At 43.5% G+C, this 71861-nt stretch overlaps 2 protein-coding genes across 2 annotated transcripts in view; both read right to left on the bottom strand.

Annotated features, from left to right (window-relative positions):
• The window catches only part of SYPL1 (synaptophysin like 1), a gene marked incomplete at its 5' end in the record, with an annotated part of 10373 nt that extends 10256 nt beyond the window's left edge, over positions 1–117 (bottom strand). Inside the window, one exon of the mRNA XM_083366621.1 lies at positions 49–117. Within this exon, the coding sequence (XP_083222747.1) occupies positions 49–117 (69 nt within the window). The remainder of the gene's footprint in view (positions 1–48) is intronic.
• A 9909-nt stretch (positions 118–10026) lies between these two features.
• NAMPT (nicotinamide phosphoribosyltransferase) lies at positions 10027–41764 on the bottom strand. Its single transcript, XM_083366308.1, has 11 exons — positions 41571–41764; positions 33654–33810; positions 28757–28860; positions 26913–27041; positions 24253–24411; positions 23088–23224; positions 19284–19509; positions 16544–16663; positions 13926–14066; positions 13671–13805; positions 10027–12668 (listed from the first exon to the last, which is right to left on the bottom strand). Exons 1-11 carry the CDS (start codon positions 41628–41630, stop codon positions 12555–12557), a joined length of 1482 nt encoding a protein of 493 aa, XP_083222434.1. The 5' UTR covers positions 41631–41764; the 3' UTR covers positions 10027–12554.
• Between the last annotated feature and the right edge of the window lie 30097 nt (positions 41765–71861).

Genomic DNA, 71861 nt, shown 5'->3' on the forward strand with positions numbered 1-71861 from the left:
CTCCTCAAAGGAAGCCGGGCGTGGATCCTCCTCCTTCAACCAACTCACCCACTCGAGAAGCTTGATGAGACCCAGTGGCTCTTTGAGGGGACCAAGGTCCAGGTGAAAATCACTCATGTTTTGCAAGAGGAGGAGGAGGAGGAAGAAGAGGGATTATTAGAGCGAAGAGGAACCACTTAGGAGCACCAGAAGAGATGGTGGGAAACAAGAAGCTGGAATATCTGCTGAACCTCTTCTCCAAGCTCTGATCCCAAGAGCAAGAGGTGGACCTCTTTGGTCCTATAGAACCTGCCTCCTTGGGCTCCGCCCACGCCCTTCAGCCAATAGGGCGCCTTCCCTTCCTTCTCCAAGTGTTGTCTCACAATGGCTTGGAAGAAGACCAGTGGGACATCTTCTGCCCAGGTAGATTTATTTATTTAGCGTAGGGCTGGTCACACACAGAATTAAAACCACTTCATATTTACAAGTTAGAACAGTTAAAACGATAATTTTTTTTTTAAAAAAGAAGCAATTATAAAACCTAAGAGGAAAACAGAAATAACATTTCAGAGTTTTAATGTCCAATTTGGAGATTCAGTAGCTGCCGTTGTGACGCAGAGGAAGTACTAATACCACTTTACAATGCTTTGGTAAGGCCACACCTGGAATCCTGCATCCAGTTTTGGTCACCACGATGTAAAAAAGATGTCGAGACTCTAGAAAGAATACAGAGAAGAGCAACAAAGATGATTAGGGGGCTGGAGGCTAAAACATATAAGGAAGGTTGCTGGAATTGGGTATGTCTAGTTTAATGAAAAGAAGGACTAGGGGTGACATGATAGCAGTGTTCCAGTATCTCAGGGGCTGCCCCAAAGAAGAGGGAGTCAAGCTATTCTCCAAAGCACCTGAAAGCAGGACAAGAAGCAACGGATGGAAACTAGTCAAGGAGAGAAGCAACCTAGAACTAAGGAGAAACTTCTTGACAGTTAGAACAATTAACCAGTGGAACTACCTGCCTCCAGAGGTGGTGAATGCTCCAACACTGGAGGTTTTTAAGAAGAGACTGGACAGCCATTTGCCTGAAATGGTATAGGGTTTCCTGCCTGAGCAGGGGGTTGGACTAGATGACCTCCAAGGTCCCTTCCAACAACTTCTTCTTCTTCTTCTTCTTCTTCTTCTTCTTCTTCTTCTTCTTCTTCTTCTTCTTCTTCTTCTTCTTCTTCTTCTTCTTCTTCTTCTTCTTCTTCTTCTTTCTTCTTCTTTCTTCTTCATTATTCTTATTCTTATTCTTATTATGTCCTTAAAATCTCCTGGGTATCTTCTATTAGCGCATTCCCTCACTAGATGTTGGATAGTCTGTCGGGGAGCCCCGCAATCACAATTGTGCTGAAGGTGTCTTTCCCCATTTATACAGAGAATCGGCACACACCCCAGGAGTCGTTCTAATTCTATTGTATGTCACCCATATGTGTCGGGGTAGATTAAATCCTGGAGGTATACTATTAGGATTAATATGCCCAGGTAGAGTGGGGAATGTCAGAAGCTCAACTTCGCTCCTGGTCGAAGAATGGATTGCTGAATCCACTGAACTGTATTATTTCATCATTTGGTTAATTTCCTTTCTTTACTGACTCAAGGCAGCTCTTTATCAAATCCATTTATTTATTTTTTTAATCAGCTCAACCCTACCACCAAGAACTCTACGGGATAAATTGGGGTGAAAGAGAGAGAGTGGGTGCAGTTTCAGCATGACGCATCCGGCCCAGTTTGAGACCCCTGCCCTAGAAAGTGCAGAAAAAAGAGCAACAGAGATAAAATAAAACAAAAGCCAAGAATCTCATTCAATCCTGGGGGGGGAAAAAAACAACAATTCATCACATGGAGGGACAGTTATAATAATCCAGTTGCTGTAGTTTGGTGAAATAATTGGGGGTGGGGTGGGTTTCCCCCACCAATTTATATTGCTTTAGTATGGAATTAGTATAATTATGTGGGCTATAATTGGTTCTGTAAATGTCCCCTGGGGGAAGGATTTTCCACACCGATTTTTGCGTGTGCTAAATATAGAATTGGGGCTGGTTCATTTTAAAATGACTCTCCACTTGCTCATAGGCTGTTTTTGTTTCGTTCTTTTAAATTTTTTCCAGCACAAGTTGACAACAGGAGAAAGATCAGAGCAAAAGCTTTTTTTTTTTTTTTAGTATTCTTATGTTAGACTCGTTAATAATCAAAATCACTTGATTATCAATGCAGTAATTTGGCTTGTTCATTTCAAGCCTTTTTCAAATAATAGTGTTTTTATTTCTCATGGTATTTAGTTATAAGTCATATATGTAGAAACACTTTCCCCACCCCCTTTACAGTTCAGTCCTATGGGTATTTTTTGAGAAACGTTGCAAAGACTTCAATGGGGTTATTCCCTGGTAAGCAGAACACAGAGCATAGAATAACAGCATCAGGAGGGACCTTAGAGGTCTTCTAGTCCAGCCCCCTGATCAAGCAGATCTTATTCCATTCTGTACAAATGGCTTTCCAGTCTTTTCTGGAAAACCTCCAGCATAGGTAGATGTATCTAGATATTATATTGATTGCTACCATAAATATTTGTATTCTTTTGTTGTCTTCTATGTATGTGAAAGAATAAAATCTGAATATAAATTAAATACGAGACCAAAAGAGCTTAGGGTGTTCTCCAGAAGAATGTCCCCTCAAATTCTATATTTGTGTCTGTCTGCAAGGAAGCAACCATGTGTTAACTACATTTTAATGAGTGCTAGCAAATAATTATTTTGCCTTACGGTTCCTGCTGCACACTCTTATGCATCAAATGAAATTGGCAAGGAGCTGACAACAGAGCAAAGAGTAGAAAATGGTGGGTTTCTACTGAGAGCTGTGGTGGCGCGGTGGTCAGAAAGCTAGTATTGCAGGCTAATTCTGCCAACTGCGTGCAGTTCGATCCTGACCGGTTCAAGGTTAACTCAGCTGTCCATCCTTCCGAGGTTGGTAAAATGAGAACCCGGCTTGTTGGGGGCAACCTGCTGATTGATTCTGCAAACTGGTTAGAGAGGAAAGGAAAGCAATATGAAGCGGTCTATAAATCTAAGTGCTAAACCCTGGTCCATGGACCGGCATCAGACCATGGCATGCCAAAAACTGGGCCATGCAAACAAGCTAAGCTCCATCCTCGGGATGCAGGCAGCATGCAAAACCACGCCCTCTCCGGTCTGCAGAAAATTCATTTTCCACGGAACCGGTCCTTGGTACCCAAAAGGTTGGGGGCCACTGATTTATGGGCAATCTTAGAAACGCTTTTAATTTTTTTTTTGTTTATTTTGTTCCTTTTCATTCTCGTGTCCTTGTAAGCAAGGTCCCCATCCATCCATCCATCCCCCCCAACCATGTCTTTCTCCTCTTGGGTGCCATTTCATTCTTTCAACTCAACAATCTCTTCGGCTTTGGAAACGGTGTGAAATTGGTGTTATTAATAGTTCTTGTAAATGCAGTAAAGACACATCAGTCAAATCTAAGGGCTCCAGCTATTGGGAAGAAGAAGTTGCATTTAACACCCAAGTGAATTGCTGCTGCTAAAGACTTTGGTTTCATGTTACACCCGGAGAAGAACAGAACGAAACATGACATGTGCTGTCAAGTCTTTTATTTACCGAGATATATTGACCTTTTGAGTATTTTTGACTCAGACTTGTCCTCAGGAACTTGACGAGATGGGAAGATTAATCTTTCCCAAAGTTGTCTTTTGATCCGATACCACTGATTAAGTCCCAGTGTCTTCCGTGCCATATTAGATAATGGGCAGTATTATCTGAAAATGTGTATTTCCTTTCGTTTTGCCTTGTCTTTTTTTCAAAACAGCAGCCGTGGTTATTAATTGACAAGATGTAGTAAAGACTCCTCACACACGACTCAATTCATATAACCAGCAGCTGGATGAAAAGCTGTTTCTCTGCAACTATATCTAATTAGTTCAGTACTATCAAGTCAGAATAACAGAAGTGGAAGGGACCTTGGAGGTTTTCTAGTCCAACCCCCCCTGCTCAAGCAGGAGACCCTATACATTTCAGACAAATGGTGGTCTAGTCTCTTCTTCAAAATCTCTAGTGATGGAGCATCCACAACCTCTGGAGGAAAGTGGTTCCATTGATTGATTGTTCTCATTGTCCAGAAATTTCTCCTTAGTTCTAGACCAGGGGGTCTTCAAATTTGGCCCTTTTATGACTTGTGGACTTCAACTCCCAGAATTCCTTAGCCAGGCACGCTGGCTGAGGAATTCTGGGAGCTGAAGTCCACAAGTCATAAAAGGGCCAAGTTTGAAGACCCCTCCCAGAATTCCTCAGTCAGGCACTCTGGCTCAGGAATTCTGGGAGTTGAAGTCCACGAGTCCTAAAAGAGCCAAGGTTGCCTACCCCTGTAGGAAGTCCTTGACATACAACAGTTCATTTAGCGGCTGCTCAAAGTTGCAACATCATGGGGGGAAAATGAGCTACAATTGCTTTTCAAACTTACGATTGTGACCACCCACCCCGGGGTCACATGATCAAAATTCAGACACTGGGCAATTTGACTTGTATTTACGACGGTTGCAGCATCCCGGAGTCACATGATCCCCTTTTGCAACCTTCCAACAAGTGAAGTCAATGGGGAAGCCAGGTTCCCTTAACAACCATGCCACTAATTTAACAACTGCAGCGATTCACTTGACAACCGTGGCAGGAAAGTCCGTAAAACGGGGCATATCTCTTCACCAAGGTCTCACTTAGCGACAAAAATTTGGTTGTAAGCTGAGGAATGCCTGTATTGTATAGCGACCTTGCATTGGAAACCGAAGTGCTTTGCAACTCCAGATGGTGCTCATATTCATATTAAATGTGATATTCAGAGCCTAATAGTGTTTAAGGGACACAGAAATTCCCTGGAACTCTTCCCTTCAATGGGTACAAATCTCACTTAAAAAGAGGGAGAGGCAAAGGACAAAAAAACTTATTTCCTCCAAAATATTTATTTATTTTTTATTCTGGACCCTCACACCCCTACAACTAAGTATATTTCATTTAATTTAAACAGATAAGACACGCGCACACAGGCAATTATACAAATTCCAAATATATACGGAGAAAATTCATTGTGTTTCCAAAGCTGAATACAAAAATGAGTACGGGTGACAATTGAAAGTTACATAAATTACATGTAATTTATGACCATTGATACTTCTGACATTTAAGACCCTTGCAGCATTCCCCACGGTTACGGGATAAAAATTCAATTTAACAAAGGTGGCAAAAAAGGTTGTAAAATGGGGGGGGGGCGAAACTCACTTAACTGCAATGAAAATTTAAGCGCTCAATTGTGGTCGTAAGTCGAGGACTACCTGCATGTAATACATAGGAAGGAGGATTGGGGGATGTGAATAAATGCAAGGTGAGGAAGTTGTTTACCGGACTGTGGGTTTTTTTCTGGGTTTTTGTGGATGTGTATGATACATAGGCTAGTAACAGCTGCGAGTGATGCTCCAGAAAAAGATAAAAAGAGAAGAGCCATTGATGGGCTTTAGAGAAAACTATGCAAAATTCTGAGTTGTGATTTGGGAGGGAAAAAAAGATAGATAGAAAGATAGATAAATAGACAGATAGATAGATAGACAGACAGACAGAGATATATTTAGATTAGCTAGCTAGAGATAGACACAGATAGAAATTTAGATTAGCTAGCTAAATCTAGATTAGCTAGCTATAGATTAGCTAAATAGATAATTAGCTAAACAGCTAGATTTAGATTAGCTAGCTAGCTAGATTTAGACTAGATATTTAGATTAGCTAGCTAAATAGATGATATAGATTAGCTAGCTATAGATTAGCTAGGTAATTAGCTAAATGGCTAGAGATTTAGATTAGCTAGCTAGCTAGCTAGATTTAGATTAGATATTTAGATTAGCTAGCTAAATAGACATAGAAATTTAGATTAGCTAGCTAAATAGATTATATAGATTAGCTAGCTATAGATTAGCTAGATAAATAGATGATAATTAGCTAGTTAAATAGCTAGATATTTAGATTAGCTAGCTAGCTAGCTTTAGATTAGATAGATATTTAGATTAGCTAGCTAAATAGAGATAGACAGATAGAAATTTAGATTAGCTAGCTAAATAGATGATATAGCTAGCTAGCTAGCTAGACAGGCAGAAAGATATGGATGGGTAGGTAGTAGGTAGGTAGGTAGGTACAAAAAGACCTAAAAAGGGATAAAATGACTATTTGCTTAGAACAAAGTTTCAAAAAGAAGATTTAGGCAAGAGTATTCTTCTGTACACATGGAAAAGGGATGAACTGAAACCGATCACTTGACTTCATTGTTTTTGAAGAAAATCAGAATGACTGAAGAATGTAAAAGTGACAAAAAATGTAGAAAAGCAGGCAAAGCTGGTGAAACCAAGTCATCAGCCTAGAGTCCTTACATTCCCAGAAACGTCCAAGTCCCAACCCTCTTGAATTCTGCTGATCCTTATCTGGTGCCAATTTAGCATTGGACTTTAGTTGGCCAGATTCCTGTGTAGGGGCTGGAGCAACAAATCTTCTGAACTGCAATTTAATAGCCTGATCATTTGTCCCAAAGGTGCTTTTTCCAAAAGGCAACTGGACTTATTTTCCTTGAAGACATTTTGCTTCTTCAGAAGCTTCTTCAGTTCTGACTGAACAGTTCAATCCTTCCGTCGGAACCGAGGAAGCTTCTCGGATGAGAAGCGAAATGTCTTCAGGGAAAAAAACAAAATCCAGCGTTGTGCCGGGCCTGAGGAATACCGTTATAGGAAAAGCGGATGGGGATTTTTTTTTAGGATATGTGTCAAACGTGAGTCAACTCCGCACCTGCTTTCTCACACAGTTTGCCAAACAGTGAGGGGGGGGGAGGGTGGTGAATCCCAAAGCGGTGTGTGTGTGTGTGTGTGTGTGTGTGGGAAGGCTATGGAATGCAAGTGAACCGTCTCTTGTTATCTATTATGAAGAATCTTTGAGCTGAACTCAAAACAGTGGGTGGCCCGGAGGGGAAAAAAAGGAGGTTTTTACCTCTGGGGAAGAAAGATCAAATCCAGTTCCAAGCCGGGAGAAAGACGCTGGAAACAAAATGGAGGCCGACTGCTTAGGAAAGGTTTCTGTTGATTGATGAGCAGAACCAACAACAGCATGCATTTCTGGGACCGCTGACAAAATGGGAGTTGAGGAGAGGTGGGTTTATACACATTCTTTGGGTCTGTGTGTTTTGAGAGGCCTGTTCCTTGTGAAATGTACTTTGACCTGCGCTTGAGTGTGCCCTTTTAGTATTCAAATTAATGTTGCCTGACTCCCATTGTGGCTAGGAGGACATGCCCTGTCCCTGGAGGTGGGGGCAGAATTTAAGTGTTAGGAGTCTTTGTTTTTCTAATCCCATCAACTCCAGCCTTCTGTGGGAGCTGTGGCTGAAGGCGTTTTGCTTACGAATAGGGTGGCAAGTGAAGAGGAACTAAAGAGCCTCTTTTGCGAGTGAAGGAGGAGAGTGCAAAACTTGGGTTGAAATTAAACATTAAGAAAACCAAGATCATGGCATCCGGCCCTCTCAATTCCTGGCAAATAGATGGGGAAGAAATGGAAGTAGTGACAGATTTCATTTTCCTGGGCTCCAAGATCACCGCAGACGGGGACCGCAGCCAAGAAATTAAAAGACGCTTGCTCCTCAGGAGGAAAGCCATGGCAAACCTAGACAGCACACTAAAAAGCAGAGACATCACCCTGTCAACATAAGTGCGTATAGTCAAGGCTATGGTCTTCCCAGTTGCAATGTATGGCTGTGAAAGTTGGTCCATAAGAAAGGCTGAGCGCCAAAGAACGGAGGCCTTTGAACTATGGTGCTGGAGAAGATTCCTGCGAGTCCCTTGGGCTGCAAGGCGTTCAAACCGGTCGGTCCTAGAGGAGGTCAACCCTGACTGCTCTTTAGAAGGCCAGATCCTGAAGCTAAAACTCAGATACTTTGGCCACCTAATGAGAAGGAAGGACTCACTGGAGAAGAGCCTCATGCTGGGAAAGGTTGAGGGCAAGAGAAGAAGGGGACAGAGAAGGAGGTGGCTGGATGGAGTTGCTGAAGCAGTAGGCGTGAGCTTAAATGGACTCCAGAAGATGGTAGAGGACAGGAAGGCCTGGAGGAACGTTGTCCATGGGGTCGTGATGGGTCGGACACGACTTCGCAACTAACAACAGGGTGGCCCCAGTCCTTCTGAATGGATTACAACATCTCCATTCCTAAAGATTAGCCTCTTCGGGTTTCTGCTTGAAGCTGTTTCCCACAGCAAGGAGACTGGGGTAGCTTTCTGCCTTTAAGATGATGTCTCTCCTCTTCTCCTACAGGGGAAATACAATGTTCTGCCTCTTTTAATATTCCCCCAAATATTTAATTCTCTAGACTAGAGGGAGGGGGTGGGTGGGCTTCCCACATACCTATGTGGCTTTTCGCAGGAAAACCCCAGAACTAACTTTGCTTCAGCTGTGCCTAGATGGATCTTTCAATAAAGCTACAGCCACGGGTAGGCCACCTTGGCTCTTTTATGACTCGTGGACTTCCAGAATTCCTGAGCCAGCCTGGCTCAGCTTGGAAACCTCTCCCTTTTCCCTCAGCGTGGCTGGCTGTTGAATTCTGGGAGTTGAAGTCCACGAGTCATAAAAGAGCCAAGATTGCCCTACCCCTGAACACTCTTGGTCAATCTAAAGAGCCTGGAGTTTCTTTTGTTGAGGTGGCAAATGGAACGGTTGACATGTGGAAATGCTGGCAGAAAAGTAGCCAGAATGTTTTTGTGTTTTTTTTGCTTTGGAAAATATTTGTGGAAGAAAACAAAATGTATTTTAAGGGCGAAGTTCCTCTATGGAAGGGAGAGTTAGTTCTGCCAGAAGAAACAACACAGAAGTTCAAGTGTGTCTGTATGGTTAAAAACCAAGACGAAATAGGTCCCGAATCAATCGGCTTGAAACAATGCAGGTGGAATAGAAAAGTGAATACAGGTCGTCCTCAACTTACAAGTTTGTTTAGTGACGGTCAAAGTTATGACACCGAAAAAAAGTGACTTATGACCGTTTTTCACACTTGCGACCGTTGCAGCATTCCCATGGTCAAAATTCAGATGCTTGACAACTGACTCATGTTTATGACGGTGGCAGTGTCCTGGGGTCATGGGATCCTCTTCTGCAACCTTTCGATATGCAAAGTCAATGGGTGAAGCCAGTTTCGCATCACTAACTTAAACGCAGCGATTCACTTAACAATTGCGGCAAGAGAGGTCGTAAAATGGGGCAAAACTCACTCAACTGTCTCGTTGAGCAGCAGCAACTTTGCGCTCAATTGTGGTTGCACGTTGAGGAGTATCTGTAACCCGCATGGGGGGAAAAAAAACATGTCAAGATGATTTGGTCACCTACAGGGAACCAACAAGAATCGGACGAAGGAGGAAAGGGTCGTGAGGAAGACACGGTTGAATGGCGTTGCTGAAAGATGGAAGAAACGAGGGCAGAAAAGAGACGGAATGAAGCGATGGTGCACACCAAGTAGAAAGTGAAAAGATCGTGAGCGGGATTGATGTTAAGTGAGACCACACCTGGAATCCTGCAACCAATTTTGGTCGCCATACTACAAAAAAGATGTTGAGACTCTAGAAAGAGTGCAGAGAAGAGCAACAAAGATGATCAGGGGGCTGGAGGCTAAAACATATAAAGAACGTTTGCTGGAATCGGGTAGGTCCAGTAGTTTAATGAAGAGAAGGACCAGGTGTGACATGATAGCAGCGTTCCAGTATCTCAGGGGATGCCCCAAAGAAGAGGGAGTCAAGCTATTCTCCAAAGCACCTGAAGGCAGGACAAGAAGCAAAGGATGGAAGCCAACCAAGGAGAAGCAACCTGGAATTAAGGAGAAACGTCCTGACAGTGAGGACAATTAACCAGTGGAACAGCTTGCCACCAGAAGTTGTGGGTGCTCCAACACTGGAGGTTTTTAAGAAGAGACTGGACAGTCACTTGTCTGAAATGGTATAGGTTCTTCTGCTTAAGCAGGGGGCTGGACTAGAAGACCTCCAAGGTCCCTTCCAGCTTTATTCTATTCTTCTATTCTATTCTATTCTATTCTATTCTATTCTATTCTATTCTATTCTATTCTATTCTATTCTATTCTATTCTATTCTTCTATTCTATTCTGTTCTGTTCTATTCTTATTCTATTCTGTTAGTTTTAGCTCTATTTCTTTTATTTTCTCATGTGTTTACATCTTGGCTATTTACTGCACCCTCTCTGTGTGCAACACAACACTGCATACCCCTAATAGAACATTCTGATGGGTGTGTTTAAGTACAGGTAAGTCCTCGACTTACAACAGTTCAGTGACCGTTAGAACTGAGAACGGCATTGAAAAAAGTGACTTACGGTCGTTTTCCACAACTGTTGCAGCAGCCCCAGGGTCATGCGATCAAAACTCAGATGCTTGGGAACTGACTCATACTTATGACAGTTGCAGCGTCCCGGGAGCTCCCATGATCCCCTTTTGTGACCTTTTGACGAACAAAGTCAATGGGGGAAGCCAGATTCATTTAACAACCGTGTGACTGACTGAACAATGGCAGTGATTCGCTTAACCACCACTGTTGCAAGGCAGGCTGTAAAATGGGGCAGAACTAACTTAACAACTGTCTCACTTAGCAACAGAAATGTTGGGGGGGGGTCAATGGTGGTCTTTCAGTTGAGGACTACCTGTATGTTGATTGACGTATGTTTATTTCTGGGCCTGCAACTCACTGCTAAGAAAATTAATCAGGTAACAATACATCCATCCCATTCTTAAGCACTCACAATATCCAAAACCTTATCCCACAAAATGAAGCGATTAAAATTGGGCATAACTGCCCTGACAAATCTGGCAATTAAACATATTTCAGAGCAGAACATTAAAATATGGCTTTCCAAACAGGTTTAAAAAAGCACATTCTCCTGCTTTCATTTATGTTATTCGGAGCTTGTCTGAGCTGTTGTTCAGATAATTGTTTAAACTTAAATATAAATTCCAGATAGACAGGTTTTTTTTTTTAAAAAAAAAAAGCATAGCCCTCAAATCAACTTTTATTGCCACCTCAAAAGACCGGTGAAGTCCTTTTTCCAATAACCATCCTTGGCCATTCACCTGAGACTTTAATACAGCGCGTTTTAGCATTAAACTAATTTGTTCTTCAACTGAGCGATTCAGAGCATGTGTAGAAAATTATTCAAGTGCAGTCATGGGAAAAAAGAATAGCATTCACTGCGCGTTTTTAAAAAAACACTTAAACCTCTGCATAGTGTTCTTTTGTTTTTTTTTTTAGGGAAAGCTAGCAGGGTACAAACAGTTTGGCTAGAACAATGTTTTGTTGGAATTATTTAACAAAAAATATTTTAAGACATCTATACAATTTAACATCCATTCTGACGAAAAAAAAGAAGCAAAAACCGAAGAGCAAAATACAAAAAATTAAAAACCCTAAGTTAAAAAGTGCACTATTCAATCCAGTATTTTGTTTTCATCCTTGGTAGCCACGTATGGGGGGAAAAAAATAAAATCCAAATTAGTGTAACCATTTGCACACCTGTTCCTGTTTCACACATCTGTGAAACACATCTGGGTTTGGAAGGTGACTTCTTAGTTGTCAGGCAGGTATATTGAAATAAATCCTACTGAATTTCAACGGGTTTTACACAAGATGCAGGCGTGCGTTAAATTGCAGCCTCTCTCTTTCGAAGACGGAGACAAACTTGGCGATATTTTTTTTTCAGCAAAAAATTACTCTTTTTTTTTGGCATTCCGTGAATATCTATCTCCTCCTCTTAAACAAAGGTATGTATTTAGAGAAGTCACGCATCGCACCATTTCGGTGGATACAAAAAAATCTGGCTCTTAATGGCAGAACAACTGTGACTGTCGTGAGCGAGCTATCCTGATTAAAACTTCCAAAACAGGACGATGTTCACAATGAAAACTTAAGGCCATGTTTTATTTGCTGATCAATGGACAAAAAAAGGCAGTGAGTTTTCTTCCCAAACCCTCCCAGTTATTTCCTTGAAAGTCTATGCTCGTAAAAATCACGAAAAGTTGGAAAGACGGAATTGTTGAAACTTTTAAATATATTTTACACAATCTCGTTTTGTACAAAAATACAAGTTAATTATAAACATAAAGCGATGATACTATTAGGTAAATCTTCTTTTGCGATATGCTACTATATATATATATCTATCTATATATATATATCTATTCATTTATTTATAAAACTTCTCATCCTCGTTCTCATTGAGATCCGTACCAGATTGAATCACGACTAGCAAAGAATTCTACAATTACACGGACCAGGTTTTTGGCTGTAAATATTTCCATTTTAGACTGGCCAAAATTAAAGAGAAAAAAAAAAGGGCACGGATGTCCATAAACCAACAAATAATTTGGCTAGGATGTGGCAAACACAAACACTACAGATCTCTACAAGAAACCATTATCAGTACATAATTGTTGCACATATACCAACATGGAATGAGACTTTAGTGAGACGCCATGGAAAATTCATTCGTCTTCAACCTGGCATTTTCTCTGATTTCATCGAACGAGTACGCCTTCGTTACTACTCCGTTTTTAAACACTGTATGAAGGAAATCCTGCAAACGAACACCATTTGTTAGGGCTTTAGTAAAAACAACACAGCATCTACCAAAAAACTGTAGTGACTTAAATAAGCCACTATAAGATCTCGACTTACATTCGTTTAGTGACTGTTTGAAGTTACAACGGCACTGGAAAAAAACCTGATTTATGACCGTTTTTCACACCTACAACCCTTGGGCCATCCCCAGGTCACGTGATCAAAATTCAGACACGTGGCCACTGACTCGTTTTGAGTCAGTCGTCGTGAGTCAGTTTTGAGTCATGAATAATTTTCAGGCAGCTGTCATGAGGCAACTGACTCATATTTATGACGGCCGCCGTGTCCGTGCGCGCATGTGTGAGACGTGATCCCCTTTTGCGACCTCCTGACAAGCAAAGTCAGTGGGAGAAGCCAGATTCACTTTAAAAACCATGTTGCTAACAACTGTGGCAAGAAATTTGGACAAAACCCATTTAACAACTGGCTTGCTTAGCAACATTGGGGGGGAGTGTTGATTGTGGTCGTAAGCTGAGGACTACCTGTAAGTCAATACATAACTAATGCTAGTTTCTATCAGTGTACGCATCAGATATATACGAAAGAAATTTAACTAAATTTATTTATTTTAATATTTATTTAATAATATTTCTATACCGCCCTTCTCCCTGAGGACTCAGGGCGGTTCACAGGGCAAGAATAAAATACAAATATTAAATATTAACAGGCAGAAGCTACTGAAAATTGTCAATTGCTTTCCTATTCCCTAGCTGCAAAATCTTGTTTCCATTCATGTGTATTTTAGAATAATAATAACTATTATTATTATTGTTGTCATTATTATTATTAGTTATTTAGTTATTAAATTTTTGTGCCTCCCAGTTCCTCTACAAGGCGACTCTGGGCAGCTTACGAGTTATTGAAGAATGCAAGCCTGTTTGTGTCCATGCTCTAAAACTCCGTCATTTTTTATCCCTATTCCCCTAAGACCGCCAAGGAAATTGAAGCATTTAACTACCTGTCCATATTCTTCTAGATCCCCCTTGCCTTCTTCTAGTGTAACGAAGTCTCCGTTCGGCGTTCTGTGCAAGGACAATCTTCCTTTCTTCGAACGTTTGTTGGGATCGGCTACCGGATCCTTAAAGACGTTCACCTGGAAGCCAAATTTAAATTTAATTTAAATTTGAAAGGAATTCACCCAGGCTGACCTTGGTGAATCCCTGTTTTTCTCTCAAGTAAAAAAAAAAAAATGACTAAATACAACAGAACATACCCCGAGGCCATTAGTAACCACGTAGCTGCATTTGAACGAGCAGTTCAAGAGATCTCTGGTTAATTTCTGCAGGAGGGCCCCACCTGACCCGAAGGAGATGTTTTCAATGCTCCATTTCTGCTGTTTCATGCCCTCCACGACCTGGAAGCGACAGAAAACGCTTTAAAGCATTGCACGAGCAAGGTACAGATTCTAAATCAACTCTACTTTTTTTTAAAAGATAATTAATGCATGGGAAGGTAACAGCGTTCCGTGCGCCTTTGGCGTCTAGTCACGCCGGCCACAGGACCACGGCTTTGAAACGGAGATGAGCACCGGCCCCTAGAGTCGGAAACGACTAGCACGCATGTGCGGGGGAACCTTTACCTTAATTCATGCGTTACGCAATTTTTGTGGATTAATGTAACTTACAAAAACGAAGACCGGTTTCGTAAGTTACGTTTATCCACCAAAATTGCATTAAGACTATTTTTGTTTTCTGCAAGCTGCATTTATCCACACAAAAAAAGAAAACATCCTGTTGGCTTCCTGTTTAAGAAATATTCTGGAATAGCTAGGCAATCTACTGTTAACTGTCTTCCAACCCACCTGCTACAATTTTCAATATTTTGGTCTGAGGATCTGAGCATCTCTCGAATTTTAAGAAGAGTTCCAGGCATCACCACAAATAAAGTCTGAATAACAGAGTTGGAAGGGACCTTGGAGGTCTTCTAGTCCAGCCCCCTGCTCAGGCAGGAAACCCTGTACCATTTCAAACAAGTGGTTGTACAATCTCTTCCTAAAACCCTCCGGTGTTGGAGCATTCACAATTTCTGGAGGCAAGTCGTTCCATTGGTTAATTGTCCTCATTGTCAGGAAATTTCTCCTGAGTTCCAGGTTGCTTCTCTCCTTGATTAGCTTCCATCTGTTGCTTCTTGTCCTGCCTTCGGTCGCTTTATTTATTTATTTATTATTTATTAATTGGAGAAGAGCTTGACACCCCCCCCACCCCACTCTTTGTGGTAAAGTTTAGGGTGGCAACATCAATCTCTAAATGTTAGGAGTCTCCCCGCTTTTAATTTTTTCCTCCTTTTGGTGTCAACCTTGCTAAAAAAAAAACGAGGGGGAAAAATCCCCAATTTATGCCTGCCATATATTTTTTCCCCCATTTTTCCTGTAAAAAGACAGCCAGGTAGAATTATTTAATAACGAAAGAAAACACAGGGGTTCAAAAAGAAAATCTGCTTAAAAAGAAATTGGGGGGGGGGAGGGAGGGAGAGAGAGAGAGAGAAAAAAAAAACTGGGTTGGTCATGAGCGGATGGCCGGAGGAGATATCTATCCTGGGTGTTTATTCAATCTGGAAAAGTCAAGTTTTTCCAAGATGACCCCCTTCCATCCAACTACGTATCCTTCTTGTGCATATAACCCCAACCACAAGGAAGCATTTGGAAAATGCAAGTCACTTTCATTTCCCCCGCTGAAAAGACAACAGCAAGAGGAAAGGCTTGCCGAACGGTGGCGGTTCAAGGCTAAATTAACACTTTTGTGCATGTCAAGGGACACCCTAAACAAGGTCACCAAAAAGCACCACCCGGGGCTAAGAGGGTGACTTTTCGGCCTCTTAGTGTGGCAACCGTCCTCAAGTTTAATTCAACGGTGCCTGCAAGTCTATTTTGGTTTCCTCTCTTATTCTACTTCCTGTAATATACAGCAGAGAGGATGTGGCGAGATTTTGCAAGATTCCACTGTTCTTGTGGATTCTGTACCAACCGAGGGATGACACATCTTCCCAGATATCAACATTTGGGGTGTCTCCTGAATTGTAAAAAAAAAAAACCACAAACGCAGCACTCGCGCTGAAAATTGATGAGGAAACGGCAAGCGAAAGAAAAAAGATAAGAGGAGGGAGGGGAAAAGGGCAGCTGGAGTCATTTTAGCTTTTAGCTGCAAATATAGCTTTTTTTAAGCACTCTGCTATTCAGACATGACGTGTTTTTTTCCACTGAACTTCAGAGGACAAAGGGAAATTATTTCTCCGACTTTCAACACCCGTTTTGCACGGAGGGGTTTGAGAACATGACCCCAGATTAATTAAGGCACGGTTGTCTTTAATGGTGCCCACGTGGAAAGGCAACTGAAGTGCTTCTCTACAGTTTCACAGAAGGACAAGAGTTGGAAGGGACCCGGGAGATCTTCTAGTCCAGCCCCCTGCTCAAGCAAGAGAACCTATACCAGGGGTCAGCAACCTGAAACAGTGAAAGAGCCACTCAGAACCGGTTCCCTCACAAAAGGAAAAACTGGGAGCCGCAAAAAAATGTGTGCACATGCGCGTACATGCGCGCATGCGCAGAACAGGGTTTGACTGAAGAGTGGAGCCAAGGCAAGATATGCACCTACCCTGCATATTTGAATTGATTGGTTGAACTTTTTTAGTCCCACTTTTTTTTTTTTGAACTGCACATGGCAGAGGACTAGGAGCCACAGGAGACGGCTGAAAGAGCCGCATGCGGCCCCGGAGCCGCGGGTTGCAGACCTGTGACCTATACGATTCCAGACAAGTGGCCATCCAGTCTCTTCTTTAAAAGCCTCCAGTGATGGAGCACTCACAACATCAAAATTAATCAGAGAAAAATCACACCTCTTGCAATGTGTTGATATCCACACCGTCTCCTTGAATAATTCTGAGGTAAGGTGGCAACACTTTATAGCCTTTTGCATTTTCTGTAATGGGGAACTTCTTTCCTAGAATTTCCAAAACCTAGCCAAAAAAAAAAGATAGATTATATATATATGTATGTGTGTGTGTGTGTGTGTGTGTGTGTGTGCGCGCGTGTGTATCTATATATATATATCTATATCTATCTATATCTATATATATAAATATCTATCTATCTATATCTATATATATAAATATCTATCTATATCTATATCTATATCTATATCTATATCTATATCTATATCTATATCTATCTATCTATCTATCTATCTATCTATCTATCTATCTATCTATCTATCTATCTATCTATATGGAGAGAGAGAGAGAGGCATGCATATTAGCAAATCAGCCTGTCATTCCATTAAATAAACCAGATAGATAACAAATTCAAAACAGAAATGATATAACAAAAATATATAAATGATATAACAAAAACAAAAAGTAGGCATGTCAAACTGCTGGCCCGCAGGCCAGATGCATCATACTGAAACTGCGCCCACCCCATTGCCGGCAATGGGGAAAAAGTCGCAATATGCTGCGCGACGTCACAAGTTTGACATGCCTGATCTAAAGAAAAAAAAAAAACATTCAAATCCAGTCATTCTATTAAAATTATACTGGAAAGAACCCTTGGATTAAGGCAAGGGTAGGCAACCTTGGCTCTTTTATGACTGGTGGACTTCAACTCCCAGAATTCCTGAGCCAGCCATGCTGAGGGGAAAGGGAGAGGTTTCCATGTTGGCTCAGGAATTATGGGAGTTGAAGTCCACAAGTCATAAAAGAGCCAAGGTTGCCTACCCTTGGCCCTACAGGTTCTCTCAAACAGGCTTTTTTAAAAAAAAAAAACAGAGTAATTTTAGGAAGGACTAATTACAAGCATCCTTGACTTATGACCACGACCGAGCCCAAAATTTGAATCACTAAGCGAGACAATCCTTGAGTGAATTTTGCCCCATTTTACAATTTTTTTTCTTTCTTGCCCAAATTGTTAAGTGAGTCACTGCAGTTGTTCGTTAACACGGTTGTTAAGTGAAATTTTGGGTAGCCAGATGTCAAGGTTAGCAATGGAAATTCTGGTGGTAAATCAAGGAATTCTCTGTATTATTTTGTGTAAGTCGGTTTAAATCCTGTCGGGTTCCTGTAAGTCAAGGAAATTCCTGATATTTAACGTATTGAATTCTGTATATCCATCCTATCTAACCGATTCTTTCTAAGAAATGCACGTGGTTTCAGAAAATCATCTCGGGAATATAAACCCCAGCGGCGAAACCCACTTTACATCGGAGAGAACTGTGTAGAGAGAGTTTCCTCCTTTAAATTTCTGGGAGTCTACCTCTGTGAAGATCTGACCTGGAAAGTTAACACAACTCAGGTGGCTAGAAAGGCCCAACAGAGGCTTTACTTTCTTAGGGTCTTGCGGAAGAACAGGGTAGAACAACAGCTAATGACCCTCTTCTACCGGTCTACCATAGAGAGCGTCCTCTCGTACTGTATTGTGGTTTGGTATGCTGGTCTGACAGCCGCGGACAGGAAAGTATTACAGAGGGTAGTGAGCACAGCACAAGACATTGTGGGCTGTTCCCTGACACCACTGGATGACCTCGCCAGGGCTCGTTGCCTTGGAAGAGTGAGGAAGATTCTCAGGGATGACTCACACCCTGGACGGTATCTCTTTACTCTACTACCATCCGGTAGGAGATACAGGAATATAGCCAGCCGTACCAACAGGCTGAAAAATAGCTTTTATCCGTGGGCTGTTAGGCTTTTAAATGGGACATAATCTTATGCAGAATTGACTTGGGAGGCCGGTGTGTGGTGTAGTTGGTTAACATAGTGTGGTGGGATGGAGGGTTTGTTGTCACTGTGTGTTGGGGGGAGAGAGCACGGGGGGAGGCTCAGCTAATCTCAATGTACACATGTTGTACTTTGACAATAAAGGTTTATTATTTATTATTATTTAAAAGCGTAAAAACAAAACCACCAGAAACATCAAAAGCACACCCCTTCCTTTATCGGATGCTGACAGACAATCCTTACAGGGGTGTGTGAAGGCTAAAAGAAAGGAACATATAATTAGCGTGTTATCTGGGGCGATCACTCCACTGTCACCACCCCTCTGGGTAATACAGGTAGTCCTTGACTTACAATTCATTTCGTGACCATTCCGAGTTACAATAGCAGTGAAAAAAAGCGGCTTGCGACCGTTCTTCACACTTGCGACCGTCGCAGCTTCCCCCGGGTTCACATGATCAAAATTCAGACACTTGGCCACTGGCTCACATTTATGACGGCCGCAGTGTCCCCGGTGTTTGTGTGTGTGATGGGATCCACTTTTGCAACCTCCTGACAAGTAAAGTCAATGGGGAAGCTAGATTCGCTTAACAACCAGGTTACTAACCTAACCTTTGCAGTGATTCGCTTAACAACCCTGGCGAGCAAGGTCATAAAACGGGGGGGGGGGGGCTTCACAGATGTTTCACTTAGCCACGGAAATGCTGGGCTCAACAGTGCTCGCAAGTCGAGGACGGCCTGTATTTGGGCAGGCTGAAGGAACGCCGAAGCCTGGCTGGAGGAGCTAAGCGGCCTACGCTGACTGAACCGTTCAATGACGACGAAATGGTTTTTACGCTGGAATTTTGAAACCTGAACTCTGAGCTCTTACCTTCAGCACGGTATCGAGAGGATTTCCTGAATCTGGCCGGATAATCAGGGGAGCCTCTGCACTCCTCCTCTCAATTAAATGCCTTAAATCCTCACCCCAGATTTTCTCGCAAGCGTTGTAAATATCGTAGCTGTCGCTGACCACGGAGACCGGCACATTAGAAAAATGTGTCACAATATGTCTGAAAGCGTCTTTTTCGTGCTCTTTTCCCCAAGCTGTTATAGTACTGGGAAGAAGAAGAGAAGAAGAGATGCCGATTCAATTCCGAGAGAGTTATGCTTGCATCCTTTTTTTTTATATTCTTATCCGTTGTGATCAAAAGTCCTTTGGGTAGTAAACACTGATTTTTTTTCTTGAAGCAACTTGAGGTGACATTTTCATTCATGTGAAACAGTTGAAAATCTTCACTGCCTTAATGGACTATCTCGAGCAGCCGGCCCCCGTAGATTGATTGTTCATATTTAAATCATCAATTTAAATCACAGAGTAGGTTTTTTTTTGAGTTCTCCAAAGAGCTTAAATTAAACTTAATTTCCCCCCCCCCCAAATGAATCTATTTAGAAAAATGGAACCCTAAATCAAGGAAACCTTGGACTAATACTCTATCCATTTTTTTTATAAAAGTAATCCCAAAATTGATGCATTTGGAATGAAAAGAGTATTATTTTTATTCTAAATTATGTGTAAGCAACTTGATCGATTCCCAAAACACAATGAAAGCTGAATCTTTCATTTAACTTTTAATGAATTTATCTCGCAGCAAATAAAGCTGCAAATAAACTGAACAACTGCTAGAAATGACTGGTTGATACCAGAATTGCTAATGAAGTATACAACTATGTGGCATGTGTGGTGTTGGGTTTGTTTGTGAGTTTCTGTGTGTGGCTAGATAGATGACAGAGATAGAGACACAGACGGACAGATATAGATTAGATATAGAGATGCTAGATAGACAGGGGTGAGATAGATATAGAGGTAGACAGATGACATATAGACAGATATAAAAGATAAAGCTAGAGATATATAGAGATGAGATACCGTATTTTCTGGCGTATAAGATGACCCCCTACATTTCCTGTTAAATTATAGAGTTTGGGGTATACTCGCCGTATAAGACTACCCCTCTTCCAACGCACACCAAATAAAAATTAAAAAACATCAGATTTGATTTTAATATGGTAATTTTAATTCAAATGCTTACGACAAGCAGGTACTTAGTAGGAAAACTGTCACTTATAAACATAAGGCTGTTTGTCATCAAACATGTAAACATAAAACAGTGCAAGTGGATTAAACTTTTCCTAATTCACTCTAAAGCTTTCCCTGCACAGAGCCTTAAGTAACACCAGCTGCCTGCAATTAGTGCAGGTTCGCATCCCACCAGGCTCAAGGTTGACTCAGCCTTCCATCCTTCCGAGGTAGGTAAAATGAGGACCCAGATTGTTGGGGGCAATAAGCTGACTTTGTAATAATGCTGCTTGGGGTGTGTGTGAAAGCCGTAATAAGCAGGCATATACACAGAATGAAGGCTATTGCTAAGCACATTGATTTGTGCTTTAAATTGTAAGCCTTGAGTCATCGGAGAAGGGCGGGATATAAATGGGATTAAAAAAAAAAGACCAAATGGGAGATCTGCTCCAGGTTTTCCAGCCAGCCTGCCCAGTTCCTGAGTCAAATGTGTCCTTAGAGCTAAGCAGCTGCTCTGACTGCTGCATTTCCCACCTGCCTTTCAAGATGGGATATACTACAGCTGCTCTTCAACTTTAGAAGGAAAGACACCCAGACCCCAGCCTGTAAAAAAATCACAGACTGCAGCTTCTTCTCCAATTGGTCCCACTTTCCCTGCACAGACAAAATGGGAGATCCGCTCCAGGTTTTCCAGCCAGCCCTGTCCCTAAAGTTTCAGCACCCAGCACCCAGACCCCTGAATGGGTTAAAAAGTCGTCTTATATGCCAGAAAATATGGTATATAGAAAGATAAGATAAAGCTTGAGATAGAGATGAGATAGATAAAGGTAGAGATATATTGAGATGAGATGAGATATTTATTTATTTATTTTATTACATTTATATACCGCCCTTTCCCGAAGGACTCAGGGCGGTTTACAGGGTGATTAAAAAACCAAAATACAAAAGTTAAAAACAAATTTTAAAAAAATTATATTTGTCCCTGCATAAATAAAACCCCAGTTAAAATAAGATTAATCCTCAGCCTGGGCCAGAGAGCTCGAAGAGCCAGGTCTTCAGGCCCCGGCGGAATGAACGGAGGTCGGGGGCAGTCCTCAGCTCCACTGGCAGCTGGTTCCAAATGCAGGCGCCCCCACTGAGAAGGCCCTATCCCTGGGTGTTACCCGCCGGCAATCTCTTACTGGTGGCACCCTGAGAAGACCCTCCCTGTGGGAGCGCACTGGACGAAGGGAACTTGATGCCGGCAGCAGGTGTTCCCTCAGATATCCCGGACCCAAGCCATTTAGGGCTTTATAGGTCATCACCAGCACCTTGAATCTCACCCGGAGGGCAACCGGAAGCCAATGCAGCTCGCGGAATAGAGGTGTTACATGGGAGTATCGGGAAACCCCCATCACAACTTGCGCGGCCGCTGTCCCTGTCTATTATATACATTGTAGGCTGTCCCCTGACACCACTGGATGACCTCGCCAGGGCTCACTGCCTTGGAAGTGTGAGGAAAATTCTCAGGGACGACTCACATCCTGGACGGTACCTCTTTACTCTCCCACCATCGGGTAGGAGATGCAGAAGTATAGCCAGCCGTACCAACAGGCTGAACAATAGCTTCTATCCATGGGCTGTCAGGCTCTTGAACGGGAAATAATTTTATAAATTTTATGTATGATTGACTTGCGAGGCCGGTGTGCTGTGCAATTAGCTCACATGGTGTAACAAGATGGAGGGTTTGTTGTCACTGTGAGTTTGGGCGGGGGAACGAAGGGAGGCTCAGCCAATCTGAATCTATACATGGTTGTACTTTGACAATAAAGGTTCATTCATTCATACACAGTAGACAAGGACTAGAAGACAGCAATGGTGATAAATGGAGCATTACCAAGTGACACCATCATCAGGAAGAAGGCGGAGGAGCAGCTGGACCAGGGCCTGATGGAAGAGGATGTGGAAAGTCAAGGCCAAAAGTGGCCTCAGTGCCGGTAGGCGCACTTGGGGCTGTGATTCCTAATCTGGGTGAGGGGGCTCCAAGAGACCCCCAAGAACGACACTAGAGCTCTCCACCCGTTAAGAACGCAGTGCTAGGAACAACTAGCAGGTCTTTGGTAGAGGTTATATGTACATAAAATAACCGCCTGTGGTTGAAGCAGTCCGATTTTCAGCAAGGCCACGCTGGCTTCAGCCAGCCAAAAAACGTTGACTGCAACCCAAGGCAGAATCAAAACCAAAGTCTCCCTCAACAACGGTGTGAAACCTAGTCACCATCTGAATTTCCCAACCTGGGTTTGGGGGCGATGTAGGAAGAGCTTGCCGTCGCTTCTCCTGAGAGCTCGGCTCAAATTCAAAATCTAATTCCCCAGGTCTGTGGCTCCCTAACGGTCTCCTCTGGTACTCGTCAAGTCTGAGGTCGGTTTTAGGTTGTTTTCCCCCCCCCCCCAAGATCAACCTCACATTACCTTGATGTTGTCACCTGATCAGGATAACCAGAAGAGTAGGAAGCAATACATTGTGTCAATAAAATAAAATAATAAAATAAAATAAAATAAAAAAATAAAATAAAATAAAATAAAAAAATAAAATAAAAAATAAAATAAAATAAAAAATAAATAAAAAGAGACACACCTGTGTTCTGCAGCTGGAATCGAATAACCTGGGACGGGGTCTTTTGTGCCGTAATATTTCTTAATTAAAACAATTCCGGCTACCGTATCCGTGCCTTTGAAGTTTACCAAATGTGCGGAAGCTCCGATTCCTGCAGTCTGGGAAAACAGCGATTTCTTGTTTCAATGAAGGGCAGAGTCAAATTCCGCAGCCCTCCCTCCAGTTTTACACTATACATCTAAAAGTCAAGAGTCTTCCGCTTACTGGGCTTACTGACTGTCCAAAGGTACGAGGCCGCTGAAAGAAAGTGACGTACAGCCAGTCCTCACACTTACGGCCTCCCCACGATCGCGTCATCAAAATTCAGGCCCTTTGGCAACTGGCATGTATGAATGACACCTGTATTGCCCTAGGGGGCTTCTGTAATTGCCATTTTAAACCTCCCCAGCCAGCTTGTGATAAGCAAAGTCAATGGGGGAAGCCAGGATCGCTGAACCGGCTGCATGATTCACTTAACAACTGTGGCAAAAAAAAAAAAAAAAAAAAGGTTGCAAAATGGTGCAAAAGTCACTTAACGATTGCCTGGCTTAGCAACGGAAACTTTGGATTCAATAGTGGTCCTAATCCGAGGACTGCCTGTGTATCCCTACCTATAACCCAACATTACTTTAAGGGAGGGGTCTTCAAACCTGGCCCTTTGATGACTTGTGGACTTCAACTCCCAGAATTCCTCAGCCAGGGTGCTTTAAGGCAGGGGTCTTCAAACCTGGCCCTTTGATGACTTGTGGACTTCAACTCCCAGAATTCCTCAGCTAGGGTGCTTTAAGGCAGGGCTCTTCAAACAAGGGCGACCTGTATCTCCTGGACTTTGGAGTATCTGTCCAGGGATGTTCACTTGGTGTCTTTTCAGCAATTATCCTCCCATATTTTTAAACAAGGTATTCGTGCCACAATCACGGTTTTAACTTTGTCCTGTGGCTTTTCATTCCCAGGGCTATAATTCATTTCATTCCCTACGTGCTCCCACTTTTTATGCCACGTTTTCAGGGACGTCTTTATTCCACTGCTTTAACTTAGTGCTTAATTGTTTGGGGCGGTATTGTAAACCCTCAGGAGGGGCTCGGAGCAAAGTGGCACGCCGGCGTTTTAAACCCCCCCCCCCAAGTAAGTGATTTAAGAGCGTCACCTCTTGAGAAGACACCCCTCTGTAACCGAAGTCGTGGAGTTTGTATTCCAGTCCTTCTAAGCTGCCTGAGGTCTCCAGCAAGTATTTTGCCAGAATCTTCTTTTGTTCCCTGGAGTTTGTAGCTACTGTGATGGGATACCATGACTGCACAAGAATTGTCTGGCAAAAAAAGAATGCATACCAAGATAACGTATAGGCTAGGCTAGGTTAAAGATAGCATAGGATGGGATAAGAAGCTAGGATAGGATAAGAAGGGATGGGATGAGATGAGATAGGATAGGATAGGAAAATAGGATAAGAAGAAATGGGATGGGATAGGATAAGAAGGGATGGGATGGGATGGGATAGGATAGGAAGATAGGATAAGAAGAAATGGGATGGGATAGGATAGAATAAGAAGGGATGGGATGAGATAGGACAGGATAGGAAGATAGGATAAGAAGGGATGGGATGGGATGGGATAGGATAGGAAGATAGGATAAGAAGAAATGGGATGGGATAGGATAAGAAGGGATGGGATGGGATGGGATAGGATAGGAAGATAGGATAAGAAGAAATGGGATGGGATAGGATAAGAAGGGATGGGATGGGATGGGATAGGATAGGAAGATAGGATAAGAAGAAATGGGATGGGATAGGATAGAATAAGAAGGGATGGGATGAGATAGGACAGGATAGGAAGATAGGATAAGAAGGGATGGGATGGGATAGGATAACAAGGGATGGGATGAGATAGGATAGGATAGGATAAGAAGGGATGGGATGAGATAGGATAGGATAGGAAGATAGGATAAGAAGGGATGGGATGGGATGGGATAGGATAGGATAAGAAGGGATGGGATGAGATAGGATAGGAAGGTAGGATGAGATAGGATAGGAAAGGAAGATAGGATAAGGAATGGGATGGGACGGGATGGGCAACTTTTATTGTCACTTTTTTCTGTGACCACATTGGAACACATTAAAAAAATTAAATTCTGATGCCTGCCTCAAAAGAAATATATATGCTCCTTAAGGAAATCTAAGAGTGAGTGTGAGTGTGTGTGTATAAAATTAAATTCTGATGCCCTCTTTCAAAAGAAATAATCAGGAGCATATATATTTCTTTGGAGATGGCATCAGAATTTCATTTTAAAAGGTAAAGGTAAAGGTTCCCCCGCACGTGCGTGCTAGTCGTTTCCGACTCTAGGGGCCGGTGCTCATCTCCGTTTCAAAGCCGAAGAGCCAGCGCTTGTCCGAGGACGTCTCCGTGGTCATGTGGCCGGCATGACTAGACGCCAAAGGCGCACGGAACGCTGTGGCATCAGAATTTCATTTTACACACACACAAAAACACACACACAGAGCTAGATTTCCTTACAAGTTCAGGAACAAAGATTGTAAGAAAACTAATTTGTTCCTCGGCAAGAGACCTATATAGGCAATCCCTGACTTAACAACCGTTCACTTAGCAATCCTTCAAAGTCACAACGGCACTGGGGAAAAAGCGACTTATGACTGGTTTTCACACTTATGGCCCTTGCAGCATCCCCAGGGTTACGTGATGAAAAAAATCGGGTCCTTGGCAACCAGCCTCAATTTATGATGGCTGCCGCATCCGAGGCGCAGGGGATTGCCGTTTGCCACAGCCGGCTTCGGACAAGCAAAGTCAATTCGCTTCACGTCTGCACGATTCTCTGAAACCACCGCAGCACAGCAAAAAAAGGCCGTAAAAGCGGGTGACACAGCAATTACCTCACTGAGGAACAGAAATTCTACTCTTGGGTGTGGTTGTTAAGTCAAGGACAGCCTGTATAAGTAGCATCTTCTATGAAGTGATTTAATCATAGACATCTGTTGGAAATTACTGATTTTACAAAAGCAATTTCATAATAAAGAGCATTTATTTTGATCTTATCACAAATCTTGCTTGGAGGGGCTGCCACAAAGCAGAAGGGGGTCAACCTATTCTCCAAAGCGCCCGAAGGCAAGACAAGAAGCAACAGATGGAAACTGATCAAGGAGAGAAGCAACCTGGAATTAAGGAGAAACTTCCTAACACTGAGGACAATTAACCAGTGGAACTGTGTGCCTCCAGTAGTTGTGGATGCCCCATCGCCGGAGGTTTTTAAGAAGAGATTGGACAGCCATTTGTCTGAAAAGTTATGAGCAGGAGGGTTGGACTAGAAGACCTCCAAGGTCCCTTCCAACCCTGTTATTCTATGTTATATTTTTACCTTTATTCATTGGTCCAGAGAGTGGAGGAATTCATCTGATCTAGTTTCTACACTCTAAGCCAGCGGTAGCTTGGCTCTTTTATGACTCATGGACTTCAACTCCCAGAATTCCTGAGCCAGCCACGCTGAGGGAAAAGGAAGAGGTTTCCAAGCTGAGCCATGTTGGCTGAGGAATTCTGGGAGTTGAAGTCCATGAGTCATAAAAGAACCAAGGTTGCCTACCCCTGACATAGGGGAAGCGTTTCCCCACTTTGACAACTTGAAGGCATGCGGACTTCAACTCCCAGAATTCTCCAGCCAGCCATGGGGGCAGAAACTCTGGACAGAAACTTTTGGAAATATCTCCTTTTTTAGAGATTTGTTTTTTAGGAAACTTGAACTTAATTTTTTTTTACACCTCCATCATAGTTCCCATTAATCTATTAAAAATGCATCACTACCCACCTCAATCCAGTTTGTGAGCCAGTAACAGTTTGGATCCGTGTTTTCAACTGTGAAAAGTACGTTTCCTCTAGGAATGACAAAGCCCTCGGGAACAGCTTTTATTTCAATAGGAAGACGGCCATCGTACTTCTATGACGTAAAAAGAGCGACAGAACGATGATTTTAAAAACACTCAAATACTGCCATCTATTTCGCTGGGTAATAAACAGGCTTTAAGATAAAATACAGTGGTACCTTGGTAGTCATCGGTTCTGGGAGGCGCGAGGAGTACCAAAAACTATGAGTAGCAAACAAATTTTCCCCACAAGGAATAATGTAGTGAGTCACAAGGCAGCTGACACGGACAAGTTCTAGCTTGTGCGTTGAGTATGAAACAAACAATGAGTAGCGGGGCAAATTTGTTACCTCAAAATGCGTTGAGTACCAAATTCGATGAGTTAAGTACAAAGTACTACTGTACATATTTTGACCTAACAGTTTTTTAGATGCTCAAAGATACTGCTACAGATTTCCCTGGTTTGCTTGAAAGAATGTTGAATAATAATGTCATCTTTTCAATTGCCATTTTTTAAATATTGTTTTAGCCAAACTAGTGACATATTTTTGGTATGAACAGAATGCTACTTTGGAAACAAAATGATGATTTCCCCAAGGAAGACAAACTTCCTAAAAAGAAATAAATAGGTTTATGACGTAGCAGGGGAAAAAATCCAGAACATCCAATTTTAAGGACCATATTAGAGCTAGAACTAACTTCCCATGCTTGAAAGTCACATATAAATTACCAAGAGAACTTTATTCACAGAACAAATATTAAAAAAGTATTTTAGAAGTCCCAAAGGTACTTTTGCAAGAGGCAACTGGAATTGGTTTTTCCTTGAAGGTGTTTTGCTTCTCATCCAAGAAGCTTCTTCAGTTCAGTCCGAACTGTTACCAATAAAGGGAAATATTTCTAGTTTAGGATTGATACGAGGGTCCTTGGTGCTCTCTGACCTTGGTGGCTTTCTTGCATTTAATTACCTAAACTAGGTAACATCATGTCATGAGTGCACTGATGTTGTTACCTACTTGGGATAATGAAACATCTGCAAGGAAACTGCCAAGCTCAGAGAGCACCAAGGACCCCTCAATCAGAACTGAAGAAGCTTCTTGGATGAGAAGCGAAACGTCTTCAAGGAAAAACCAAGAAAGTCCAGTATTGAAAAAGCGCCTTTGGGACAGCCATGATCTGCATGACTGAGAATCTCCACAGACTATTTTAGAAGTCTTATTTCATGTGGACAATTGGCCACCATATTCAACTTAACCTATTCAAAATCTTGCTTTAAAAAGTTTAATTTTAATTTAAAATGTGACTTTTAAATTCACATTTGCCACACGGGAAGCACACTGCTTTACTCCATGAACTTTCCTTTAAAAAAAAAAAAGCATCTCACAGCCTTGTCAAACTGTCCCAAAGATGCTGGACTTTCATGTTTTTCTTTGAAGACATTTCACTTCTCATACCAGAAGCTTCTTCAGCTCGGAGGGGTCCTTGGTGCTCTCTGAGCTTGGCGGTTTTCTTGCAGATGGTTCATTATCCCAAGTAGGTTAACAACATCAGAGCTGAAGATGCTTCTTGGATGAGAAGCGAAACGTCTTCAAAGAAAAAAAACAAAGTCCAGTTGCCTCCAGAAAAAGGTTACTTTGGGGTAACTATGACCTGGATGACTGAGAATCTCCACAGACCCTATCAAACCAAAAGATAACCTCTGGCAGTTTCACAGAGAACCTTCTTTTTAATAAGTGCCTGTCTGCCGAGGGACACAAAGTTTTACTCAACGTAAATATTAATTCGTTTTTACCTCAAGAATATAGTTCCATCCTGTTTCGTTGAAGACGTCGTCTTGAAAATGTTCCCTGTACACTTCTTTGGCTACCTGTATTTTCTCTTTGGTTACCACTTTGCCTATGAAACAGTTCAAAACTTTATTATATACTCAAAGAAGGCCCGTTTCAGGCACGAGTTATGGGTTCGACAATATACGTTATTGTGTTCCAGAGCAGAGGTCCCCAACCTTTTGGGCAACAGGGACCGATAACGTGGAGACGTTTTCCCAAAGAACGGAGAGCTTGTGGTTTTGTCTGCTCTCCTGCATACCATGGATAGGGCTTTGCTTGTTTGTGTGGACCGGTTGCTGGTGTGCCGTGGCCCGGTACCAGTCCAGAGACCCCTGGTCTAGAAGACAATGTTTAATGTGTGTAGCTCTTCTGGATGGTATCACCAATGGCTTCTTCTCCATTTATTATGATTTGTTACAAGTGATTATGTATCCCAATCTTAACCTGTTCTTCGGATTCAGGCCTTCTGCAGACTGAGGTGGAAATGATATAAATAGTCCTTGATTTACAACAGTTTGTTTAGTGAACAAAGCTCCAATGGCACTGAAAAAAGTGACTTAGGACCTGTTCTGTTCCAGCCTACGTGAGTCCAAGGAGAAACCCCTCTTCCAAGAAACAGGCAGGAACCACAAGAAAAACCAACTGCTTGTATTATTATGAGTCAAGGTCTAAGGCAAACAAACACAGTCCACAGAAACTCGATCCTCAACACGAACAGCTGTCTTCAGCAACCAGCACTTCCCATACTTCCCTTTTAGAATTCAGCCCAGGCGTGGCTTCCTAATGCCTTCTCTGTTGCCTTTGGAGCCACCCCATTGCATTCCTCTGTCCTACTCGCTTCTCTAGCCTGTGCTTTCGTACATACGGGATATTTCCCAGCTGTGTTCCTCATCGCTGTCAAACTCAGGCTCCCAGCACAGCTGTGTCTCAGCCTGAGGGTGAGTAGAGGGGCCAGGCTCCTCATCCGACTGTAAGTCTTGGAGCTCCTCAGAGCCTTCCTCTGACTCTAATGTCACTCCAGGCCCCTCCTCCTCCTCCTCTGATTCCTCAGACTCAGCTGCAGGATCCACCGGCTGGCGAGGAATCACAACAGGACTGTTTTTCACACTTGCGACCGTTGCACCATCGCCCATGATCATGTGATCAAAATCCAGACGCTTGGCAACTGACTCGTATTTATGACAGCTGCAGTGTCCCGGGGTCATGTGGTCATCTTTTGCAACCTTCTGACAAACAAAGTCAATGGGGAAGCTACACTCACTTAACAACTGCGTTACTAGTTTAACAAGCTGGTTAGTACGGCGATTCATTTAACAACTGTGGCCAGAAAGGTAGCAAAATGGGGCAAAATTCACAATTATCTTGCTTAGCAACAGAAATCTGGGGCTCAATTGTCATCGCAACTTAAGGACTACATGTAAACTGGAAATAACCCAGATGCAATGTAATATATCATTTTTTTAAAAAAAAATACATATATTTTTAAAGTTTTAAATTTAATTAATATATTAAATATATATATTATCACTTCTGCTACTGCTGCTTTTGGAGCAGCTGCAGCGATAAATTAGGAAGCCACACATACCTTTTAGCAAACAAGACAATTGACAGCAAGTCCTATTTGTCCAAGTTTTTTTTTAATCTGAGGAGTTTCTTTAGAGTATTCATTCCCTACTGATGTTTAAGGCAGCTAACAGTACAATATCCAGCAACAAAAACAATTCAACTCTTAAAACTGTGTGCATCATTTAGAATGACCATAATAACTAGCTCATAGGGCTGAAGCCCTAAGTAGAAATATCTATCTGCTGGCAGGTAGCCAGTAAAAGTACAAGGATTTTTAGATTTTGATCTTTAATAAGGGCCATTTTTAAATCCATGCTAAGTGCACCAACCTTGTGAACTCTCAAGATTCCTCTTTCTGTTATGTATTCAAGATGGGCAGTGATTAATATTTACATTTATTTATAAGGGGTAGGTAGGGATGCGGTGGCTCAGTGGGTTAGGACGCTTTTGGCGGGTCGAATCCCGAGTGCCGCATAGCAGAGTGATCGCCTGTTACTTGTCCCAGCTTCTGCCAACCTAGCAGTTCGAAAGCGCGTAAAAATGCAAGTAGAAAAATAGGGACCACTACGGTGGGAAGGTAACAGCGTTCCGTGCGCCTTTGGTGTCTAGTCATGCCGGCCACATGACCACGGAGACGTCCTCGGACAAGCGCTGGCTCTTTGGCTTTGAAATGAAGATGAGCACCGCCCCCTAGAGTTGGAAACGACTAGCACGCATGCGAGGGGGAACCTTTACCTTATAAGGGGTAGGTACATACATATGTATATAGCATGTTTATGTATCTGTACACTTTAGAGAGCAGGCCACAGAATTTCATTTTTAATGTGTGCCAGTGTGCCCACAGTAAAAAATAACCATAAAGGTTATCTTATCTATCTTATCTTATAAGTTCTCCTATTCGAAAACTTCAGACTTCGGCAAGCATATATGCTTATTTAATTCCCCTGTTGAAAAAATATCCAATTAATAGAATGGCAATCCATGAAACCTGTAACATACAAGTCAGATTCGGCATACAACTGACCATGTATGTATTTTCACCTCGCTAAAGTTTCCAAGCCCTTTTAAAGACTTTTCAGTGCTTAAAAGAGGATGTATTTAAAGCCAGCTTCAGAGATAAATGCACTTAGCACCCTTGGAAAAAATATGACATGCAGATTTCAGTTAAACGTTTTCCTAAGAGAATACAATAGAATCAAGAAAGGCTGTTCTTCTTTTCTATCGGCTTAAAAGCAATCTTCAATCGTAACAATTCTATCAATATAATTAATCACTGATGCAGCATCCAAATGGCTTAACTGTATAATTGCCCATTAGTAGCATAATAGGTACACAATAAATAGCCAGACTCTTGAATGACCTCAATTAGTAATATAGTTTAAATATTACATAGTACAGAAGATAAGATAGGAGACACATGAAGCACAGACAAGATGATGGAACAGAAATCCTTTTAATTTTACTTCCTGGAACAGTTGCAGGAATAAGAAGAGATATCATTTTATGGTGTCTCCAAACTCCATTCAGCAAGCAGCTATCAACTGCATCAATAGCTACAAAAAAAAAATTGGCTGACTTAATAATGAACATTTCTAATTTTGATCCTGGCACAGCCAAGCCCAGGGGTGAGCAACCTTGGCTCTTTTATGACTCTTTTATGACTTCAACTCCCAGAATTCCTGAGCCAGCCACGCTGAGGGGAAAGGGAGAGGTTTCCAAGCTGAGCCGTGCTGGCTCAGGAATTCTGGGAGTTGAAGTCCACGAGTCATAAAAGAGCCAAGGTTGCCTACCCCTGGCCTAGGCTGCTTTATGACTTGTGGACTTCAACTCCCAGAATCCCTGAGTCAGCCACGCTGAGGGGAAAGGGAGAGGTTTCCAAGCTGAGCTGTGCTGGCTCAGGAATTCTGGGAGTTGAAGTCCACGAGTCATAAAAGGGCCAAGGTTGCCTACCCCTGCCCTAACATGACAAAAAGGATCTCTGTTCCACAGCTAGCTAGGGCTGATGTTCAATTAAAATTAATTTTGTAATCATACCCAATCTAGAAATAGCTGGAACTGAAATTCCACCACACACTCAACCATGTTGTTCAAAAATGGATTACTGGAGATTGACCATAAAATTTACAAACATGAAGGAATTCAGACATGTCTTCTTAGTTTTGACTTTTAAAAAAAAATATCTCCTGAAATTAGGATCTTCAAGCATCTTACACTCCCATGCTACATTTCAGCAAATGGAAGTATAACAGCCATATTTTATTTATTACATGCTTGTAGTCTTTATCCTGCACACAAATTCATTGTCCCACTTAAGTCTTAAAAGACAAAAGAATAAAATCAGCACGGTTCCTCCAACAAAACGTCCCTTGCATCCAAATTGGACTTTGGAAACAAAACTCATTTTTAAACCTAAATGTCAACATATCACAATCGAAGTACTATGAATTTGTACTTTTCCATATCAAACATTTTTCCTCCAAACTTCTTTACATAAAATGAAAAATAGTTTGGTTCATTGTTTCTCAAATATTCCAGTAGCTGAACATACCCAAAATGTATGTTGTTGCGTGAGACATTTTGTTAAGTGAGCTTTGCCCCCCATTTTACAACCTTTCTTACCACGGTTGTTAAATGAATCATTGCAGTTGTTAAGTTAGTAACAAGGCTGTTAAGTAAATCTGGCTTCCCCGTTGACTTTGCTCGTCAGAATGTCGCAAAATGAGATCACATGACCACCACCCCGGACGCTGCAACCGTCTTAAATATGAGTCGGTTGCCAATCCTCCAAATTTTGATCACCTGATCCTGGGGATGATGCAACAGTCATAAGTGTGAAAAACGGTCGTAAGTCACTTTTTTCAATACTGTTGTAACTTTGAACAGTCACTAAATGAACTGTTGTAACTCAAGGACTAACCTGCACTATAAAACGACATAACTTAAACACAAAAAGTGTGTTCTGCAGGTATGAAGAATTAATATATCTGGTTAAGAGCCTTGACTCTGGAATAAGCTGTTCCTCAAACTTTAGGAACTGTTATTATAAAGAACGAATAAACATTAAAAAGCTAAGACATAACTGAATCCAGATCTTCTATTTATATAAGCAATTAATTCAGGATAAAATAAGTGCAGCGTATTCAAGGATACTTTTATGACTTAATACAAGCCCAATTTAAGACATTTCAAAAATTATTCTTATTCCACAAATGGTAGAGAAATTACAACGGGGAACGACAGCGACAATATGGAAAAATGGCATTTGAAAATCCAGGAGGGGGAAAAAATAAGTACCTTGTAAGTATTTGTTAAGTATGTACTGCAACCCGTAAAAAACTGTTTCCTCATATTTGACTTTCCTTAATTTGGAGTTCTCCGTCTTCTTTTCGCGACATTCAAAGTAGGAATAAACTTTGCTTGTATTGGGTGGATATTGTTTGTAATGTGTCACCTACAATAAGATAAATCGGATTAAGAAAACATTTCAGTCCGTAAGAAGGGGGGTGGATTTTAAAATTAAACCATGGTGCTACAAGCATATTTTTTTCCCCCAAGGATCACTTTCATTCTCAGGGCTTGACAAATTTGAAGCGGCTCAAATCTCCCCAATTTTAGAAGCAAGGAACATCCATTGCTCCATTTCAATTGTAGGCTGGCTCTTTGGGAGCATTCATTCTTCTTTCCCATTTTATTCCCGACAAAGATTTGTTACTGTTTCTTATACACAACAGCCATCAAAAACAATCCTTGCCACAACTGAGAAGTGAAACTGACCAGGATTCCAGATAAATGTGAAATGTGATAGTCACGATTAATTTTCACTCTGCAGCTTTGCAATTAGATTTATTAGCAGCAGCAAGCAGCAGCATGCTTTTAAGACAAAAAAAAAATTGCATTCAAGCACAGGTTAAGCCTATGTTTTGCTCAGAAATAATCTACTGGATGGAAAAAGACGTGCTTATATTATCATGCAATGTACCCATGTTTTTTATTTGAACTATGAATCTCCAAATCTGTGCCTTGTCAATTAAAAAAAAACACTCTTCAATCTCTCCCATACATGGTGCTTTTTGACAAGACCATATAGCAACAGTAGATGTAAAGAACAAAAAGATGCAAATAAAATCTTATTTTCTACAATAGGACACAAATATTAGTGATAGCAGCTTTGCTACAATAAGTGAATAATAGAATGTTTGGTCTCAATCGTAACATGACTGTATTTAAACCTGAACAAATATTACAAAAAGTGCTTAATTTAAAAAAAAATCACTTTTTGACTCACAATTTGACCAAGACTTTTTCCAGTAAATGATTCCAATAATCTTCTATATTGGCACATTTTGTTTAAACATAATCATTCCCTAAACTCCAAACCTCCTTTTTTCTTTACTCAGAATGTCTATGTGATGACATGGTCTCAAGGGAAATTACGTATTCTGACATTTTCAAGGCAAAAGCATTTTTTATTTCCCTTACCTGAAAAACTAAAGCTGCAGATTTAAAAGACCTTTAAAAGTCAAAATTTCCTTTTCACCACTTATGCTTTTATTTTTATTTTTTAATTTAATTTTACTTTTGCATTTCTGTCAGCCTGAGCAATGAATGAATTAGCCTGGTCAGTTTCACCCTCTCTTTCTGATACACCAGCAAAATGGTGTAGTAGTGTTTGCATTTCCAACACTGCAAGAGAACATTTGATAAGGTACAACATTAAAATAGGGAAAATACAATTAATCCGGTTCTTAGGTCTAAAAATCCTTAAAGGTCGTATAAAACATACAGAATGCAAATGACAGTGTTGTACACATTTACTTCAGATACAAAATTGGTAGCATCTAAAATAGAAAAGATGGGTTACTCTCTAACTACGTTACTCAAAGTTTTAAAATGCAGCATTAACAAAGGGTGCTGTTTTTGGACTGTTTGATACATGTCACGTTGCCATTATTATTACTTAGGAGCATCACACTGGTCCTAAGTATCAACATTGTGCAGTGTGAATGTGTGATTCCCATCAGCTGCCTCTCTGTCTGTAAAATGCCAGCTGCCTATATAATTACCTCCTTTCTTGAGATAGCATATTGAGGCCCCAAGGCGGATAGGTTTTATGCATCTTTGGCTGGGAAGTGTTTTAAAAATAGTTTTTTTTAAAAAAAATTAGCACCTCTCTTTTCATATCAGCTGTCCCCAAAATATTAACTCTCCCAGTATTTGTTTTTAATGAATTGCTTTTATTCTGATTTATCCCTTTTGACTGCAAATTTGCAAATAGACAAACTATTTGAGAACTTAAAAAAAAATCAAAACATTTTCAAATAGGTATTTAATTCCAAAATCTAACCTAATATCTAATGCCGTATTATGGTTTTCTCCTGGAGATTTTGTCTTCTTGTCAATATATGTTTCTCTATTTAAAACAAAGCTAGAGATTGGTCCATATTTCCAATCAATCTGATTTAAATACCTTTGGGGTGGCGGGAGGGGGGGGGAAGACAGTTCTATGCAGCTACCAACCCCTGTCTGCATGTAAATGTTATTTAAAGCTTACTTCAGACATCCCTTTTAAAAACTGGGCTAGACAGTGTTCGAAAGCTATTAAAAAAAATAGCCACTAGCCTCCATAATCTCCAAATGTGAGAATGAGTTAATGAAAAATATGCCTTTATTTTGTTGACCCCCTTTCTATTCTTCCCTTTAGATTTAACATTCAGGAAAATATTACCTGGTTGGATGTGCAGAAAAAAATGATTTTTTTTGGTCTTCTCTACAAAAAGAGTGAATGGCATTTTGAGTATTTTGTATCATGTTGTAACTTATGATAACTGTTCCTGATTTAACCTGGAGTTGTAGCCCTAGAGACTAATTGACTAAATTCCAGGCTGTCGTAAGCACAGGTCTGTTTATATCAATATAAAATTACTCCAATAACCTAAACATACAATACACACATGCTAAACATAGGCCAAATTGCCACTTCTTTTCAATACTCTTTACATAACCACCTGTCCAGATAACAGATGGTGGCTCTTTTGATAGAACTGTGGCTATTCAGTTATAAATGGCTTTAAGTTTTAATCCACCTTGGAAGGGGCAGGGCGTTTACAAGAAAATCGAATACGATGGACTACTACGATGTATTGTGGATTTACCAGCACTTTCCCCCCCCCCCCCCAGAAGCTATCAAAGGTAATAAAAAGTCTGCAGAGTATATTATGGCAACTCCACAGAGAAAAAACAAGCTTTATTGGGAAAAGCAACTGCTTTTAAAAACTCACATGGGGTAGTGGTAGTCCTCGAACTCACGACAATTCGTTTAGGGACCGTTCAGAGTTGCAATGGCACTGAAAGTGACTTGTGGCCGTTTACGAATTACGACCATTGCAAGCATCCCTGGGGGTCATGTGATCAAAATTCAGAGGCTTAGCAACTGGCTCACCTTTATGACGGTCACAGTGTCCCGAGATCACGTGATCCCCTTTTGCGACCTCCTGACAAGCAAAGTCAATGGGGAAGCCAGATGCACTTTACAACCATGTCACTAACTTCACAACCGCACAACTTATCAGTTATCAAGAAAAGGTGGTAAAACTCACAGCTAAAATTTTGGGCTCCGCTGCAGTGGTTAAGTTGAGGATTACCTGTAACGGGGAAAATAGATGACTTTTCCTTACGAATCCAGGCTGTAAGAAACACATGTTTACTATACTCTGTTAAATTGGTAATAGTCTATGTTTTAATTCTAGCATCTGAAAAGTGGCTTTTCTCAGGGTGTGTAACAAAAGGGTGTCAAAAAAGCAATTGCAACCACAAGCAACTGCAGGGATAAGAACAGGGAATGTTAATTTCAATTTCAATTTTCAATTTTTATTGCATTTATATACCGCCCTTTCCCTGAGGCCAAAATTAATGGGGCCAAAAACATGTTCTTTTCATTTTAAAGGAAGGAAAGACACATAGTCCATGACTTACAAACATAACTGAGCCAAAACTTTCTGTTAAGTGAGACAGTTATAAAGTGCCCCGTTTTATGACCTTTCCTGGCACGGTTGTTAAGTGAATCACTGCAGTTGTTAAGCTAGTCACACAGCTGTTAATGAACCTGGCTTGCCTCTGGACTTTTTTGGGGAGAGGGTCACAAAAGGGGATCACACAGCCGACCCCCCAGGATACAACAACAGTCATAAACATGAGTCAGATGCCAAGCATCTGAATTTTGATAACATGATCGTAAGTGTGAAAAAGGGTCGTATGTTCACATTTTTCAGGGCCATTGTAGCTTCAAGTGGACGCTCAATGAACTGTTGTAAGTTGAGGACTATCTGGACTCTATAACATCTTCACTTCAGACTTATCTATTCAGCGTTTTTTTCAAATGTGATTGGTTACTGCTCCCATCATCCCCAGCTGTCATGGTTGGGGTAAGATTGGTTACTGTAGCCCAAACATTCACAGGACATAAATTTAGAGCAGGAAGATGCAGAAATGCACACTACGCTGTATATTAATTTTAAATTTACAATATAAGAATATCACATTTTGCGGCAGATTTGCATTTTTCAGATTCCTTGCCAGAAAAAAAAATCCAGTTCAAAATTAAGCACTCATTAAGCTGTATGTTTTCACCGGCCAACAAATTCCCTCACCTATTTTTCCCCCCCGTTACAGTATTCCCAAAAAACTGGTAAATTCGCCTTGCTGAGCAAGATTCATTTTTCATTTTCCCAAGTCCTCTCTTATACAATTGTTTTCAGAAAACTGCAGAACTGCAAGACTGCAGAAATGAGGCGGCGCAAAACAATAATTAAGCAGGTAGTTCTAACTACCAGATAAATTCTGAATTTATTCACTGGAATTATGACACCGCAGATAGGCTAAAGTAGGCCAAAGTGCATTTTATTCATAAAGAACAAAAAAAACAAGGATCTATAGTCATAATAAACAAGGTAAACCAGGGGTGTCCAATCTTGGCAACTTTTAAGACTTGTGGACTTCAGCTCCCAAAATTCCCAGTTGCCTCGGGAATTCTGGGAGCTGAAGTCCACAATTTTTAAAGTTGGCAAGACCCAACGCCGCCGATGTACCCTTTATTAATTATATAGGTGTTTTAACCTACTTTTAATGTGTTTTAACTTATTTGTGGGCATTTTGTTTAATGGTTTTTAATTTTTGTATCTTGTTTTTGATATGTATTGCCCTGTTCACCGCCCTGAGTCCTTCGGGAGAAGGGCGGTATACAAATTTAATAAATAAATAAATAAAATAAATAAATATATGTAACTTATCCTCTGCATTTTATAAAATTGAGAAAGTGCCAAACAACATCCAATCAGAAGACCCATATAGTTTCTCTTAAGCTTATGTGTCAGGAATTCTGAGCTTCTTCCAAAATCCAGGATCTTGGATTCTGGCTGTAATACATAACTAGCCTAATTAGGCTGATTTCATTTGGAATTCAGTGTATGCAACTGTCACCCTCCTTCCTGTTTCCTGTTATTTTTCTTTTCCCATCCTGTTCATTTAAATAGAATATATGTGTTCAACTCTTCCCTGCTGAAATTAATTAGCCCTAAAAGTGTTCACCTGTCTCTAGATCAGGGATCTTCAAACTTGGCCCTTTTATGACTTGTGGACTTCAACTCCCAGAATTCCTCAGCCAGCGTGCCTGGCTGAGGAATTCTGGGAGTTGAAGTCCACAAGTCATAAAAGGGCCAAGTTTGAAGACCTCTGCTCCAGATTGTGCATAAAGCAGATCCAACTTCAAAGACTGCTCCAAGTGAATTGCTACCCCAAAAAGCTGATTTTCTCTGGCTGCAATGGGACCACGATACCCACTACTTTCTATGCTGCCTAAAAGATCACGGATGTTATTCCTTTGCACAACACATCTAATTGAGTGTTGAGAAAGGCTGCATTAGAAGTTTAAGTCCTGGCCACAATCTCAGTCAAACTAAACTTTCCTGCCTCCTTTGAAGCATTCAAGCTGTAGATTTGCATGTTGTATAACTCATAGCTTCAGGGACTTTATGACTGGCACAACTGGATAAGATTCTCCTGTGTGTATGTATGTGTACATACACACACACGCACATACATACACACACGCACACACATATAAATGAAATAATTTCTGCATTAAGCAGTTCCCATGTCAGGTGACTGAATAAATATCTAGGTAGTCCAATATATAAACTCTGACTGTAATTATAACGCAACACATAAAATACACAAATACAGCCTAAATAAGGGGATCCAAATCACCAATCCTAATAATTTTTTTTTTAAAAAAAAGTCCCGCACTATCAATATTAAAAATCAATTTTCGGGTCTTTCCACAATCAAGCCAAGAGTTGTATTTCTGGGAAGCCCAAATGGTTTTGATTTGGCTAAGCTACGCCTGTAATTTGCAAAGGCTAGCAGCTTTTTGAGACTTTTTACAGCTCTAAAAATCCATCGAGAGATCCATCGAGAGACTGGCGACATCCTGATCCATCCTGAGAGCAAGAAGCGAAAATCCCTCCTTAAAAGCCTTCAAAAGAGCAAACGATAAACAAAGAACAAAAAAAAATCCGAGTTAGCAGCCAATTCTCTTCGCAGGCAATTCGCCCTGTAATTTCCAAGGCTAAATTCACTTTGCGCACACACGCACACACACACAACCCCAAGCGATGTGAAAGGAAAAGCGGAGTGCAAGGCTTTTAAAAGAATGTTACGTTTCGGTTTCCCGGCAAAGGAAAGAAAGAAGGTTGGGTTTCTAACCCAGCGTTTCCCAACCTTAGGAACTTGAAGATGCGTGGACTTCAACTCCCAGAATTCCCCAGCCAGCTGCTGGGGAATCCTGGGAGTTGAAGTCCACGCATCTTCAAGTTCCTAAGGTTGGGAAACGCTGTTCTAACCCGAAGTTTCACTTCGCATTTCTTGCCCAATTTGCTTCTCTCTCTCTCTCTGCGTACTTTCCCGACCTTTGGAAACTTCCCAGCCGGAGTAAGGCGAGATTTTATTTTATTTTATTTTATTGGGGGGGAGGGGGGAGAGAAAGCACCTTTTGCCTCTCGCAGCCCTTGCACTCACTCCGCTTTAGGTCAAGCACGTGCAAACAGCGCTCCCAGGTTCCATCTTTGCAGCAAAAAGGAAGTGGGGTGGGGGGGTCGGGTTGCAATGGCAGCCCCCCCCCAAAAGAGGCGCTTGCATGCTGCTCCCATCTGAGTCCACCCCTCCCGAGCCCCCGCAACGGAGCCTTCCCCAAAGGGCTCCCCAATGTCTCCCGCCTTCCCCCCCCAACGCAACCCCCCCTCCAAGTCTGCCGAGGGGAGGGTCTCTCCCCACCTGGCACCCAGGGAAGAGGGAGGAAGGGGGGGGACTTAGGAAGAAGAAGCTGGCTTGCCAGGGATCCAGGCGCCCCCTCCTCCCCCCCATCCTTAGAGAGACCCCCCCTCCTGCCCCCAGTCCTTAGAGACCCCCCTCCTAAGAGAGACCCCCCTCCTCCCCCCAGTCTTTAGAGAGACCCCCCTCCTCAGAGACCCCCCAGTCCTTAGAGACCCCCCTCCTCTCCCCCGTCCTTAGAGACCCCCCTCCTAAGAGAGACCCCCCCTCCTCCCCCCAGTCCTTAGAGACCCCCCTCCTCCCCCATCCTTAGAGACCCCCCTCCTAAGAGAGACCCCCCCTCCTCCCCCCGTCCTTAGAGACCCCCCTCCTCAGAGAGACCGCCCTCCTCCTCCCCCCAGTCCTTAGAGACCCCCCTCCTCCCCCCGTCCTTAGATAGACCCCCCTCCTCTCCCCCGTCCTTAGAGACCCCCCTCCTCAGAGAGACCCCCTCCTCCCCCCGTCCTTAGACAGACGCCCCTCCTCTCCCCCAATCCTTAGAGAGACCCCCCTCCTCAGAGAGACCCCCCTCCTCCCCCGTCCTTAGACCTCCCTCCTCCGCCCCAGTCCTTAGAGAGACCCCCCTCCTGCCCCCCAGCCCTTAGAGACCCCCCTCTCCTCCCCAGTCTTTAGAGAGACCCCCCCTCCTTGCCAGCAAGCCCTGCCCGCCGTCACACAGGTCGCCCAGGGGACCCCCCCACCCCCCCAGCCCACCCGGAGATCAGCCCCGGTGATGGGGAAGGGGGAGAGGAGGTTGCTGCTGGGCGCCCGTCCCCCCCCGCGTGGAAGGAGAGCCAGGCCGGGTTGGGGGGACCCCCCCCTCCCTCCCTCCCTCGCCCCCTCCCCCACCTTGTAGGAGTCGGTGGCCAGGAGGATGTTGAACTCGGCTCCGAGGGCGGCGCGCTCCATGCTGCCTGGGGCCGCTGGGAGGCTGAAGGGCCACGGCGTCCAAAGCGCGCCCCGCCGGCAGCAGCCCCCCCGGGTGCGAAGGCGGCGAAGGCGAGCAGAGAAAAGGCGGCCGCCGCGGCCACTCGCCTGGCCCACCCTCCGGGACCGCGGGGCGGAGCCTTGACGTCACGCCGGACCTCGGGCCCCGATTGGGCGGCCTCCTCCCTCGCTCCTCCCCCCTCCTCCCCCCCCCCCGCGCGGGCAGGGGAGCTGTGAGGTCGCTCGGCGCCGGCGGACGCCGTCTCTCGCCGCTCATTGGCTGCCGTCGCGCGAGGGAGGGCAAGGGAGGGGGGAGTGACGTCACGGAGAGCGGCTCCCCGGGACGCCTTCGCGCGTCTGTTTGGGTTGGGTGATTTTTTATTTCTTTCAGGGGTCTTCAAACTTGGCCCTTTTATGACTGGTGGACTTCAACTCCCAGAATTCCTCAGCCAGCAAAGCTGGCTGAGGAATTCTGGGAGTTGAAGTCCACAAGTCATAAAAGGGCCAAGTTTGAAGACCCGTGATTTATTTATTTATTTATTTATTTATTTATTTATTTATTTATTTATTTATTTATTTATTTATTTATTTATTTATTTATTTATTTATTTATTTTAAAAACCCCCCCGGCTCGAGAGAAAGCGACGGAGGGGCGGAGTTGAAGGGGTCGACGTCACGCACGGAGAGGGGGGTGGGTGGGTTTCGTTCTTCTGGTTGGACGGGATAGGGTCGCTCGGGGGCGGGGGGGGAGCGGGGAGGGCGTCAGGTGACGCGCGCGCGCGCGCGTGCCGGGTGGGGAGGGGGAGGAAAAGCGCGCATGCGCAGCCGTCGAGGAGCGAAGGGTTTCTGCTTTCGATTCTCCGCCTCGAGGCGAGCCGGGGAGGGGGGGGGAGGGTCGCGCCAAGGTCGCGCGGGTTCGCCTGCACGTGTGAACCCCGTCGCCGGCCTCCTCGCGTCACGTGTCGTCAGGGCGCGAGGAGAGGAGAAAGGTGCCCGTTTTAAAGACGGAAGCCCCCCCCACACACCGCCGCCCCCACCGCCGCCTCATTTTAAAAACTTAAATGGCCATTTGAGCCTCTGTGGAGACATTAAGCCAAAAAATGTCCCGGTCCACTGAGTCAACGTTTCTCAAGCTCAGTAGCTTTAAGGGCAGGCAGGAGAGGGGACATCCCTAATTCCCAGGGTTCCCCAGCTGGCACTTCGGGATGGGGAATTCTGGGAATTAAGGTTCCCCCCCGCCCCCCTTAAAGCTACTGAAATTGAGAAACATTGTATTAAGATATAAGGTTTATTGTCACTTATTTTCTGGCACAGATAGACAGACAGACATAGAAACGTAGAGAGAGAGAGAGATAGACACTCCATATATTAACTTTAACTAAATTAACTTTATACTAAGCCAAAAGTAAACCAGGCTTATACTAACCTCATACTGAGCCAAACATAAACCATATTATGGCTTAATATGTGTATTTGTGTGTGTGCGCGCACTTGTGTATGTATGTATGTATATACATACATATGTATGTGTAGATCTACGAAAACAAATACGTATGTATATATATATATATAGAGAGAGAGAGAATATTATTATTATTTATTATTATTATTATTATTATTATTATTATTATTATTATTAATTGAATTTCTATACCGCCCTTCTCCCAAAGGACTCAGGGCGGTGTACAGGGCAATAAAATACAACGTACAAAAGTTAAAAGTAAAATTAAATTAATTTAGCCCTAACAATAAATAGTTAAAAATAAACCCAACCCCTTAGTCCAGGCCGGCCTGTTCAAACAACCAGGTCTTCAGATCACAGCGGAAAGAGCGAAGGTCGGGAGCCATATAATAATAATAATAATAATAATAATAATAATAATAATAATAATAATAATAATAATAATAATAATAGTTGGAAGGGACCTTGGAGGTCTTCTAGTCCAACCCCCTGCTCAGGACTCAGGGTGGTGTACAGGGCAATACAATAAAATACAATATATAAAAATGAAAAAAATATTAAATACAATAGCCCAATTCAATAGATTAATACAAAACGTTAAAATACCCCTAAACCCATCAGACCAGGCCGGCTTGTTCAAATAAATATGAATATGCATGTGCATATATTGAGTGTACACACACACACACACACACACACACACAAATACACACATTAAACCATAACATGGTTTATGTTTGGCTCAGTATGAGGTTAGTCTAAGCCTGGTTTACTTTTAACTTAGTCTGGGACTCTGGGTACACAAAGTATGACCATGGTGCAACCTGTAAAACCCCCTTCAAAACTGGGTGAGGGGTTTGTATGTGTGTTTAAAAATTAGCCTTGCTTTCTTTCAGATGGCTGCTAATGGTGATCAAGATTTCAGGAGAAATTGGAATAGAAAACAAAAAATCTGTAGTAGGTTACATAATACAAGTAAACAAATTCCTTTCCTCCCCCCCCCCCCCCCCCCGCAGGGCGAGGTTCAAGCAATCTGTTGCTACACCTATTTGGCAAGAAAGTATTGCATTATTTCCTAAATGTTGACTTTAATCTGGTTCACTGATTGCATTTACTTAGGCTTTATTTATATATCTTGATCATCTGTAGAGCTGGTTTGCCACTGCAGGTAGTCCTCGACTTATGGCCACGACAGGTTCTGAGCCCAGAATTTATGTTGCTAAGTGAAGAAATTTGTTAAGTGAGTTTTCTCCCATTTTACGACTTTTCTTGCCACATTTGCTAAGTGAATCACTGCGGTTGTTAAATTAATGACACGGTTGTTAAGCGAATCTGGATTTCCCCATTGACTTTGCTTGTCAGGAGGTCGCAAAAGATGCCCGTGTGACCCTGGGACACTACAACCGTCATAAATATGTTGCCTAGCATCTGAACGTAAATCATATGACCATGGGGATGCTGCAGTGGTCATGAGTGTGAAAAATGGTCATAAACCACTTTTTTCAGTGTCGTAACTTTGAGCAGTCACTAAGTGAACTGTTGTAAGTCGAGGATTAACTGTATGTTGCTTGATGGATTGTGTGCCATCCTAGAGACAATGCAGTTGTTCTTCATGAAAATCTCTCCCTAAGCTCTTTCAGGTTTCCCAACTGTAACTGAATCCATCTACCTTGTTCTTAGTTCTTTTCTTTCTCTTTCCCCTTTTCCTAGCAATAGAATAGAATAGAATAGAATAGAATAGAATAGAATAGAATAGAATAGAATAGAATAGAATAGAATAGAATAGAATAGAAGAATGAAGAATAAAATAGAGGAATAGAATAGAGGAATGAAGAATAGAATGGAATAGAATAGAATGGAATAGAATAGAATAGAATAGAAGAATGAAGAATAGAATAGAGGAATAGAATAGAGTAGAGTAGAGTAGAAGAATGAAGAATAGAATAGAGGAATGAAGAATAGAATAGAATAGAATAGAATAGAATAGAATAGAATAGAATAGAATAGAATAGAATAGAATAGAATAGAAGGATGAAGAATAGAATAGAGGAATAGAATAGAGGAATGAAGAATAGAATAGAGTAGAGTAGAAGAATGAAGAATAGAATAGAATAGAATAGAATAGAATAGAATAGAATAGAATAGAATAGAATAGAATAGAATAGAATAGAGGATTGAAGAATAGAATTGAATGGAATGGAATGGTATAATAGAATATAGCTGGAAGGGATCATGGTGGTCTTCTAGTCCAGCCCTCTGCTCAAGCCTTCCCCCAGAGAGTTGGGCTTTTCACATATTTGTTCATTTGCATCCCACCTTATTATTTTTCACGAACAAAGGCAAATATACATGTCCCAGGTTAATGTTGCAAGATCCAATATGGGTCAGTCAATGGAACCAGAGGTTTAATCTTCCGAGTTTTCAGACTCGTTCTGGAGTCCGTCCTCAGGGAATTTCTCTCTCGCAGAATATGTGCTTTGGGCTATTCTCTCTTATGTGGTATTTAAATGGTGCCTAATTGTGTGTGGCTTTTTAATTGTTGATTGGTGTGTTGATAGCTGGTGATGGATTGTTGTTTTCTTGGGCTGCCAAGCCCTTGCCTCCTATAGTTGACTGACAAAGGGGCCATTTCCCAGGCTTCAATCACTGGCTGTTTTTGTACCTGCTCGGCCAACAATCTTAGTACCTGCAAAATTGGCAGTATTTATTATTTGTACAAATAACTCATGGTGCTGAACACACAGAATATTCCTTCGTCCTCCTATTTTCCCCACAACAACAGACCTGTGAGATGGATTGGGCTGAGAGGGAGTGACTGGCCCAAAGTCACCCAGCTCGCTTTCATGGCTAAGGCAGGGCTAGAACTTACAATCTCCTGCCTTCCAGCCTGGTGGCTTAACCATTAACCCACACTAGCTATGTTTTATGGCCAAAATGTCATACAACTTTACCTGTGGTCAATTCTTGATCTTTGACTGTACAGTACAGTTCAGCGTGGGCTACTTTCAAGTCAGATACATCTCTGAACATCTCTGAATTTTTAAAGAACTTTTCCAGTGAAGGGAGTATACATTAAAAGCTTCGCCTCAAAGGCACTGATGAATCTGGCAAGGAAATAAGGAGTTTCCTCTGAATACGAAATTTCAGTTTCCTTTCTGAATAATTTTCTAGTGAAATATATTCCCTCCAGTTGAGAAAAAAAAATTAAAACCGCTGTAGGCGTTTCTCCCTAATTGTGAATGAACTTCCTACAAATCTGAGATTACCCATGTAACCATTACGCTTTTTGGTCCGAAATATACTGCCTGGGTGGAAATTAACCTTTTCAAAGTCTGTAACAGCAATTGTCCCTATAATGGGGTTGCTTGTGGGTCACCTACTTCTGAACCAATTAATGTGTTTTATGTCAGCTATGTAGAACGAGTGAAGAAATGTCATTTGAAACATTCCTTTCGTGTCGCCTTGAATTAAAATTCTCTTAACAATTGCTTAATTTTTAACTTTCATCCTCATTGCAGGATTAATGTTTTAAGTTCTCCTGCTGTCGTTCAAACAGTGGCCCTTTATACAATAAGCATGGTGACGGGGTAACTAGAGGTTTAAACACATACGCACGTTCACCTTTTGATAATATTCCACATACAGGTAGTCCCTGACTTACATCAGTTCGTTTAAGGACCGTTCAAAGTCACACAACAACACTGGAAAAAGTGACCTTGGACCGTTTTCACACTTAACGACCGTTGCAGCATCCCCACCGTCATGTGGTCCAACGCCAGATGCTTGGCAACTGGTTCATATTTATGACGGTCTCGGCGTCCCAAGGTCATGTGACCACCTTCCGACAAAACAACATCCATGGGGAAGCCGGATCCAATTAACAAAGGCGTTGCTAACTTCAGAATTGCAGTGGTTCACTTAACAAAATGTGGCAAGAAAGGTTGTACAGTGGGGCAAAACTCACTTAACCAGTGTCTCGCGTAGGCAACAAAAATTTGGGGATCAGTTGTGGTCGTAAGTTGAGGGCTACCTGTACTTGCGTCTTTTAATGATGTTGTAGCCTTTATTCATAGGCTTCGGCATCTATGGGGTTTTTCTAGGACAACAGAGCTTAGTATGGCACAGACTGAACTTTGGTGCCCTCACTGTGTCTCTCGGTGCCACGTGGTCAGTGCAGTTTCTGCTTTGTAGGAAATGCTGTGAAGGCATTTTCTCACTGGGAGGAACTTCTCTCTTGTTTTGCTTCTTGTTCCTGGGAATTCCCTCCTCACCTAATGTCAAAGCCTCATAATATCTGCATTTTATTTCTTCTTCTCCCACGGTGGACATTTCTCCCACGTGGTCATCTTTTTTTAAATCCTTGCCGATAGAGTTATAGCAAGGGAAAGGAACTGTAGGGGTTCAGGTGCTGGCTGGAACCCCATTTTTTTCTGTTTCCTGTTGGTCATCTTGTTGACTAACCCTTCCTCCCTCCCTCCCTCCCTCCTTCCTTCCTTTCTTCTTCCCTCTCCCTCCCTCCTTCCTTCCTTTGTTCCATCTTCTCTCCCTTCCTCCCTCCCTCTCTGCTTCCTGTTGACTATCTTGTTGACTGACCCTCCTTCCTTCCTTCCTTCCTTCCTTCTTCCTTCCTTCCTTCCTTCCTTCCTTCCTTCCTTCCTTCCTTTCTTTCTTTCTTTCTTTCTTTCCTCCCCTTCCTTCCTTCCTTCCTTCCTTGCTTGCTTCCTTCCTTCTTCCTTCCTTCCTTCCTTCCTTCCTTCCTTCCTTCCTTCCTTCCTTCCTCCCCCCTTCCTTCCTTTCTTCCTCCCTCTCCTTCCTTCCTTCCTTCCTTCCATCTTCTCTCCCTTCCTCCCTCCCTTTCTGCTTCCTGTTGACCATCTTGTTGACTGACCTTCCTTCCTTCCTCCCTCCCTCCCTCTCTCCTTCCTCTTTCTTTCTTTCTTTCTTTCTTTCTTTCTTTCTTTCTTTCTTTTTTTCTTTCTTCCTTCCTTCCTTCCTTCCTTCCTTCCTTCCCTCCTTCCTTCCTTCCTTCCTTTCTTTCTTTCTTTCTTTCTTTCTTTCTTTCTTTCTTTCTTTCTTTCTTTCTTTCTTTCTTTCTTTCTTTCTTTCTTTCTTTCTGCCACATGGAAGTTTGTTTTACGGCCCAGTGCGCTTGACTAAAAATTGATAATTTTCTCTCGTCCTTTACATTAATTTGTGATCCACATGGATGCACTTCAGTCAAAATTATTTCACCCCCCCAAAAAAAAATAGATTTACTTTCCTTTAACATCTGCGGCTGCCGCTGCTAAACATATCTGAGCCTGTAAAAGGTTCGGTTTGCTGTTACACGATCCCTGCTCTGGCAGCCTCTTCATTATATTACTGTAATATAAGATGGCCGGAGTTTCAGCTTCTGGAGAAGCCACCGGTTAGAGACAAACGGCTGCATCCAGGTAGAGTTTCATCTTCCCTAACTTGGTGCAGTTCCACTCGCTGCTTCTTCGCTTCTTTGTCCACTTTAAGATGTTATCCTTCTGTTTAAAGGCTGGCATCTGAAGCAGCCCCTTTCCCCATCTGAAGAAATCAAGTTTGTAGATCTGACGGGGATTCCTCTCAAGTGCCTTCAATACTAGATGAGGGGCTACTTAAGTCTAATCGGCAAAGTTTCACATGAAGATGGCAGCAAAGGGTTGTTGTTGTTAGCTGCAAAGTCGTGTCCGACCCCTCGCAACCCCATGGACAACGTTCCTCCAGTCCTTCCTGTCCTCTACCATCTTCTGGAGTCCATTTAGGCTCAACGCCTACTGCTTCGGTGACTCCATCCAGCCACCTCCTTCTCTGTCGTCCCCTTCTTCTATTGCCCTCAATCTTTCCCAGCATGAGGCTCTTCTCCAGTGAGTCCTTCCTTCTCATTAGGTGGCCAAAGTATTTGAGTTTCAGCTTCAGGATCTGGCCTTCTAAAGAGCAGTCAGGGTTGATCTCCTCTAGGACTGACCGGTTTGATCGCCTTGCAGTCCAAGGGACTCGCAGGAGTCTTCTCCAGCACCAGAGTTCAAAGGCCTCGATTCTTTGGCGCTCGGCCTTTCTTATGGTGCAACTTTCACAGCTTACATTGCAACCGGGAAGACCATGGCCTTGACTATACGCACTTTTGTTGGCAGGGTGATGTCTCTGCTTTTTAGTGTCAGCAAAGGGTAAATGTTCAAAATCCCTTTGTTGTCCTCTTGGGGGTCATATGGAGTATCACTATGTCATCCCCATGTATTGCAAAAGAAAAGAGTATTTCCTGTTGTATACTGGATTTTTTTTCACTTCTTACCTAAGAAAACAGACAACAATTAGTATTATTTCATCTATGTTGAAGTCAAATCAAGTGCAGAGCCAATCAGAGACCCTCAACCAACCCACGCAAGACACCCCCTCCCCGCCTGCAGCTCACCTCCCAAGGACCTGACCTGATGTAACCTCCCCATCACAGGATTCTCACCGATGACTCACACCTGACCCGTCACAAGACCCTCAGTTGTCACGCCCATACCTGAAGCTCTTATCAACAGAAGAACATTGACATCCCCTCAACTCCGCTGAAGGTGTTACCTAACCTAGTAGCAAAATGTTTGGAAACCAACCCGCAAAGCCCAGAGGACGGATCTTCATCCTCATCATCTATGTTGCTCTAAGGCAGACATGTCAAACACAAGGCCCGGGGGCCGGATCCGGCCCGCGAAGTGGTTTCATGTGGCCCGCGAAGCCATCCTGGAAACAGTGAGGGAACGGCTGCCACTGCCTTGGCCCTGGCCCAGAGACCCTCCTCCTGCCAGAGACCCTCAGATCTGTCCAACTCCTGCCCAGGCCCCCATAGGCACCCTTGATGCGAACGATGTAGAGCTGGCCACGCCCACCCAGTAGGCCATACGCACTCTAGCCACACCCACCCAGTAGGCCACGCCCACCCTGGCCATACCCACCCGGCCCCCTGCGGGCAACTGCAATGCTGATGCGGCCCTCAATGAAATTGAGTTCGACAACCCTGCTCTAAGGCAAGGCTAGGCAACCTTGGCCCTTTTATGACTCGTGGACTTCAACTCCCAGAATTCCCGAGGCAGCCGCGCTGAGGGGAAAGGGAAAGGTTTCCAAGCTGAGCCATGCTGGCTCAGGAATTCTGGGAGTTGAAGTCCACGAGTTGTAAAAGAGCCAAGGTTGCCTACCCCTGGCCTAGGCCTAGCTCTAGGCCACTTTATGACTTGTGGACTTCCAACTCCCAGAATTCCTGAGGCAGCCACGCTGAGGGGAAAGGGAGAGGTTTTCAAGCTGAGCCATGCTGGCTCAGGAATTCTGGGAGTTGAAGTCCACCAGTCATAAAAGAGCCATTACATTCTCATATATACTGTCCTTGCTTCATTTAGTTCATTGATGTGTCCAAATGGACTGGTGTTCACATTGCAAGAAGCCATAGGCTGCGGTTAACAAACTATAATTCCTGCTAAGCCAAAACCAAGCAAGCCACATTACCATCTCTAGCCTAAGATGTAAACTGAGTTTAAAACTTTCCTTCATCCATTCCCTTAAGTCGCCATTTACTGTCACTTCTAGATGAAAAGATAAATGGCCAGTTCTACTCCTTGGGCACTGTGATTCGTTTGATCTTACCCAGATCACCTTGTTGCTTAAATTTGCTTAAGATTGGGGAATCCGCTCCCTTGCCCTAAACAAGTCACCCCAGCTTGGCAAGCAAGCACATGGATTTGTGGGAAGTCAGCCCCCCAGGGAAGGAAATATTAAAAAGGGCAGAAAAATGTATTTCCTCCAAGGATCTTAAAAGAGGCAAAAAAGCATGCCCAGTTTTTCTTAATAACCCCAGATCACCCTGCCCCAAGCAGAAACCAGCTCTGTAGAAATGCAGATGTAAATAATCCAGGAAAGTTGGAGCTAGGAGATTAAGAAGACAAAGACACCTAAAATCTACATAGCCCACCCAAACTCTAAGAGCCATCAGCCACAGCCCCAGGGAAGCAGGATATGGCCTTTGGGACATAATAGGATTAACCCACCACCATTAGAATATCAGAAAGGCACACTCAGACTCGGGTCAAAGTTCATGCCCCAGGAACAACTCCAAAGAAAAGGCTCCAGAGGGTATAAAAACCCATTCCCCACATGTGCTCAGCCCTTTTTTCTGCCAGAGCCATCTTCCTGTCTGGCTCTCCTCTTCAATAAACTGCAACCTTCTTCATAAAAGCAGCCGCCCTGTTTATTCCCATCTTGGACTGAACCACGATGAAGACTTTCCTTCCAACAGATTAATGAAGTGGTTTTAGGCGTGCGGGGGCTCACTAGGTTAGAACGCTGGGCTGAGGATTGGCAGCCTCGCGTTTGAGACCCGTGGCTGCTGCAGGGCAGGGTGTGTCCCCGTTACGTGCTCCAGCTCCCTCTGACCCAGTGGTTCAAAAGCAGGCAACTGCGAGTAGATAAATGGGTACCACTTCGGTGGGAAACTCCACGGGGACGTAAAAGGAACCCCCAACTGGACGTCCCCCGGTGATGTCACCGGCCAATCCTTTCGCCCTAGAAGCACTTCAGCGCTTCGGAGACAGAAATATAATGAGCCAGTTTGGCATAGTGGTTAAGCTGCTGGCCTAGAAACCAGGAGGGTGTGAGTTCTAGACCCGCCTTAAGCATGAAAACAAGTGCGTGACCTCAGGCCAGTCGATCTCTCTCAGCCCAACCCACTTCAAAGGGCTGATGGATTAAAATCTGGTGGAATATGCAGAAGATATTTAAGAAAAGGATAAAGTTTTGTCCGCAATTGTTTTTACTGGGTATTATTACTGATACTACTGTTGTGGACACTAAGTTGATGTTGAACTTAATTATAGCAGCAAGACTCTTAGTAGGGCAATATTGGAAGAAGGAAGAACTGCCGACTATAGAGGAATGGACTTTAAAAGTTTCTAACCTGGCGGAAATGGCAAAGATCTCGGCGTATTTGAAAGACCATTCGCAACAACGATATATCCTGGAGTGGAAAAAATGGATTGATTACATCCAGAATAAATATGGGACTAAAAAGTTTCATTTAGCATTTGAATAAGTATTGATGTGACATTTATATTGCTTGTAGTCATTTTATAGGAGCTAAAGTGCGATAGACCTAATAGTTTATTGTTGTTAGCATATGGTAGTTTATGATTGTTTCTTACTTTTATACCTTGTATTTAGCTCTGGGAAGTCGGGGAGGGGGGGAGGGTTGGGTTGGGTTGGGAAGGGGGGTTGGGGGTGGGGAGGGGTTGTTTTGTTAAAGATAAAATGTATTGAAAAGCTTTTCAATAAAAAAAATGGGCTGATGTTTCGGGAAAATAAAGAGGAGGAAGGCACATCATGCACGTTCACTTCGGCGACTTATAAAGTAATAAAGGTGTGATAAAAATTAAATATGTGCCCTGTTGGCATTAGCAGTGTGTACTTTGCTTTTGAACCAACAGTCACTCACTAAAACCGAAACACGAGTTACGTTTCTATTTATCTACTCTACAGCTTTTGTTCATAATAACTTGCATAATTCTGAGCTAACATACTAATTATAACATTACATAATTCTAAAATCACAGACATCCGTAATTGTAGAGTCATTAGCACAGAAAGATTCTAGAGAACCCTGGTCTTTTGGGGAACCTAAAGAATATCTCAGTTATCGGAAGCGGCAGAGAGCTTTTCCTGAAACACACCTGCTTATCAATACGAATCCAATCCTTAGACAGTCTTACTAATCTTTTGCCTTCTTGATACCCTGTTTATTGAACTGGAGAGAATTTCCTCAAACACCAATTTGTGAAATGGTACTAAACGTTAACAGATCAACTTACCAAATTGGATTTAAGAGCAATTTGGGCTAGGCTAATGCAGGTCGAATCCCGAGTGCTGCGTAACAGAGTGAGCGCCTGTTACTCGTCCCAGCTTCTGCCAACCTAGCAGTTCGAAAAGACGTAAAAATGCAAGTAGAAAAATAGGGACCACTACGGTGGGAAGGTAACAGCGTTCCGTGTGCCTTTGGCGTCTAGTCCTGCCGGCCACATGACCACGGAGACGTCCTCGGACAAGCGCTGGCTCTTCGGCTTTGAAACGGAGATGAGCACCGGCCCCTAGAGTCGGAAACGACTAGCACGCATGTGCGGGGGAACCTTTACCTTTACTAATGCTCCAGAAACCAGCTTGGCCCACATGCTTCTGATCTGGCAAGCCCTTTGCATTTTTCTCTAGATTTACAGTCCCGCTTGGTTACCAAGTCAGGTAAGATTTGAGCAAACGAGAAAGAAGCACGCAAGAAGTTGCTTTCTTAGACGAGGGACGAAAATTAAGCTTGAATTCTGAATTCTGAAGCAAAAAAGTGTGTACTTGTGGAACTGCGATAGCGTGTTTTTTTAAAAAAAATCTCTTTAACAGGATCTTCTTTTTGAGGACCAGTCATCCAGACGTTCTTCAAAGTCCTAAGCTGATTGGATCCAGGTTAGAGAACTATGCTTTTATGAACCTGCCTATATTGTAATATTGGCTTGGATGACATTGTTGATTGACTCAACGTGAAGAACAGTAAGTTGGCAAACGCTGGACCTGGTGCCGTTTTAGCCCTGGCTTCTCTGCTGTACAATTTTTTCTCCTGAAAATAAACGACAGATAGCCCTTGTCCTATGGCCACAACTGAGCCCAAAGTTTCTGTCGCTAAGCAAGGCAGTTGTTAAGTGAGTTTTGCCTCAGTTTACGACCTTTCCTGCCACGGTTAGGAAGCGAATCACCGCAGTTGTTAAATTAGTAACACGGTTCTTAAGTGAATCTGGCTTGCCCATTGATTTTGCTCGTCAAAAGGCCACAGAAGGGGATCACGTGACACCCACACCCCCAGGGACACAGCAACCGTCATAAATACGAGCCAGTCGCTAAACGTCTGAATTTTGATCACATGACCATGGGGACGGCCCCCCCATGGTCATAAGTGTGAAAAACAGCCACAAGTCACTAAGCAAATGGTTGTAAGTCACGGGCTACCTGTAATGATTAGTCGGTTTGGAAACCCATTAGTTCCTCTGTTTTGTTTCGTTTTAATTTTAAATAAAATCTGCTGCTGATAGATGCTTCAAAAGGGGACTTTGCTGACTTTGCTGTTTTTGCTAAATAAGTCTTTTATCACAGTAGTTTTTTTAAAAAATTTAAATTTGCTTATTGGAACTCGTTTTTAACGATCACGGTTTTTCTTATCAATTCGTAATTGGCATTATTTAATGAAGACTTGCTTTGAATCACTTTTACTACCAGTTGCCAATCTTTGGCAGGCAGGTGGTCCTTCAGATACGGCTGAGAAGTCTATTATGTATCCTGCAGTTGGACTGAGGTATTAGAACATTTCCAGCTACTTCACTTTATTCTGTTCGGTTTTATAACGTGACAAATTGGGAAGGTGGTTTTTAAACAATTTTTTACTCTGCTTAGCACGGTAACAGGACCTGTTCTAAGAACTATTTGCTTGGAAAAAAAACCGTGGGGCTCTCGATTCAGGCAATGCCGTATCTTTTATACAAACCCTCTTAAGCAATGGAATAATTTATTAGCTGGTATCCGGTTTGTCCCGTTCCACCAGATTTGTTCTATAGGCTGGACGTTCCTCATTGTTCATCTCAGATAGCGTTTTAAAGCAAGACTGGAGGACCGGAGTCCGGGTGGTGGTGTAATGGTTAAGCGATTGGATTGACACGAAGGAAACCCAGAGATCTAGTTTATCCAGAACCGCAAAAAATCCCAGGGTGGCTTGGGAACGGCTGATCCTTTGTGCAGTCAAGCGTGGACACTGCACCGCAACATTTTGTTAGCCAGATTTGCAGCAAACGTTCCCCTTGTTTTAGCTTCTTCCCCTGATCATTGCAGATTATTCTAGGACAGGGGTCGCCCACCCCAGCCCCGGTCCGTGGACCGGTATCATGCTGCGGCACGCCAGCAACCGATCCGCACAAGCAAGCAAAGCCCCATCTGCGGGATGCAGGCAGCGCACAAAACCACGCACCCTGCGGTCCGTGGAAAAACCTCTCTCCACGGAACCGGTCCCCGGTGCCCGAAAGGTTGGGGACCTCTGTTCTAGGAAATGATGTTCACGCATCTAGAGAATATTCAAACAACCTCCTGTCTCACAACAGCCCAGAGACCGGCTTGAAGGAGTCTGTTGCTTTGATCACTGCTGAAATGAGACACTGGCTGGGGATCCTATCCAAAGCATTCTGAGATCTTCATGGAAAGATTGATTGAATCGATCCCAAATGAGATGCATTGGACCGATTTCAAATACTGGGCCCGAAATCTGCACGTGGTCACTCGCTTTCATTATAATCAGTGGAATCGGTATGAAGTGACGAATGCAGCTAGTCCTTGACTTACGACAGTTCGTTTAAGTGAACATTCAAATTTACAACAGCACTGAGAAACGCGACTTACGACCGCTTTTCACAGCTACGACCTTTGCAGCATCCCCATGATCACATGATCAAAATTCAGACGCTGGGCAACCGGTTCACATTTATGACGGTTGCCATGACCCGTGGGGGTCACATGATCCCGTTTTGCGACCTTCTGATAAGCAAAGTCAATGGGGGAAGCCAGATTCACTTAACAGCCGGGCTGCTAACTTACCAGTCGCAGTGATTCACTTAACAAGTGTGGCAAGGAAGTCGTAAATGGGGCAAAAATTCACTTCATTTTCTCACTTAACAACAGAAACTTTGGGGTCAGTTGTGGTTGTAAGTTGAGGACTACCTGTATGTACAGACTTGAGAGTAAATCAACAAGTTGACTTTTATTTTCCCAACGTTAGAAAAGGCGGTTTGTAAAAGCAGCACAGACTTTGCTCTCGGGAACCCTTGCCCAATTACGTTCTGTTACTCTGAACTTTCAGAAAGGACCTTTGTAGTTCAGCTGTTACATAAGGCCATTTCACCACTGATCTGTACTTTGCCAGGGCACGCCAGAGCAAAGCCACCCCTATCCTAAGAACAAAAAGATCGTTCTCTTGAGTTTGAACTTAACTACTCGTGACTTCATAAGATACACGGACTTTGTGTAGGCGGCACGCTAGGCAGCAGTTGGATTTGCTATTGACACCTTCCAAGAATTTATTTTCATTTCATTTCATCTATTATTTTATTTTATTATTTTTCATTTTATATTTTATATTTTATTTTAGATTTCATTTTATTGTATTCATTTTATATTAATACATTATATTAATATAATGGTTTTTGCAGAGGGGCTGTTGAACTTAACCTCTTCCTCATTGTTTCGCGCTTTTCGCTTGGACTCCAGCATTCTGTAGGAGCAATCAACTGAGAAGATGTAATTTTCTTAATTGCTTATTGAAGCAAAAAGGAGTTAGCCAGCAACTGTGTGGCTGATCTCTCTTCCCTGGGTGAAGTGTTTAGTTCTCTTTTGGGCTTTGAGACGACAGTGTAGCTAAGTTCAACATTGCCCTCTGTCGGCAAATGGATGATCAGCAGGGCTCTCTGGCAAGAGAACTTCTCTATCCCATTTATTGTACATTCTTTGCTGTGATTGGGTAACAAAGTGAAAGCAGCAAAGTCAGCACAACGTTCCTGGGTGCCTTCATTCTGGGAAAAGGCAGCTGCAACGGGTGTCCGTTTGCCTCTTCGCGAATAGTCATAACGTCTAAACCAGGGGTCTTCAAACTTGGCCCTTTTATGACTTGTGGACTTCAACTCCCAGAATTCCACAGCCAGCGTGCCTGGTCTAAACATTGTCATGTTGTCTGCTTATTCAATGAGGGGGAGTGTTATCATTGCTATTGTGATTGCTCTTACGGTTGTGTTGAAAGAAAAATCTTCGTCAGGGTCCAGTCCAAGATGGGAGTAAACAAAATGGCGACTGCTTTAGAAAAAAGCTTGTAGCTTATCGAAGAGGAGAGCCAGACAGAACGATGGCTCTGGTAAAATTGACCACACGTAGTAGGGACTGGTGGGTTTTTATACCTTCTTGGGCTTTTGTGTTTGGAGTCATTCCTGTGGTATGAACTTTGACCTGAGTCCCAGTGTGCCTTTCTGGTAGTCTGATGGTGGTGGGTTAATCCTATTATGTCCCAAGGGTCACATCCTGCTTCCCCTGGGGCTGGGGCTGATGACTCTTAGTTTTTGGGTGTTGATTGTAGGGATCTTTCTTCCTAATCCCAGTTTCCTGGCTCCAATCTTTCTGACAAGATTATCACATCTGCATTTCTGCAGACCTGGTTTCTGTTTGGGGCAGAGAGACTTGGGTGTGTGTGTGTGTGTGTGTGTCTGCCTGCCTTTAAGATCCTTTGGGGAAATATAATATACTGCCTTTTTAATATTTCCCAAAATATTTCTTTCTCTGGACTCTTCCCACAGTTGTTACCATGGTTGGTTGCATGGCCAGCCAGGTGTTCAGAGTGGATTTGGCATTGTTGGCTGCCTATCAGGTTCTTCTCAAGGACCTGGGATAGGCAGATGTGGATGTTTGATGGTGTTAGAGGTATAGTTGTAAGGTGTAAGCTGTCTTCAGTAAAGCCACCTTTTGCGATTGTTCAAGTGGTGCTCCTGTTGTTTTGGGATTGCACCCAAGGCGCCTATTACTATTGGTACTACCTTTACTTTCTTTGGCCACAGTGGATCTATTTCTTTTTTTAAAAAAAAATAATAATCCTGAGTTATTTTGTTTTTGATGTTTAATTTTATTGATTATATTGGACACTGCTCAGAGCCTCTCTCCAAGGGAGATGGGACAGTTAAGAAATATGAAATGTAAATAAATAAAATTTCCGTTTGAAAATCTTTGTATGTTGTCATCATCTTCTATTCTGTCTCCTCCTCCATCACCTCTTCCTTGTAAGTCTCCTTTTTCTCCTTCTCTTCCTCCTCCTTGTAAGTCTCCTCCTTCTCCTCCTCCTCTTCCTTGTAAGTCTCCTTCTCCTCCTCTTTCTCCTTCTTCTTCTTCTCCTCCTCCTCCTCTTCCTCCTCCTCTTTCTTGTAAATGTCCTTCTTTTCTCCTTCCTTCTCCTTCTCTTTCTCCTCCTCCTCCTCCTTGTAAGTCTCCTCCTCCTCTTTCTTGTAAGTCTCCTCCTCCTCCTCTTCCTCCTCCTCTTCCTTGTAAGTCTCCTTCTCCTCCTCTTTCTCCTTCTTCTTCTCCTCCTCCTCCTCCTCTTCCTCCTCCTCTTTCTTGTAAATGTTCTTCTTTTCTCCTTCCTTCTCCTTCTCTTTCTCCTCCTCCTCCTTGTAAGTCTCCTCCTCCTCTTTAATTTAATTTAATTTAATTTAATAACATTTATATACCGCCCTTCTCCCTGAGGACTCAGGGCGGTTCACAGGGCAGAATAAAATAACCAATACAAACATTAAAAACAGATTAAACAATTGCCCTAGTTAAAACAATATGATACAACGCTAAAAACCCCCAGAAAAATTAAAAAACAAAAAATAAAACAACCCCAACACTCCCCCTCAGGCTAGGCCGGCTTGTACAAACAAAAATGTCTTGAGATCGCGGCGAAAGGAGCGAAGATCGGGCGCCATCCGGAGCTCTACCGGTAGCTGATTCCACAGCTCCGGAGCGCCCACAGAGAAGGATCTCCCCCTTTCTTGTAAGTCTCCTCCTCCTCCTCTTCCTCCTCCTCTTCCTTGTAAGTCTCCTTCTCCTCCTCTTTCTCCTTCTTCTTCTTCTCCTCCTCCTCCTCTTCCTCCTCCTCTTTCTTGTAAATGTTCTTCTTTTCTCCTTCCTTCTCCTTCTCTTTCTCCTCCTCCTCCTTGTAAGTCTCCTCCTCCTCCTCTTCCTCCTCCTCTTCCCTGTAAGTCTCCTTCTCCTCCTCTTTCTCCTTCTTCTTCTTCTCCTCCTCCTCCTCTTCCTCCTCTTTCTTGTAAATGTTCTTCTTTTCTCCTTCCTTCTCCTTCTCTTTCTCCTCCTCCTCCTCCTTGTAAGTCTCCTCCTCCTCCTCTTTCTTGTAAGTCTCCTCCTCCTCCTCTTCCTTGTAAGTCTTCTTTTTCTCCTCCTTCTTTCTCTTTCTCCTCCTCCTCCTTGTAAGTCTCCTACTCCTCCTCTTTCTTGTAAGTCTCCTTCTCCTCCTCCTCCTCCTTGTAAGTCTCCTACTCCTCCTCCTCTTCCTCCTTCCCTTTTTCCTTGTAAGTCTCCTTCTACTCTTCCTCCTCTTTCTTGTAAGTATCCTTCTTTTCCTTTTCTTTCTTCCTCCTTCTCTTCCTCCTCCTCCTCCTCCTTGTAAGTCTCCTCCTCCTCCTCCTCCTTGTAAGTCTCCTCCTCCTCCTCCTCCGATTTATGCTCACTGAACCATCTGGACATCGGGGAAACTCAGTGAAGGAATTCAGTAGTGGCAAAGATCGGAAACCATGCAATCTTGGGCGTGGTTAGTGTTTGGGTAAGAGAAATCATGGAAACGCTAGAATGGACTGGAAAGGCAGAGAGAGAAAAAACATCCCCAAAGGAATGGCAAACGCCTTCACACGCTGTGGTCAAGAACATCACCGCTTTGAGGCTCAACTTTTGACTGTAGATGCACGAGCAGCAACTGATGAGATCCACTGGAGTGGCCATCAGCAAGGACCACAGGTCCACCGCACGAAGGGAGTAGATGCTCAGTAAAGTGGGATGAAATTTGCCAGAGAAAATGGAAGCCATCGGAGCCAAACCAGAATTAACTGCATTAATCTGCAGCCACAGATTCTACAAATAGACCGATAGGTCAGTTCCCAGCTCTTTCCTCAAACCCTGACATAGCCCTGACATAAACGGGAAGCCTTTAGCTGTGGGACCAAGGGAGAGCATAATGTCCCCGTGATCAGCTTCTATCTAACCACTAAGTAGAGTTCCTACCACTTGTAGCACTAGGCCAGGGGTAGGCAACCTTGGCTCTTTTATGACTCGTGGACTTCAACTCCCAGAATTCCTGAGCCAGCATGGCTCAGCTTGGAAACCTCTCCCTTTCCCTTCAGCATGGCTGGCTGAGGAATTCTGGGAGTTGAAGTCCACAAGTCATAAAGCCGCCTAGGCCTAGGCCTAGGCCAGGGGTAGGCAACCTTGGCCCTTTTATGACTTGTGGACTTCAACTCCCAGAATTCCTGAGCCACCATGGCTCAGCTTGGAAACCTCTCCCTTTCCCCTCAGCATGGCTGGCTGAGGAATTCTGGGAGTTGAAGTCCACAAGTTATAAAGCCGCCTAGGCCTAGGCCAGGGGTAGGCAACCTTGGCCCTTTTATGACTTGTGGACTTTAACTCCCAGAATTCCTGAGCCAGCATGGCTCAGCTTGGAAACCTCTCCCTTTCCCCTCAGCGTGGCTGGCTGAGGAATTCTGGGAGTTGAAGTCCACGAGTCATAAAAGAGCCAAGGTTGCCTACCCCTGGCCTAGGAAGTCAAAAGAAAAAAATAAAATAAAATAAAATAAAATAAAATATGTAATGTAATGTATTAATATAAAATGAATACAATAAAATGAAATGAAATAAAATAAAATATAAAGCCTTTATCAGAATAAAGAGTTGGAAGGGACCTTGGAGGTCTTCTAGTCCAACTCCTGCTCAAGCAAGAAATCCTATACCATTTCAGACAAATGGTTGTCTGATCTTTGTGCAGTTTTGCAAAGTGATTTGCCTCAACAAGACCGCCTTGTCTTGTTGGAGGTTCTCAATAATAAGATTGGTACATGCTTTACATCAGGGGTCTCCAAACTTGGCCCCTTTAAGACTTGTGGACTTCAATTCCCAGAATTGGTTAGCCAGCCGTGCTGGCTCAGGAATTCTGGGAGTTGAAGTCCACGAGTCATTAAAGAGCCAAGGTTGCCTACCCCTGCCCTAAGCCTAGGCCGCTTTATGACTCGTGGACTTCAACTCCCAGAATTCCTGAACCAGCCAGGTCGAGGGAAAAGGGAGAGGTTTCTAAGCTGAGCCGTGCTGGCTCAGGAATTCTGGGAGTTGAAGCCCACAAGTCATAAAAGAGCCAAGGTTGCCTACCCCTGCCCTAGGCCTAGGCCGCTTTATGACTCGTGGACTTCAACTCCCAGAATTCCTGAGCCAGCCAGGCTGAGGGAAAAGGGAGAGGTTTCCAAGCTGAGCCGTGCTGGCTCAGGAATTCTGGGAGTTGAAGACCACGACTCATAAAAGAGCCAAGGTTGCCTACCCCTGCCCTAGGCCTAGGCCGCTTTATGACTCGTGGACTTCAACTCCCAGAATTCCTGAGCCAGCCAGGCTGAGGGAAAAGGGAGAGGTTTCCAAGCTGAGCCGTGCTGGCTCAGGAATTCTGGGAGTTGAAGCCCACGAGTCATAAAAGAGCCAAGGTTGCCTACCCCTGCCCTAGGGCATCTTTTTCCAAACAGATACTTTCCAGGTCTGCTGTAATAACGACTTCCCAATAAAGGATGTCGGAACATTCAATCTTATCGTGTTGGCCTTGGGCTGCACAAAGCTGCATTATGACATTTTCGGAAGTGGGAGAGCTTAATTCAGTTTTGGCTGTGCTTTCCCTTCTAAAATGATTTTTGTCAGCAAGACCTTTACTGCCGTCTCGAGGTAAGGTTCCACCCATCGTGTAGAGCAGTGTTCCTCAAACCTCGGCAACTTCAAATTGTGTGGACTTCAACTCCCAGAATTCCTGAACCAGCAAGCTGGTTGGGGAATGGTGGGCGTGGCTAAGGTTGAGAAACACTGTTCTAGAGGACGGGACCTTTCCGGATGTTCATCTTTTCCTGTCTAATCCTGCACTTTCCCTTCTTGTGACCATTGAGCCCTTCCGTTGGGACTCTCCATATGGGTTCCTACTTTAGAAGAACTGGTGTGATTGAAATTTACTGTGTGGCTTTCAAAAGTTCCCTGCCCATGTGGTTTCCTACTGTGGCTAAATTTTCAGTAGGATGTGGGCATCTGCTAGCCATTCCTACCTGTCTCCCTTTCAGATCATTGACCCTTCTTAACATCTGCATATCTGGATTTCGTTTCTGAGGATCCCAGGTTGCAGAAAAGTGACATAGACTCCAGCCCTGTGAAATATTTAGGGAGTGCAAACAAATCCTGCTCCGAGTATCCTGGCGTGACCTGCCCATAGACCTTTGTGCAATTGATTCTTAATGGCTGAAAGGGGCTGCAAACATTATCCACCTAAAACCGGTTTTTCCAAACTCGGCCACTTTAAGATTCATGGACTTCAGCTCCCAGAATTCCCCAGCCAACACGGCTGGATGACCAATTCTGGGAATTGAAGTCCACAAGTCTTAAAGGGGCCAGGTTTGGAGACCCCTGATGTAAAGCATGTACCAATCTTCTTATTGAGAACCTTCAACAAGACAAGGCGGTCTTGTTGAGGCGAATCACTTTGCAAAACTGCACAAAGATCGGACAACCATTTGTCTGAAATGGTATAGGATTTCTTGCTTGAGCAGGAGTGGGACCAGAAGACCTCCAAGGTCCCTGACAACTCTTTATTCTGATAAATGCTACTGTTGGGGAGATGGGGTTTCCACGTTTGTCTCCTACTGCAATAAATTACTACTATATTATTAAATGTACTAGAACAAGATGGAGAATTCTGGAAATATGCTTTGCTTGGGACATGGGGAAGGGGGCATAGAAGAAATTAGAGAACATCATGATGGTGTTCCCACCATTTTCATGGATACTCTGGAGTTAAGTGTGGTGTTGTATGCATATGAAGAGAGGTAGCAGGAGTTGGGTATGTTTAGTTTAATGAAAAGAAGGACCAGTGGTGACATGACTGCAGTGTTCCAATATTTGAGGGATTGCCACAAAGAAGAGGGAGTCAAGCTATTCTCCAAAGCACCAGAAGTCAGGAAAAGAAACAATGGATGGAAACCAATCAAGCAGAGAAGCAACCTAGAACTAAGGAGAAATTTCCTGTCGGAGAGAAGAGTTTATCAGTGGAACAGCTTGTCTTCAGAAGCTGTGGGTGCTCCAACACTGGATGTTTTTAAGAAGAGACTGGACAGCCATTTGTCTGAAATGGGATTCTAGACAATTCCTGACAGATGCTCTGTTTTAATTGCTGCAATAGGGGCAAGCTGTCGATATATACTCAGCATTCAAACGTTTGCTGTTGGGTCAAGAAGCCAAGTTGACTAATAAAAGTAAATATAGCCACAGCATCATGTATTACTTTACTCCCCGAGTACGTTCCGGGAGAGAACTGTAAGCTGCTTATTCTCTGTATGAAGCACATTTATTAGTCCCACTGAAATTAATCATCTTTAAGAATTACTAACGAAGTAAATGAGCTCAAAAGCTTATGAGCAATCCATTCCCGGGCACTGAGAACTAGGAATGGGAGGCATCTCAGCAAGGATCCCCGTGTAATGGGAAGCAGCGTCAACTTTTGGATTACTCATCTTCCTGACCTTTATTAATTACAGTAAGTGTTCCTCTTTCAGAGTTGTCTCAGTTTTCGCTGAATGGATGGCAGATCCTCTTTTTCCCTATCTCATTTGAGGTTGCTCCCGCAATTCTGCCCTCATAACAAGAAGGAAGGCGGACACAAAGGAACCCATCGCTGTTGGAGATCTTCAGAAGACCTCCATTTTTAGATAACCACCAGCACCTCCATTAACCATTGCTCTGTAGGAAATGACCAGGGAGGGGTTAAACCTGTCATCAGTCACGAGTCCCTTGGTGACGCAAAAGAGGTCTAAGTCCAGCCCACCTTGAATTCCATTTGTTGAGGAATTTGTTGTGCAGAGGTCTCCTTGTGCTACCAAAGAGTTGCACAGACAAGAAACGGTACTGAGAGCAGTAAGAGTCACACACAGGAGTACACTGAGTTGTAAAAGCAAAAAGTATTTTACTTTGAGGTGGTGTAAAAACAAAAATGCACAGTCAAAAATAAACAGTCCAAGTCATAAACAATAGCAACAGTCCAAGGAGTAATTCAAACTACAAAGTCTTCTTACCGGTCCAGAGGTCAATACACAGTTCAGGTTTACAACAGTAGTAAACCAACAGCAGAGCAAAAACAGTAATAGTAGAGAGCAGTGAATTCAGAGAGAGAGAGAAGCTACGTTACTAGCTTCCTCTTATGGCCATGAGAACACTTACACACCCATTGGCCAATTAACTTCTTAAAGTCATAACATTATGGTTAATATATTTTCAACCCAACATTGTAGGCTAACACCATATGCCTAACACCATTGATTTCTTATCTACCACCACTTTGCATGGACCATTAGTGATTGACGTTGGCCACTTGACCAGGAGCCAGCCGTGTGCAGCAACAACCAAAAAAGCTAATACAATCCTGGGCTGTATGAACAGAGGCATAGAATCAAGATCACGCAAAGTATTAGTACCGCTTTATAAAAACCCTAGCGAGGCCACACCCGGAATAACGCAGCCGATTTTGGTCACCATGTCTCAAAAAAGATGTTGAGAGTTTGGTAAAAAAAAATCAGAGAAGAGAAGAGCAACTAAGATGATCCAAGGCCTGGAGGTTAAAACATATGAAGAATGGCTGCGGGACTTGGGTTTGGCTAGCTAGTCTAAAGAAAAGAAGAAATAGGGGAGACATGATAGCAGTATTCCGGTACTTGAGGGGCTGCCACCAAGAAGAGGGGTTCACGCTATTCAGCAAAGCACCAGAGGGAAGGACGAGAAACAATGGTTAGTAACTGATCAAAGAGAGAAGCAACCTGGAATTAAGGAGAAGCTTCCTGACAGTGAGGACAATTAACCAGTGGAACAACTTGCCTCCGGAAATCATGGTGCTCCACCACTGGACATTTTTAAGAAGAGACTAGACAATCATTTGTCTGAGATGGTATAGGTTCTCCTGCTTGAGCAGGGGGCTGGACTAGAAGACCTCCAAGGTCCCTTCCAGCTTTATTCTATTTTAGTTCAGATTCTTGAAGAGAGCTTAACCAATAATATCTTTAGACCCATTTGGACTACCTGGACCTCCTGATTCTGCCCCTCGTGCTTGGCAGTTCCAAGCTGTTGATGTGCTGGAATTAAGGAGAAACTTCCTGAGAGTGAGGACAATTAACCAGCGGAAAACAGCTTTGCTTCCAGAAATCGTGGGCGCTCCATCACTGGAGGTTTTTAAGAAGAGACTGGACAGCCACTTGTCTGAAACGATACAGGTTTTCCTGCTTGAGCAGGGGGCTGGACTAGAAGACCTCCAGGGTCCCTTCCAGCTCTGTTCTATTCTAATCTTTTTCAAAAAAAAAAAACACAACCAACCACACACTCCTTCTAGGGCTTTTTTGGATGAGAAGTGAAACGTTTTCAAAGAAAAGGAAAAAAACTGAAGAAAATCCCGTTGCCTTTTGGAGTAAAGCACCTTTGGGACAGCCATGACCTGAGCGATTGAAAACCTCCATAGACATTGATCTGCACTGTAGAAATTAAACTACCTTTATTCTGAGTCATCTTCTTTTACTAAAGATCGTATGGAGAATCTCTTAATCCTTTCTCCTCAAATAGGTAAAGGTAAAGGTAAAGGTTCCCCCGCACATGTGTGCTAGTCATTTCCGACTCTAGGGGCCGGTGCTCATCTCCGTTTCAAAGCCGAAGAGCCAGCGCTTGTCCGAGGACGTCTCCATGGTCATGTGGCCGGCATGACTAGACGCCAAAGGCACACGGAACGCTGTTACCTTCCCACCGGAGTGGTCCCTATTTTTCTACTTGCATTTTTACGTGCTTTCGAACTGCTAGGTTGGCAGAAGCTGGGACGAGTAACAGGCGCTTGCTCTGCTACGCGGCACTCGGGATTCGACCCGCCAAACTGCCGACCTTCCGATTGACGAGCTCAGCGTCCTAACCCACTGAGCCACCGCGTCTCCTCGAATAGCGTAGTTTATTTCAGATTTGGGGTGGGGTTAAAAACAGGACCCTAATCATCCCACATGGGTTGATTTCTATAAAATGTTCAGCAGAAATGCACTTGAGAAGCTGCCCCGTTGAATCAGAAAGCAGCAAATCCATCTTTTAAAGTAGGTGAACACTTTTTTTAAAAAAAAAATTGGCCTTAGAGCATCTAAAAGAAGCGTGCTACTATTAACAATGAAAGAAAACCTTTTAGATGAGTTGACTCCGACAGAATTCTGAGGAAGTCCGGCCTGATAGCCTTGGAAAAAAAAACACACAGATCTTTTTCCAGCTAAATCAAAAAGTCCTTGAAGGTTGTTTTTCATCCACGATGAATATTGTGAGTTAAGTGTCTCTCAAGGCCATGGAGCAGATCTGCAGCATATGGCACATTTTTCTTCCCTGTGTCAGTTTACCCAAAGGAAATTCTTGACCTCCTAGGACGTGAAGATGGGTTGAGAGGAAATATGTATTTGAATGACTTTAAAAAAAAAAAAAGAATTCGTGAAACCATACCGAGAAATATTACAGAGGGGGGGGGGTCCTTGTTGCTCTCTGAGCTGGCTTGTTTTCTTGCAGAGGTTTCGTGACCCTAACTAAGTAACATCAATCTCTGCTAAAAGGGAGTGAGATTTATGGAGAGGAGGAAGAGGAAGAAAAAGACTGTGGGGTCTTTGATGCTCTCTGAGTTTGCTTGTTTTCTTGCAGATGTTTCATAACCAAAGCAGGAAACATCATCAGTGCTAGAAGGGAGGGGGGTTTGCAGAGAGGAGGAGGAGGAGGAGGAGGAGGAGGAGGAGGAGGAGGAGGAGGAGGAAGAAGAGTGTGGGGTCCTTGATGCTCTCTGAGCTGGGTTTTCTTGCAGATATTTTATTACCCTAGCTCACGGGTCCGCAACCTGCGGCTCTCTGAACGGGCAGTGGCGCCACCCGTTTGGAAAGCTGCTGCGGCCTGTTTGCAGAGCTGCCGCAGACTGGCGGCAGCAGGTCTTGCAAACAGGTGGCGCCGCTGCCCGTTTGGACGGAGGTGCGCGCGCACCTCTCCAAAGGTTTGGAGAGCTGCACGCGCACCTCTCGGAACGGGCGGTGGCGCCACCCATTTGCAAAGCTGCTGCGGCCCGTTTGCAGAGCTGCCGCCTTCCTCTGAAGGCAGTAGGTCTGCAAACTGGGCGCGGCAGCTTTCCAATCCGGCGGCGGCAGGTTTACAAATGGGAGGCGCCGCCACCCATTAGGGCGGGGGTGCGCACGCACATCTCCAAAGGTTTGGAGAGCTGCGCGTGCACCTCTTGGAACGGGCGGTGGCGCCGCCTGTTTGGAAATCTGCTGCAGCCCATTGGCAGAGCTACCGCCTTCCTCCGAAGGCGGCAGGTCTGCAAACTGACCGTGGCAGCTTTACAAACCGGCGGCGGCAGGTCTGCAAATGGGTGGCGCAGCCGCCCGTTTGGGCGGAGGTGCACGCACACCTCTCCAAAGGTTTGGACAGCTGCGCGCGCACCGCCGCCTGTTTGGAAAGCTGCCACAACCAGTTTGCAGACCTGCCGCCTTCGGGTGGTGCCGCCGCCCATTCGGAGAGTGGGAAGGTTTGGAGAGCTGCGCGCACACCTCTCCGAACGGGCGGCAGTTTGAAGGGTGGCTACGGCAGCGCCCGGGCTGAAGGCGGCGCCGCAACCCAGTGCCCGTCACCAGGGAGACCCGTCGCTGCCGCTGTGCAGGTGCCTCCCGTTTTGCGCATGCGCAAAACGTTTTTTGTGTTTTTTGCGCATGCACGTGCGTGGACGCACGCGCGTGGCTCCCACTTTTTTGTGTGTATGATGGAACCGGTTCCCAGTGGCTCTTTTGCTTTTTTAGGTTGCCGACCCCTGCCCTAGCTAGTAAGGAGTGTTGTTTGCTGTCTGTTTATATTCTGGTGTCTTGCCTGTGTGTGTGGGGGGGGGCTGTCTTAGGGATTCTGTAGTTGGGCTGTTTACTAATGGCTGTGTGGCATTTTCTTGATTGGGATCTTGCGTACTTGATTGTTGCTCTGAAGTTGACCTTGGAGCTAATCTATGTTGATCTGAGTGCTAATTGCTGGTTGGAGAGGTGCTGGAGTCTTTTTTTCTCTCTCTCTTGGGCTGGTTGATTGTCTCTTTTGCAAAGTCCATCCTGTCCTTAATGTCTTTAGACATGCAAGAACTCTTTAAAAAAAAGTAGCGTAAGCATTTGTAAAGAATTGGGCAGTTCTGTTGACAGTGGAAAACCCGTGAAAATAATAGAAGACCTTTCTAGGCCCTTTGCTACCCAATTTAGTAGTTCGGGCCACTATTTTTGAAAGTAGGTCTTCAGGAAAAGATCCTCTTCTAGTCTTTTATACAAAACCCAGGGCTGGCTTCCCTGTAACGTTTTGTCGTTCCCTCCGATCGCATACAAACCTTAGAAAAAGAGCCTGTGAACTCTTGATTGTTGTGTGTTGATTTTTGATTCTTTATCCGGGAGCTGAAGAGCTCGCTTCTATAAGGGCACGAGGGCGGTTCATAGAAATATTGTGAAACTTCAGTCCCTCTGCCTTTTGTCTCTTTTGGTAGCTGAACAATATTTATTTATTTATTTATTTATTTATTTATTTATTTATTTATTTATTTAAATTTTAATTAAATAATGGGGTTTAAAAGCATAGGCAGGCCCATACTTCATATTAAACCATAACGTGGTTTGGTTTCGCTTTAATGTATTGTGTGAATAACAGCAGAACTATAGCAATAGCACTTATGTAGACGGCTTCAGAGTGTTTCACAACCCTCTCTAAGCAGTTTACAGAGTCAGCATATTGTCCCCAACAATCCGAGTCCTCATTTTAACTGACCTCGGAAAGATGGAAAGCTGAGTCAACCTTGAGCCGGTCAGGATCGAACTGCAGGCAGCTGGCAGTCAGCAGAAGTAGCCTGCAATCCTGCACTCTTAACCACTCAGGCACCAGGGCTGTGCTGCTGTTATACTATGACATCTCTTAATTTTGAGTATCTAATTGATTTCTTGGCCAAGACAGATGAAGTAGCCCTACAATTATGTACACATACTTGGACAATTTAGAGCGATGAGATTTTTCCGCGGACCAGAGGGGGCGTGGTTTGTGTGTTGCCTGCATCCCGCGGATGGGGCTTTGCTTATTTGCACAGATCGGTTTCTGGCATGCCGTGACCCGGTACTGGTCCACGGACCAGGGGTTAGGGACTCCTGAGTTACTACGAGAAAAAAAAACTTTGGTCCCAAATGGACCATCAGACAAAAATACAAATATTTGTCAATGCCATCAGTTTGGTATGAACACTGTTTAGGTGAATGTAGCTCTCATAAAGCAGGGACGCGGTGGCTCAGTGGGTTAGGACGCTGAGCTTGTCGATCAGATGGTCAGCAGTTTGGTGGGTCGAATCCTGAGTGCCACGTAACAGAGTGAGCGCCTGCTACTCATCCCAGCTTCTGCCAACCTAGCAGTTCGAAAGCACGTAAAAATGCAAGTAGAAAAATAGGGACCACTCCGGTGGGAAGGTAACAGCGTTCCGTGTGCCTTTGGCGTCCAGTCATGCCGGCTACATGACCACGGAGACATCCTCAGACAAGCGCTGGCTCTTCGGCTTTGAAACGGAGATGAGCACCGGCCCCTAGAGTTGGAAACAACTAGCACGCATGTGCGGGGGAACCTTTGCCTTTACTCATAAAGTGAAAAATGAAAATAATGTTAAACAGTAGTTTAGCATAACGTTTGAAACTAATCAGCTGAGCCTTATCCAACAAGCCATGAATTAACCAAATGTATCTGTTGGAAGAGAAGTCTTCATCGTCTTTCTAGTATTCTGATGGTGATGGGTTACTCCTATTATCTCCAAAGGTCATATCCTGCTTCCCTGGGACTGGAGTATGTAGATTTTAGGTGTCTTTGTCTTCTTAATCTCCCAGCTTGGGGCCTGCAACCTTCCTGGATTATTTACATCTGCATTTCTACAGAGCTGATTTCTGCTTGGGGGGGAGGGAGACCTGGGGCTATTAAGAAAAACTGGGCGTGCTTTCCTGCCTCTTCGAGATCTTTTGAGGAAATATATTTTTCTGACCTTTTCATATTTCCCTTCTCTGGGGGAGAGGGGGGGGCTGACTTCCCACATATCCCTGAGATCAGCATCCGCTGTGATTTTGTGAATTCTACTCCCAGGAACGGAGGCAGAAGGATGATACAAAAGGATGCTTCCCCCAAAACAGAAGGCTGAATCTTGGTTTCCTTTGGGGATTTATGCCCTCGTCCTTACCATAAGCTACTTTCTGGACCCGTACTGCACCTTATGAACTGGATTCATACAACTTTGATGCCTAACTATGAATGTTGGCTCTATGAATATTTTTGGATTGGTAGTTAAATGGCATGGGTCCGGGTTATCTTAGGGAGCACCTGCTGCCAGCATCAATCTCCCATCGTCCTGTGCGCTCCCACAGGGAGGGCCTCCTTAGGGTGCCGCCGGTCACTGAGTGCCGGCGGGTGATCCCTAGGGGCAGGGCGTTCTCTGTGGGCGCGCCTGCCCTGTGGAACGACCTGCCTGTGGAACTCCGGACCGCCCCCGACCTTCGTTGGTTTCGCCGGGACCTAAAAAACTGGTTATTTGATTTATCTGGCCTGGACTCAGGGGTTTTAAATTTTTAAATTTAAATTTTATATTTGGGCTATTGTTATTTAATCCTATTTTAATCTTAATTTTATCTTAATTTTTGTACTGCTTTAACTGCTTTAACCTTGCCCTGTAAACCGCCCTGAGTCCTTCGGGAATAGGGCGGTATAGAAATCTAATTATAAATAAATAAATAGTTGTGTAAATGCCATATGAAGTAAAATTGGTGCGGGGGGGGGGGTTCTTGGTGATCTCTGGCTGTTTTCTTGCAGACGTTTCCTTACCCAAACTAGGTAACGACATCAGTGCTAGTAAGGAATGGGGTTTGTTTTCACTTTATAATGTCGTGGCTTACCCTGGCGTGGTCTTAAGAGATTCTTTGGTTGGGCTATTTACTGTTTGGCAGTTCTTTGGTTAGGGTATTGTTTACCTGATTGTTGTTCTGATGTTAATTTTATATATAGAATAGAGCTGGAAGGGACCTTGGAGGTCTTCTAGTCCACCCCCGCCCCCCGCTTAAGCAGGAGAACTTATACCATCTTAGACAAGTGACTGTCTAGCCTCTTTTTAAAAATCTCCAGTGATGGAGTGCCCACGATTTCTGGAGGAAACTTTTGTTCCACTGGTTGATTGTCCTCACTGTCAGGAAGTTTCTCCTTAATTCCAGGTTGCTTCTCTCTTTGATCAGCTTCCAACCATTGTTTTTTGTTCTTCCCTCTGGTGCTTTGCTGAATAGCGTGACCCCCCCCCCTCTTCTTGGTGGCAGCCCCTCAAATACCGGAAGACTGCTATCATGTCACCCCCCGTTTCTTCTTTTCTTTAGACTAGCTAGCCAAACCCAAATTCCCGCAGCCGTTCTTCGTATGTCTTAGTCTCCAGGCCTTGGATCATCTTAGTTGCTCTTCTCTGATTTTTTCCCCCCAAACTCTCATCTAATCTTTGATAGATTAATCTTGGAATTAATCTATGGAGAAGACATAATCAACAAGCCAAAAAGGGAACAAAAGGATTAAAACACCTCCCTACTAGCAATCAGCATTCAGATGAGCATAGATTAACTCCCAAGATTAACATCAGAACGACCATCAAGGAAACAATAGCCCAATCAAGGTATCATCAACTCTGACAAACAAGCTAACAGTAAATTGCCCAACCAAGAACCTCTAAGATCACTCCCACCAACACAGACAGGGCCAGCCACTATACATTGAGAGCAACCCCACCCACCCCCCACTCCTTACTAGCACTGATGATGTGACCTAGTTAGGTAATGAAA

The sequence above is a fragment of the Vipera ursinii genome (assembly GCF_947247035.1).
Source record: "Vipera ursinii genome assembly, chromosome: 6".
Taxonomy (NCBI): domain Eukaryota; kingdom Metazoa; phylum Chordata; class Lepidosauria; order Squamata; family Viperidae; genus Vipera; species Vipera ursinii.

Excerpts from the sequence above, each read along its gene's own strand:
- NAMPT (XM_083366308.1), bottom strand. The coding sequence starts at position 41,630 with ATGGAGCGCGCCGCCCTCGGAGCCGAGTTCAACATCCTCCTGGCCACC. Across the intron at positions 33,811-41,570 it reads TGGCCACCGACTCCTACAAG|GTGACACATTACAAACAATA; the intron begins GTGGGGGAGGGG and ends ATCTTATTGTAG. Across the intron at positions 19,510-23,087 it reads ATTCCAGCTGCAGAACACAG|TACTATAACAGCTTGGGGAA; the intron begins GTGTGTCTCTTT and ends TCTTCTTCCCAG.